The 72089-nt window shown below is 43.7% G+C and overlaps 1 protein-coding gene and 1 pseudogene across 1 annotated transcript; both read right to left on the bottom strand.

Moving 5' to 3' along the window:
* Positions 1-23200: 23200 nt before the first annotated feature.
* Positions 23201-50383, bottom strand: IscU (Iron-sulfur cluster assembly enzyme). Its single transcript, XM_080268160.1, has 6 exons — positions 50327-50383; positions 48296-48397; positions 39225-39449; positions 36053-36131; positions 29569-29650; positions 23201-23931 (listed from the first exon to the last, which is right to left on the bottom strand). The coding sequence occupies exons 2-6, from the start codon at positions 48386-48388 to the stop codon at positions 23874-23876; spliced, it is 537 nt and encodes a 178-aa protein (XP_080124286.1). The 5' UTR covers positions 48389-48397; positions 50327-50383; the 3' UTR covers positions 23201-23873.
* Positions 50384-60176: 9793 nt separating this feature from the next.
* Positions 60177-60295, bottom strand: LOC145394244 (5S ribosomal RNA; annotated as a pseudogene).
* Positions 60296-72089: the final 11794 nt, after the last annotated feature.

Here is a 72089-nt window from a genome sequence, read left to right as displayed (position 1 = left end):
ACTTACAGCAGTTGTGGATCTGGAAAATGTGTGTCAAGGTGAGAAAGGAAGGATTGTAGAAGGTCTTAGGTATGCATGGTGTGGACTGAAAACTGTTTAAAATTTTTATGATGGTAATGAACCCTGTATCAAAGTAGATTATGCTGGTATGGTTATATGGAGACAATGCATATAAAAAGGGTTGGGAAAAGGATGATACATGGGAGTGAATTTGAAAGTGGGAGGCATGGTAGGCCAAGACAGTGGGTTGACATGGTATATGAATGTGTCGGAGAGGAAAGATATGGGGGTTGATGAGGCTAGTGAAGTGACAGGGTATACAGCTAGGTGAATAAAAATTTGAGAGGAGATGTATATTATTAGGGCTTGGCACCTCATTTTTTACTTAAATAGTCAGTGGATTGACTTGGTCTGATAGGTACAGTGGGATCTCCCAGTGTGTGAGAATATGGTCAACAAAGTGCGCCACGTGTTGGAAATTTTGCATATTAGAAACCGTTGAATTTATGGAAATAAATGTACAGTATATGGTCGGCACCTCATCCCTACCTTTGTCATTTAATCATTTTAAGAGAGACTTGCTCAAAGAAAGATAATAGAACTGTGAATGTAGTTTGCTAGGTAGCACTCCATATGTGTAATTGCAGGATTAACAACTTACTGCGCCCGTCCACTTGCTCGTCTCCATAGATCTTGACAGTTTGTATAATTTGGTCCTTTCTTCACTGTCGACTCACCCTAGCCAAGTTCATATCCAATGTTCGAGTTCCATTTACCTTGCTTACATAACTGTATAACCTTCATTTTCAATCCAAATTGATCCTCTTATTCTTGGAAAACAGCAGTGGAGCCATGATGTAACAGGTGAGCAAGAGCGGGTCTTGTACAGTGCTTAAAACACCACAGTATGTGAGCGTGGTGCTGGCAGACACAGACTGAAAGTCTTGAGACTTGACTTGAAAGATGCCATGAGGGAGGGAAAGGGCAGGAAACCAATTGGCCATCTGGTGGTGGCTTTGTATACTACCATTTTGAGCAATAACACTGTTTTTCCCTTGCTTTCAGATGACTGATTCACATCATAGAATCACATATTACATGTTAAAGAAAATGTACTTTTTTAACAAGTCGACTTCGCATCTTAGGTGTTTCACATATTTTGATCCCGGATATTGGGAGACCCTCCTGTAATGTGAAATGCATGTACAGTAAAAGTCCTCCAATCTTACCACTAATATCTGAATATCCCAATACTCCAAATTCTTCAAGACAAAGATTTTTTATTTTTTCTGGGCTTTTTTTCAAAATTTTCTGGGCTTTACCTAAGGATTTATCTGGCTTGGACTTGCTCTTGGACTTGGATGTACCTGCGTGCAACTATTCATCTACAGTTTTATACATATCTGGTGAGTACAGTAAAACAATAACTCATATAATTGTAAATGTTTATATAATGATCATATACATACTTGTAATGTTTTCAGAGGTCCCTCCCAATAATTAAAAAAAAAAAAAAAAATCCGTAAGACCCTCGGTCCCCTGCCATTCAGATTACAGGACTTTAACCGTATAAATTTAAATGCCATATAAACATAAGCAGATGGCCATGCCTGTGAGGTGAAGTCTGTATTCAGGGGACTTGAATAGTGAGTGAATGAGCATGTGTCCCATTTCAAGAGCATCTTGTTAATTACTGTAGTTCTCCTTGTCACATTTCTCTCTGGCCTTATTTGCTCAACCCTATCTCACTCTGTCCATAAGTATATATATACAGTATATATATATAGTATATCTCTATATATCTATCTATCTATATGTGTGTGTGTGTGTCAGATCATATAATTGTGGTATGCAAGATCAAGCAGGGAGGAGTGAGGTGGACCATGAGAGAGAGGAGCAGTCACGGGGAAAGACTTAAAGTTGAGAGGCTGAGGATCACAGAAAAATGGCAGATGAATACAGGACGAAAGTACAGTAGTTAGATTTAGTGAACTGGAATGAAATGGATCTGGACAACCTGTGGAACGCATATAGGGCTTGCTTAGTTAGAAATGCTAAAGCAGTGTGTGGTGTGGAAAGAGTAACAACAAAGAAGAATGGTACGGCATGGTGGGATGAAGAGGTTAGGAGAGCAGTGGAGGAAAAGAGGAAGAAGTGGCTAGTGTGTTACAGGACAGGGTTTCAATTGAAATAACTGAAAATATTGAGAACACAAAGCACATAAAGAGACTAGTGAAGAGGAAAAAGAAAGAGGTAAATGATCTGGGAAGAAACTTGAATGCAAACTACTCTTAAAAATAGGAAGTTATTCTGGAAAGAGGTGCGGAAATGTAGATGTGATAGCGGAAAGAAACGTGAAGGTTTGAAGGATGTAGGTGGTAGATTATTAACCCATGAAGATGAAGTAAGGACCAGATGGAAAGAATATTTTGAAAGCCTGATGAATAGGAATAGAGAGAGCAGAGCCACTGTAAACATGACTGGTTTTGGAGGTGTGCAGAGAAGGAATGCAGTGCCAGGAAACGTGACACTCGCACAGATGAAGAGCGCTGTAAAGCGGCTGAAAAATGGGAAAACAGCTGGGGTTCATGAGGTGTATGCAAAGATGATTAAATGTAGTAGAGAGAGCGGAATGAAGTGCTTGTTAGAGATATGTAAGCAGACAAGGATGAATGAAACTGTGCCAGCAGAGTGGAAAAAGGCTATGATTGCACCCCTGTACAAAAATAAAGGTGAGCAAAGTGAGTGCAAGGATTATTGTGGCATATGTTTATTGAGTATGGTAGGGAAGGTATATGGAAGAATTATTATAGAGAACGTAAGACAGATATCAGAAGTCGGTAGTGAGTGATGAACAGGGTGGCTTTAGGAGTGGCTAAGGATGTGTGGATCAAATATTTGCAGTGAGACAGATAGTGGAGAAGGCGTGTGAGAAGGACTATAAGGTGTTTATGGCATTCATGGATCTGGAAAAAGCATATGACAAAGCAGACAGAGAAGGATTGTGGAAGGTTTTGGGCATGTACGGTGTAGATGGTAAGCTGCTGGGTGCTGTCAAGAGTTTTTATGATGGTAGTGAAGCATGTGTAGGGGTTAATGGGCATCTAAGTGATGGTTCACGATCAGTGTGGGTGTTCGACAAGGTTGTGTGATGTCCCTGTGGTTGTTCAATACACGCATGGATGGGGTGGTGAAAAAATAAAAATACGAGTAATGGAGATGGAGATGGCGTTGGTAATGAATGGTGATGGATGGAATATCTAAAACTTGTTGTATGCTGATAATGCAGTACTACCTGCAAATACCAGACAAGAACTTGGTAGACTAGTGCAGACTTTTGCTGATGTCTGTGAGTATTGTGCCTTGATAGTAAATGTAGAAAAGAGTAAAGTGATGGTTATTGAGAGAGAAGGTGACTCCCAGTGCAATGTTACAGTGAATGGAGAGAGCCTAGAATTGGTGAGAGAGTTCAAATACCTGGGCACAGTGATAGGAACGAGAGGAAAATGTGTAAAAGGAGTGGAAAGTAGAGTAACACACGGAGGGAAAGTAGCTGGTGCAGTGAAGGCCTTGATAAGAAACAGAGGCTTGAGTGTTGCAGCTGCACGAGGCTTACATGAAGGAGTGTTAGTGCCAACTTTAACATATGGATGTGAGACTATGGTTTGGCATGAAAATAAAAGTCAAGAATGAGAGCAGTGGAGACGGGACTGCTGAGGATTTTATGTGGAGTACCTAGAGTGGATAGGATACTAAATAATGTGAATCGTGAAATATGTGGGGTGAGGAAGTCTGTGGACACCAGAATCGAAGAGAGTGTACTGTGATGGTATGGTCATGTGGAGAGATTCGTTTTCGTTTTTGTTCTTAAAGGCTCCAACATGCTTGCATGTGTCGGCCTTGGTCACCTAATGGCGGCTCTCCACGCTGCATGATCCATTGCAGCCTCCCTGTTCAGTCTCTTAACCCTGAGGTCACACTTAATGACCTCGTCCCATGTCTTTCTCGGTCTACCCCTCATAACGCCACCCCCAATATTATCACTTCTCACCTTCCTCACCCAATTATCATCCCCCATCCTCTCCACATGTCCAAACCATCTCAATCTACCACTCCTCATCACAACACCAATACACTTCAGTCCCATCGTACCTCTCAACTCTTCCATCGTAAACCCAACCCCTCCAGGCCTCGGATGCAGGGATGCACTGCACATCCAACAGAGTGTTGACAAAGAAGTATACCTGGGCAAATTTGAAAGAGGGAGGAGGCAAGGTAGGCCAAGGACAAGCTGAATAGATATGGTGGATAAGTGTGTGAGGAAGAGAGGTTTGGAAGTCGGTGCAGCTAGGGGACTGACAAGAGATCGAGCTGGCTGGATGAATATTGTGAGGAGATGCATGTGATCAGAGATTTGGCACTCTTTTTTTAAAGTGACAACGTCCGGATTGACTCTGTTGGATAAGTTTATGTGAAGCTACAGAACATGGTGAATGTTTTTGGCACATCAGGTACAGCCAGGATTCCAGGGACTTGAATGGTGAGCGAATGGAAACGTGGCCCATTGGACTGGGCAAAATTGGGCTGTCTAGACATTGCTACTCCTCACCTTGCCCAAGGGTGGGAAAGGAGGTCCGGATGAGGATGAGGATGATATAAATATATATATACAGGTATATATATATATATATATATATATATATATATATATATATATATACTGTATACATATACAGTACCCTTGCATCCAACACGGTAATGTTGTCATGCATGGGTCCCATGTTGGACAAACAACGGAGCTTATGGGGAAAAATGAATACTGTCAGCAACCCTCGGAAAAGTCACCCTAAATACCTACCATATACCTATACATATATTGGTACTATTGTAATTATAATAAATGATACTGTACTATGAATGATAACTAAGCTTTTAGGATAGTGTTGATGGGCTTGCTGGGAATGGAAGGTGGTATCCGAGGCTGTAGGTAGTCCTACTGGTCCCTGGAGAATGGCTGCTGGCATCACTAGCAGGTAATGGCTGCTGCTTCTCCTCAACCTTCCTCATAAATCCTTCGAAATTCTTCTCCCTTTTCTTCTTCCTCTTGATGATTTCTAGCTTGGTGGCCTGAGGGAGGTGTCGCCACTTCTTGGGGTTCTCAGAAGGCTTCCTAGGCATCGTAAGCAGGGTAAAATGCAGTAACAAGGGCAGAAAATGCAACGAGAAAAAACCACCGTCCAATGCGAATTATGCATGGCACTGTGGTAGGAGGAATTTAAACAAAACATTACGTGAGGGCAGAAGCATTTTTAATTGGGCGACATCATGATCACGTCACGATAGCGAGCGAGGGAGGCTACTTGATCAGAAGTTTTGATTGGCTGTCAGCGTCACTGGAACGTCCAGTATGACCGTGTCGGACCAGGGGTGATCGTGCTAAAGGCAGACTCTGCGGATTTTGCCCACTTCTTGGAGCTCTGTCCATGTTATGTTAACACACCCGTGTTTACAATAATTAAATCATATTAAATTGTACTAATTTTTTGCTCTCCGTGCTGGACACGTATCGTGCTGGACAAACGCGTGTTGGACGCAAGGGTACTGTATATATGTATATACATATAGATATAGATATATATATATATATATATACAGTAATCACTCTAATATCCGGACGCCCAATAACCAAACATCCCCATTACCCGGACATAATCGTCCTGGGATCCAATATTCCCAAAATGGTCTGAATACCCAAAAAAATAAAAAAAAACTATTTTTTCCCGCCCGTAATTTGAACTTACCGCGTGCGGCACGGGAGAGCATTGTTGTGGTGCATCATTCCTCCGACGTCCGATAGAGCGCCACTGCATCCTCCCCACTTTCCGCCTCTCTCTCACCGCGAGTGCACGCTCGTCGTAATGGCTGCCCACTTGATCGCTTTTGTGGCGGTGCCTTACCTGCTGCAGGGCCTCCTGCTGCTCTCGGGCCTCTTCTTAGTGTGTGTGATGATGGCCCCGCCACCTGAGAAAAGGAAGAGAGTGGTGTTGACTCTGGAGAAGAACGGGAGATATTGGAGAAAGTAGATGTGGGGTGGTTTTCTTCCCGCATTCTCTGCAAGTTTAACCTGGCCCGGTCTACTTTGTTTGATATCAAGAGATCCCGAGACAAACTCATGCAGTACACGGCTGACTTCTTGTCAAGAAGCAAACGCAACATGGAAAGGAAGGTTATGTTTACCCCCAAGTTTGCAGAAATCGACCAATCCACGTTGATTTGGTATCGACAACAACGTGCTGCTGGTGTGATGGTACGTGGAACGGAGCTGAAGGCTGCTGCTGAGAAGTTCGCCAGGCTTCACGACGCCCTAGACTTCAAGGCATCCGAGGGTTGGTTTTTCGCGTTCAAGTTGCGGCATGGCCTTACCAACCATAAAGCATATGGTGAAGCATTGGACACTAACGAGGATGGAGTTGACGAGTTTCGGCACAAGGTGAAGGGCTTGATCGACAGGGAGGGCCTAACTCTCGGTCAAGTCTACAACGCTGACGAAACTGGCCTATTCTGTCGCTCGCTGCCAACGAACACTCTAGCCAAGGAGACGGAGAAGCGTGTACCTGGCCGCAAGCTTTCCAAGGAACGGATATCTGCTTTGTGTTGTGCCAGTGCTAACAGCATGCACCGGCTTAAGCCCGTTGTTGTTGGCCGCGCAAAGTAGCCTCGGTGCCTTCGTGGGATGATGGATGTCCTTCCTGTCGTCTGGTATGGTACCATTCCTTGAAGGCATGGTTCACAGCTGTGATCTTCAAAGACTGGTTTCACTGTCACTTCGTCAAGGAGGTCATCCATTACCAGACAAAGACACTGGGAATCCCGCGTGACCAGGTAAAGGCCCTCCTTCTCCTCGACAATGCACCTGCCCACCCGTGCGACAAGGACTTGGTTGCTGAAAATGGCCGTATTAGGTGCATGTTTATGCCACCTAATACGACTGCTCTCATCCAGCCAATGGACTAAGGAAAGATCATGGCAACAAAGCGCATATACCGTCGGAAGTTCCTGGACGAGGTGATGGTTGTTCTCGAGGACGAGGACGAGCGCAGGGAGGGACGGGACACACGAGGCAAGCGGACTTTGCAAAACCTTCGCCGCTACAACATCAAGTCTGCGCTGTACAACTGGGCTAGTGCATGGAAGGGAGTCCCTGTGAAGACTCTGGAAAATGGTTGGTCTCGTCTGCTTCTCAGAACGGATGTGGAGTACGATTTTCTAGGATTTGAGGTGGATGACTTCCATGCACGGCTACATATGCACGGCGACGATGTAGATGTGGACGATGTTCGTGAGTGGTTGGATGACAACGAGGGCGATCCTGGGTACCAGACCTTGTCTGATATCGAGATCGCGTCTTTGGTTGCAGGTGTCAGTACCGAACTTGAAGATTCCGACGCTGAAGGCGACGATGATGCGGACTCCTCTCAGCAGGACACTACTCCAGCCATCCCCAAGCTGAGCGCACTCCGGGAACATCTAGAGTTCGTCCTAGACTACCTGGAACACCCGGACTGCGACAGGGAGATGGGGCCCTTGGGACTCGTGAAGGAAGTGCGTGCTTTCAGGCAGCGCATCGTCAATCGTCAGAATCGTCGGTCATTGCGTCAATCAACCATTGACAGTTTTTTCAGGCCCGTGACCCCCGCTGTGCCCAGCCCTGGCTCCACTCCGTTGCCTCCCCAAGACAGGCCATCATGCTCCGAGCCACAGCCCAGCACATCAGCCACGTTGGAGTCACCGGTCGACATGAGTTTGCGGCTGTCTTCAGAGTCGTCTGCAGTGGGTACGCCATCACCATGACCCAGCGATGCACCCCTAGGTTGCCTGCCAGTGATACTCTCGGACTCTGACAGTGAATAAACAGCAAGAACTTCTCCACTAGACCACACGGGAATTTAGAGTGTTGTGCAGTGAAAAAAACAGTGTGTTGTGTTAAGGATTTAAAGTTGTGAGAGAAAAGACTCAATAGAAAAAAAAAATTTAACGTAAATAGACTTGTTTGTTTTGGCTTTGGAAAATTATATGAATGGGAAAACTTAAAGTGCAGCACTTAGTAAGTTACAATGGAGCATTATTTAGAAAAGAGTGCACACTGTGAAGAGAATGGACTTCTGTGTGTGATTGACTAAGTTCAGTGCAAGACTTCAGGAACAGTGTACTGCAAGTGCTTCAGGAAATCCTTCTTACTGTCAGAGTCCGAGAGGAGGCGGTTATTCATCGAGGTGGCCAGGGACTTGCTGTAAGTAGGCAGAATGTTTCATACTGTACTTTTTCCATACTATACTTACCTCATTTCACTCTTTAATGCCCTTTATTGGTGTGAATATGGTGTTAGTAGCTATGCATGTGCAGTAGGAATGTGTTTTTCTGAGTTAGGCTAGGTTAGGGTCCATAAGTACCAGAATGTTTATTAATGTATGAACATACTGTACTTCTAAACCTTCATTTTATGTTTCTTTTGCATTTATTTCAGTCATTTATGTGCCTTATTGGTGTGATTTGGGTCTTAAATAGGTGCTATGCATGTCCAGAGGGAGTTGTATAGGTGTTTCTCTGAGTTAGGGTCCATAAGTACAAGTCCATAAGCTGGGGCCCAATATCCGGACAGAATCAATATCCGGACCTACCTATGGCTCTATTACGTCAGATATTGGAGGGATTACTGTATATATATATATATATATATATATATATATGTGTGTGTGTGTGTGTGTGTGTGTGTGTATATATATATGTATGTATGTGTGTGTGTGATAGGTGGGGGCGCACTCCATCCACTCACTCAATGTAGTGCTGGTCTCGGGTGCCTGCCCTTTCCTCTCGTCCCTCCTTCTTTCCATCCCTCCTCTTCTGTCTCTCTTTCCTTCATTCTTTCCTCTTCCTTCTGTCTAAGGGTGACTGTACACAGAGTGACAAGCCAAATGATTTTCTGTACACCAGGAAACCATTTACTGTGCCAGGTGATAGCCATACAACCAAATTATGGCGCCTGCTGGTTTAGTTGGCAATTTAGGCGCTCCAATCAGATTGAGCCAGTCAGGTGTATATCCAAAGGGTGGTTGGGGTTTATTGTTTACATAATGCTGCTCAGGGATGAGTGAGGCTTGTCACTTGCATCATAAATATCAGGACCAACTTGCCTAGCCCTGGGCTCCTACGCTTCTCACGGGGCAACACTGGATTTGGTGATGAATTAATTTATAATATATATATATATATATATGTATATATATATATATATTGCCAGACGTCTTTATCCTGTAAGGGGTGGCCACAAACATAGCACCTCCATGTCGCCCTGTCCCCTGCCATTTCATTCCCCTGCTCCCAGCTCACACACCCCTCTCTCATATACCTCTGCACTCCATCCCTCCATCTCATCCTTGGCCTCCCCCTCCACCTCACTCACATACACTCTCCTCATCAGTCTCTCACTCTCCACCCTCTCCACATGGCCAAAACACCTCAGTGTGTATCTCCTAACGCTTCCTATCACATCCACATTCACACCACAACGCTCCTTCACTTCTTTATTTGTCAGTCTGTCTCTCCATGTGTCCACATGCTCCTCTCAAATAACTCATTTCCACTGCTCTCACTCTTGACTTCTGTCTCTACAACAAGGTCCAAGCTTCACTTCCATACATTAGAGTTGGTGTCACAATACCGTCATATAGTAGCTTTTTCACTTTCATGCTCACTTCCCCGTTTCTTATCATTGCTTTCAAGGAACCAGCAACCTTTCGTCCTTTCTTTACCCTTTCAAGCATTTCACCCTCTAAACTTCCATCCTTACTTATCATACTACCCAAGTACTTAAACACACTTGCATTTTCCATTTCATCCTCATCCTACCTCACTGTACATTTACTGACTTCATTTCTCTCGAAGACCATAACTTTACTCTTCCCTACATTCACCTTTAGATTCCGTTTCGTACACACTCTCCCAAACTCATTCACCAAGCCTTGCAGCTTCCCTTCATCTTCACTTAACAACACAGTATCATCTGCAAACAATAATACAGGAAGTTTCCAAACACTGCCTTCTTTCACTAGGGCTGCTCCAACATCCACTACCTTGCCTCGTATCTCTTTTATAATCCCATCCTTATGCAGATTAACAACCATGGAGACATGACACATCCTTGTTTCAATCCAACCTTCAAATAGAAAAATTCACTCACTTCACTATCCACACACATTGCAGCCTTAGCACCCTCAGTACATAGTCTTCATGGCCTTCAACAACTTCCCATCTACTCCATAGATTCTTAATGCTTTCCACAATCCTTGTCTGTCCATCCTGTCAAATGCTTTCTCCAAATCCATGAAGGCCGCATACAACTTCTTTCTCTTCTCTAGTAACGTTTCCACTAAAGACCTAAGAATGAATATCTGATCTACATAACCTCTTCCCTTCCTAGAACCTCCCTGTTCTACTCCAACCAATACATCTATTTTATCCCTGACTCTGTCAATAAGTATCCTACCATATAATTTTTTACACCAAGAAGACAAATGCCCCTATGATTACCACACACTTCTTTTTCCCCTTTTCCTTGGTACAGGGGAATAATTATACCTGACATCCATTCCTCTAGGACTCTATCTTCCTCCCAGGCCAATCTGCACATCCTGCACATCCATTCTACTACTATCTCTCCTCCATGCTTCAGCATTTTGCCACACACTCCATCAATTCCAGGGGCTTTCCCCATTTTAACTTTCTTCATTGCTTCCACAACTTCCATCTTACTGATTTCTTCCTCTCTTCTCACATCCCTCCTTCTCCCAGCCACTTATACTTGCATCACTTTCATTCTCTATGTTCTACTATTCCATAAAGTGTTCTCTCCACCTGGTCACATTTTCTCCCTTCCCCACTGGTAATCTACCATTTTTATCTTTCACTCCCAAACTAACTTCTCTGGCACCCTGTCTGACTCTCTTTACCTCTTTTCAGAACATTTTCTTACATTCTCTGGATGTTACACTCAAGTTCCTTCCAAATTCCACATCCACTCTCTTCTTACTCTCTTACTAGTCTATTCACCTCTTTCTTCCTCTCAACATATAACTCTCTCTTCCATCTCTCAACTTCTTCCATGCCCGTTTCTCATCCACTCACCATATGCTTTCTCCTTTTGTGCCACAGCCTCTCTCACCTCTTCATTCCACCATTCTGTTCCCTGCACCCCCTTTTGTCTTCTCTTCACCCCACACACCACCTCACATACTACGCAGATTTCTTCTGTGGATATCTTGCACACACCCTCCACGTCCTCCATCTGCTCGAATCCATATTTACCCAGTGGGTCCTTCACTTCCCTCTTATATTTTGCCTTTTTTCCATCCCCTTGTAACTTTTCCACCTTCCTTGTATGAACTACTTTCTCCTGTCCATCCCTTCTTCTATTTCTCCATTTCATTTGGACTCTAATTCTGACCACCACTTTTTTTTTTTTTTTTTTTTTTAATGTGTCCAACTCTGGGCATAGGCTTCACAGCCTGCTTTCAAGGCCCAGTAGTCTTCCTACATACTGCACAGCTCTACATGTCACCACTTCAGCGCTAACACTCACCGTCCATATTGAATACATGCTAGGGCTGTCTCATACAGGACTGGTGTATTGGTATTAGCAGGGGTATTTTTACGACATGTCGGCGGGCCTTCTGGTACATCAGTAAAGTCTGATTTTATGAGACTCAAATCCTTAAACTGTTCCCTGCCCCAGCAGGATTTGAACCCGGGTCCATCAGGACTGCTGGCCAACTCTCTACCGATTGAGCCACCTCTTCCCCCACAGCCACCGCCTCTCGCATCCATTACACACCTTCTCACCCTTTCATCCATACGCACATAATCAGTCATTTCCTTCTGTTCATTCAGTTCACCACCCACCCTTCTCATCACTCACCACAAATACCTATGGATCATTTTGTGCCTGAAGAGGGTATTAGCTGTCAATAACCCCCTCCCAGCACAAATGTTCACTAAAACACTGCCATTCTCATCCATCTCTGCAGGCACACCCCACTCACCAACTACTCCATCCACCTTCATACTCCCTACTTTTCCGTTCTTATCTCCAGTCAAAAACACTCTCACTCCTTTCAAACTTTTCCCTGCATGCTTCCACGTTTGTCCAGAACTCTTCTTTCACTCTGCTTGCACGATCTTGCATTGTCGCATACACGCACACAATTGCCCACGTTTGTAGTACAACTTTCAATCCTACCCACACAATCCTTGAGCCAACTGATCCATACTCTCATATATTTTCCTTCCATCTGTTACTCACAACAATACACACCCCTTCTTTTGCCCTCTCATTCTCACCTACACCCGCGCATATACCCCATCCATACTCCCGTTCCCTCACACTCTTACCTCACCACTTAGTTCCAGTAATCCACATACATCCACTTTTGCACCATCAAGCACCTGGACAATCTCTTTCTTTCACCTCATCATTTGCACCCCTTACATTCCTTGTAGCTATCCATCAATCAGTCAGTCAATCATTTCCTGTGGCACCCCATGGGATGCATAGGTCCTCGATGAACTCTCTCCACCAATATTTGTCTCTTGCCATCTCCTTCAGGTCCCAAACACTCCTCTCCTGCTTCTCTTTTCATTGTCCTCAGCCAGGTTTCCTTCGGCCTACCTCTACCTCTTCTTCCTCTAGCAGTCCACTGTGGCACATCCTGTATTAAACTACCTTCTTTTCTGTATATGTGCCCCAGCCATTTCCAGCGAGACAGTCTCACATATTCATCAACTTGTTCCACTCTCGTAATATCCCATACTCTTGCATTTGTAACTCTGTCTTGCCACTTTATCCCAAGAATCCTTCTCAGTATTTTATTCTCAAATCCTAATACTTCCTGATCTGTTGTAATTGTACTGTACCATGACTCATGCCCATAAATTAAAATTGGTCTAACCATGGACTTGTAAATTTTCACTTTAGTATGTACTGAAAGCATATTATTATTCCAAACAGATTTCAACATTCCAACAGCTCGCCAAGCCTGTCTATTCCTCTCCTCAATTTCATTGTTTAATGATCCATTAGATGATACAATCGTTCCCAGATATTTAAAGTTTTCTACATTCTTCACCACATTATTCCCAATTACACAATCGATTTTGTCCTCCACGTTCATATTAATAATTTCAGTCTTTCCACATTTTATTACCAATTCCACTTTTTCTCCTTCCTCCACCAGACAATCAAGCACCCTCTATCCATACCATGTCCTTTTTTGGGTCCTTAGTCGTCACCTTTTGGTCAGTCCTGGTCCAAGACTTCTTGTTCGTATTTTTATTTAGTTGTTTTCCGCGGAGGGGCGCTAACCCTCTGCCAACCCATTTGTTGTCACATAGGGAACACATGTTGGTTGGTCATAAGGTTACCACCCAGTGTTGGTAAATGCTTTCCTGGTTTACAGGAAATCATTTGGCTTGCTACTCAGTGTAGAGCTACCCTTAAAAACAGAGTACCACTACATTAAGTGGGTGGATGATGAGCACCCCTACCTACCATATATATATACTGAATATACATACATACATATATATATATATATATATATATATATATATATATATGTACTTATCATCTGTGCGTGACAGAAATAAATGGAGAGAAATTGTGAATGAATAAGTGATGACGCAGCCCTGAGGGGATATTCTCCCGCATTTGGTCTGATCAGCTAGTCAGGTCAGGTGCGGGTAAGGGGATGGGTCTATTATGATGTGGCAGGGGTAAAACAGTTCTGCTGTCGGGCCCTGCTGCGGATGTCACTGATCGCATTGCGCAGTTGACCCTTGTGCGGTGTGGTGCGGTGAGGATCTGTCCGTTCTCCCCTTTGGGGCTAAGATGCGAATGAATGTGTTTGAATGGATGAGTAAATGGAGAGTGAGTCGTCCTGTCTCGGCTACCTCCCTTTCCTTGGGGGAAGCAGCCTAGGTATATAGATAGATAGATAGATCATCATCATCATCATCCGGACCTCTTTTCCCACCCTAGGGCAGGGTGAGGAATAGCAATATATATATATAAGTATATATACTTATATATAAGTACTGTGTGTATATATATATATATATATATATATATATATATATATACACAGTATATACACAGTAAATCCTCGTAGTTTGACGCATTTTATTTCGACGCCTCATTTTTCGCACAAGAAAAAAGTTTCCGAGTTGTTTCACACTTTGCTAGTTTCCCTGCACTTCAACCCAACCAGCCGGCAACCAACACTCAGCAGACGATGCGTACCGATGCTCAGTGTACATACTGTCCATTTTTCTATGTAACAGTTTTCCATGATCTTTATACAGCAGGTCCAATGGGGCAGTAGACACACGTGAGTTTGTTATTGTTTATGATTGTAACATACAATCTTCAGCCGTGTCGTGAAAACAGGTCTCCCTCATTTTACGATTGGTATGCGTTCCTAGAAAGGCAAACGTAAAGTGAAATATTGTAAAGCGAAATTAAGGTTTAATGGGAAAAATAGGGATGCGTTCCTGGACTCGTGTATGAGGAACCGAAGACCCATACAAGTAATCTATTGTGCAATAATAATGATGATGTTTTATGTATTGTAGTGCATCTGAATCACATATGTACAGTAATCCCTCCAATATCCAGATCAATAGAGCCATCGGTAGGTTCGGATATTGGTTTCGTCCGGATATTGGGCCCCAGCCTATGGACTTGTACTTATGGACCCTAACTCAGAGAAACACCTATACAACTCCCTCCGGACATGCATAGCACCTATTTAACACCCAAATCACACCAATAAGGCACATAAATGACTGAAATAAATGCAAAAGAAACATAAAATGTGGGTTTAGAAGTATGTTCATACATTAATAAACATTCTGGTACTTATGGACTCTAACCGAACCTAACCTAACCGAACCTAACCGAACTCTGAAAAACACATTCCTACTGCACATGCATGAGGTAAGTATAGTATGGAAAGAAGTACAGTATGACACTTTCTGGTAAGTATAGTATGGAAAAAAGTACAATATGAAACATTCTGGTAAATATAGTATGGAAAATAGTACAACATGAAACATTCTGGCTACTTACAGCAAGTCCCTGGCCACCTCGATGAATAACCGCCTCCTCTCGGACTCTGACAGTAAGAACGATTTCCTGAAGCACTTGCACTACACTCTTCCTGAAGTCTTGCACTGAACTTAGTCACTAACACACAGAAGTCCGTTCTTTTCACAGTGTTCACTTTAGTCCAAATAATGTTCCATTTTACTTTAAGTGTTGCACATTAACTTTTCCCCAGTTTTTTTAATTTTCCAAAGCCAAAACAAAGAAGGTTAGTTACGTTAAATTTCTTTTCTACTGAGTCTTTTCTCCCAACTTGAAAACCTTAACACAACACACCGTTTTTTTCACTGCACAACACTCAAAATTCCCGTGTGGTCTAGTGGAGAAGTTCTTGCTGTTTATTCACTGTCAGAGCCCAAGAGTACCACTGGCAGGCGTCCAAGGGGTGCATCGGTGGGTCGTGGTGATGGCGTACCGACTACAGAAGACTCTGAAGACAGCCGCAAACTCACGTCGAGCGGTGACTCCACTGTAGCTGATGTGCTGGGCTGTGGCTCGGAGCATGAGGGCCTGTCTTGGGGAGGCAACGGAGTGGAACCAGGGCTTGGCACAGCGGGGGTCACGGGCCTGAAAAAACTGTCAATCGTTGACTGACGCAAGGACCGACGATTCTGGCGATTGATGATGCGCTGCCGGAAAGCACGCACTTCCTCCACGAGTCGCAAGGGCCCCATCTCCCTGTCGCAGTCCGGGTGTTCCAGATAGTCTAGGACGAACTCTAGATGTTCCCGGAGTGCGCTCAGCTTGGGGATGGCTGGAGTAGTGTCCTGCTGAGCGGAGTCTGCATCATCATCGCCTTCGTCATCGGAATCTTCAAGTTCGGGACTGACACCAGCAACCGAAGACGCGATCTCGATATCAGACAACGTCTGATACCCAGGATCGCCCTCGTCGTCGTCCAACCACTCACGAACATCGTCCACATCAACATCGTCGCTGTGCGTAAGTAGCCGTGCATGGAAGTCATCCACCTCAAACCCTAGGAAATCGTACTCCACATCTGTTCCGAGAAGCAGACGAGACCAACCATTTTCAAGAGTTTTCACAGGGACTTCCTTCCATGCACTAGCCCAGTTGTACAGCGCAGACTTGATGTTGTAGCGGCGAAGGTTTTCCAAAGTCCGCTTGCCTCGAGTGTCACGTCCTTCCCTGCGCTCGTCCTCGTCCTCGAGAACAACCATCACCTCGTCCAGGAACTTCCGACGGTACAGGCGCTTTGTTGCCACGATCACTCCTTGGTCCATTGGTTGAATGAGAGCAGTCGTATTAGGTGGCAGAAACATGCACCTAATACGGCCATTTTCAGCAACCAAGTCCTTGTCGCACGGGTGGGCAGGTGCATTGTCGAGGAGAAGGAGGGCCTTTACCTGGTCGCGAGGAATTCCCAGTGTCTTCGTCTGGTAATGTATGACCTCCTTGACGAAGTGATGGTGAAACCAGTCTTTGAAAATCACAGCTGTGAACCATGCTTTCAAAGAATGGTACCATACGACAGGAAGGACATCCATCACCCCATGAAGGCACCGAGGCTGCTTTGCACGGCCAACAATAACGGGCTTAAGCCGGTGCATGCCGTTAGCATTGGCACAACACAAAGCAGATATCCGTTCCTTAGAAAGCTTGCGGCCAGGTACACGCTTCTCCGTCTCATCGGCTAGAGTGTTCGTTGGCACCGAGCGATAGAATAGGCCAGTTTCGTCAGCGTTATAGACTTGACCGAGAGTGAGGCCCTCCCTGTCGATCAAGCCTTTCACCTTGTGCCGAAACTCGTCCACTCCATCCTCGTTAGCGTCCAATGCTTCGCCATGTGCTTTACGGTTAGTAAGGCCATGTCGTAACTTGAACGCGAAAAGCCAACCCTCGGATGCCTTGAAGTCAAGGGCGTCGTGAAGCCTTGCAAACTTCTCAGCAGCAGCCTTCAGCTCCGTTCCACGTACCATCACACCAGCTGCACATTGCTGTCGATACCAAATCAACGTGGAGCGGTCGATCTCTGCATACTTGGGGGTAAACATAACCTTCCTCTCCACATTGCGTTTGCTTCTCGACGAGAAGTCATCCATGTACTGCATGAGCTTGTCTCGGGAACGCTTGATATCGAACAAAGTCGACCGGGCCAGGTTGAACTCGCGGAGAATGCGTGAGGAAGACCAACCTGCATCAACCTTCTCCAATATCTCCCGTTTCTTCTCCAGAGTCAACACCACTCTCTTCCTTTTCTCAGGAGGCGGGGCCATCATCACACACACTAAGAGTAGGGCAGAGAGCAGCAGGAGGCCTTGCAGCAAGTACGGCACCACCACAAAAGCGAGCACGTGGGCAGCCATGGCGAGCAGCGTAGATCCAGTCGCGGTGAGAGACAGGCGGGAAGTGGGGAGGATGCAGCGGCGCTCTATCGGACGTCGGAGGAATGACGAACCAAAACAATGCTCTCACGCGGCGCGCGCGCGGCAAGTTCAAATTACGGACGGCAAAAAATCGATATTTTTTCCAATTTTTTTGGATTTTCGGACCATTTTGGGAATGTTTGATCCCAGGACGATAAGGTCCGGGTAGTGGGGATGTTCGGTTATTGGGCGTCCGGATATTAGAGGGGCTACTGTATGTATTTGCAAACATAATGACATGAAATAGCAAAAACATGTAGGGAAGAGTAAAGTGATGGTCTTTGAGAGGGGTGAAGTTAGTGAATGTACAGCGAGGTTGGATGGTGAGGAATTGGAAAATGTGAGTACGTTTAAGTATTTGGGTAGTGTGATGAGTCAGGATGGAGGTTTGGAGGATGAAGTGCTTGAAAGGGTACAGCAGGGAAGAAAGGTTGCTGGTTCTTTGAAAGCAGTGATAAGAAACAGGGAAGTGAGCATGGAAGTGAAAAAGTTACTACACGACAGTATTGTGATACCAACTCTAACGTACGGAAGCGAAGCTTGGACGTTGTTGGAAGGACACAAGTCAAGAGTGAGAGCAGTGGAAATGAGATATTTAAGAGGAGCCTGTGGAGTCACATGGAGAGACAGGCTGACGAATGAGGATATAAAGGAGCGTTGTGGTGTGGATGTGGATGTGATAGGAAGCGTTATGAGGAACACACTGAGATGGTTTGGCCATGTGGAGAGGATGGAGGGTGAAAGACTGACGAAGAGAGTGTATGTGAGTGAGGTGGAGGGGGGAAGAGGGAGGGGGAGGCCGAGGATGAGATGGAGGGATGGGGTGGAGAGGTATATGAGAGAGTGGGGTGTGAGTTGGGAGCAGGGCAGTGAAATGGCGGGGGACAGAGTGACTTGGAGGCGATTTGTTTGTGGCCACCCCAAACGGGATTGAGGCGTCTGGCAATAGATAGATAGATAGAACATGAAATACAGCTGTACTGTACTGTACTGTTATGTACCCTCCTACTGTACTGTAGCTCTGTCCACCCTTAGGGGGCGGTCCCCCCTGAGGCTGAAGGACGTAATGCCTTAATGTCTCCTCCGAGGCTAGGAGACATCCTGGGCCAAAGCTTCATCATTCGTCAACACAAGAGGTGGAGAGGGAGGAAACAGGGGTGGTGGAGGTTTGGATGGCAGGGGTGGATGACTCAGGAGAATGAGAGGTGGTGGAGGTTTGGGTGGCAGGGGTGGATGACTCAGTGGTAGCAGAGGCAGATGGACTAGCAGTGGGTTTCAAGAAGCTGGAAATTGTTGTTTGCTTTGCCAGCCTCCTCCTGGCCTTGCGGGATTTCCACATGCCCAATCGTAAATGCGAGGGAGCTCAATCATAAAATGAACACTTGGTACTAAAGAAGAAGGATCATAAATGCGAAATATCGTAAAACGATACAGCGTAAAATGAGGGAGACCTGTTCACAGCAGGTCCAGTGGGGCAGTAGACACACTTGAGTTTGTCATTGTTTGTGATCGTAACATATGATCTTCAGCCGTGTCGTGCTACTATTTCTTAACAAAGAATCGTTACATGTTTCTCGTAACACTATTTATTTTTGTTTTGACGGACAAATACCTGAAATGGATGTAAAATAAAGCTTATTGATATTTAAGGAAACAAAGAGTAATAACCGTCCCAAAATAGATGGTAGTCTCATCCCACCAATTTTTTATTCTACTTGACTATATTACAGCCTCTTCCATGTAGCAGTGAGTAAAATAATGTTATAATTTCTCCCTTCCTTTTAGTGACAAGGAGGGCACATAAAATGACAGGGGTTTAGTTGACCTACTTTGATGTTGAAAATTAAATAATCTGGTGAAAAGTGGCAGCTTTTCCTTGGTTAGTGACATCGGGAATTAGCCCATCCACTTTCAGCACACCTTCACTTGCCACTCAAGCCAGTCTTCACTTTATTTCTGGTAAGGAATTTTGGTGTTGCAGCTCTTTATAACAGTTTTAATATCTTCTCAGGCACATGTTTATTGTGTTATGCTGTTTTAGCACTAGCAAACACTCTTCATTTAATTTTGGATAAGGCCTGTTTGGTGTTGTAGTACTTTCTGATAGGGTAGGTATATGTCCTACCGGAACACGCCTCTATTTTTCCCGTTGATTCTTAACTTCACACTTCGACGTTTCACGGTTTACGAGGTTTTGGCGAAACATCCAAGCAGCGAAAAACGAGGATTTACTGTACATATATCAGTCTGATCAGCTGATCAAGTCAGGTGTGGGTAAGGGGATGGGTCCATTATGATGTGGCTGGGGTATACCAGTTCTGCTGTCGGGCCCTGCTGCGGATGTCACTGATTGCACAGCGCAGATGACCCTCGTGCAGTGTGGTGCAGTAAGGATCTGTCCTTTCTCCTTTTGTGGCTAAGATACAAATAAATGTGTGTGTTTGCATGAGTAAATTGGAAGGGTGTCATCCTGTCTCAGCTACCTCCCATTCTTTGGGGGAAGCAGCCTAGGTATATACTGTACTGTAGATATAGATAGATATACTGTATATACAGTATATGCGACCATCTATGGCCAGACATGTTCCTTGGTAAACTGCTACTTGTTTGCGAGCCTTCCACGTGAAATGTGAGGCCGGGAAAATTTTTTGTCTCAAACTGTCCACGCCTGCTCGGATTCATAGACTCCTGTTTCACCAAGCATCCACTGCCTTCCATTGTGCCATCTGCCAGGCATTCCAGTTGGAGGAACTATGTTTCTTCTGTTTCTGAAAAACACCTGTTGCAGCAGTTTGGTCCTGACTGCATAGAATATCAGGCAAACATATCCCACCCTAAGCTCTGGTTCTTCATATCGATAGTGAGTCTGTGGCTGACTCTTCCTTAGTTGCTGGTGTGTTGGGTAATCATTTTGGTCTTATTAGTAGTGAGTCTCATCTCTTACCAGTATTTCATCACCCTAAATCTGATTGTGAATCCATACCAATTTTTTTTTATTTGTTTGCCGAGGGAGTTCTTTCTTAATGTTCCCTTCTCTCTTCATGAATTATCTTCACCTAAATCCTGTAAAAATACAAGTGAAGGACTTGATGGTGTTCATTACACAATATTAAAGCATCTATCCCCATATGCCATGTCCTTGATCTTGGTCTTCTTATGATAAATTTGGACTTTTTTTTTTTTTTTTTTCCTTCTGATTGGTGTACAGTACTGCGTAATGATCATCCTCCCATTTCTTAAGCCTGGTAAACCCGGTCATCATCCTCAAGATTACCATCCCATAGCCCCGACTAGTTGTTTATATAGACTGCTTGAACAGATGGTCAATGCTCAATTCATGTGGCACCTTGAATCCCGTTGTCATCTTTCCCCCTTACAATTTGGGTATCACAAAGCACACAGCACCTTAGATCCTCTCCTTAGACTCGAATATTTTATCTGCTTTGTTTTTTAACTCCACCATTCGGTCACTGCTGTCTTTTTATTTAGAAAAGGCCTACAATACTGCATGGAGGTATCACATTCTTCATTGTCTTTGTTCCCTTGGCCTACATGGTAACATGGCTGTTCTTCAAAAATTTCTCTCCCTCCAAACCTTTCATATCCATCTGAGAGACCACCTTTCCCCAACATGAAGGGGTCCCCAGGGCTGCATCCTTAGTACCACCCTCTTTCTTATAGCTCCTCTATTCCCCTTTGTTTCAGTCTCTCTGTATATCGATGATTTTGCTATTTAAGCTGCAGATTCAGACCTGCCTTGTCTCTAGTCCCTTTTTCAGTCCGCAATTGATGCTGCCTCCACTTGGGCTACTATCTATGGTTTTCGTTTTTCTACCTCTGAGTCCTGTGCAATAACGTATACTCATTGTGAACCATACCACAGCCTTCTCCTTACTTACATAACATCCCAACCACTCCTCTACCACTTTTCTTGGCCTTACATTTGATTCCCGGTTAAATCTGAATGCACGTATTTCTTCCCTCAAGTCTACTGTTTTCTATCACTTTTCTTGGCCTCACATTTGATTCCCAGTCAAATTTGAATGGGCGTATTTCTTCCCTCAAGTCTTCTATTTTCCATCGTCTTCATGCTGATTGTGTCACACTTCTCTATCTTCCACTGTCCTTATTCTTTTCAAGCTCATTTATGGTTCCAAGTCTGTTCTTCTGCCTCTGCTCACACTCATTCTAAGTTAGATTCCATTTGTCATGCTGGTCTTCATTTAGCTATTGGTGCTTTTTGGTCAACTCCAACTAAGTCTTCAAGCTGAATCGGGCATTTCCTCCCTCCCTTATCATTGTTCTGTTCTCACTAGTAGGTCCTGTACATATCTCCTTCAATTTCCTACAAATAAGTTATTCCATCGTCTCAGCCTTCTCCATGCTCTTTTCACTCGGTCTCCCATCTCCTTCCATTACCCTTTCACGCCCCCACCCTTCTTCAGTCTACTGACTTCACCTTTCCTCCTATTCTTTCACTACTTCCAGTTTCCTCTCCATTTTGGCTTCTGCCTTTTGCTGTGATCTGCCTTCTTTTCTCCTTTGTTCTAAGTCTCTTCCCCAAGATACTCTTCATTCCCTTTTTCTCAAATACATGTCCTGCCACTTCTGCAACGCATTTCTTTACTGACAGCTCAAAGTTTTGCCATGGTGCCAAGTTTGCTGTTGTGTTCCCTGACTCCTTCCAAAGTACACTTCCTTCCATTGCAAATATTCTCACTGCGGAACTGTATGCTATTCTTCATGCTCTAAAGTGTCTTCCTAGATTCTCTTCCTCCACCTTTGATATCTTCTCCAATTCTCTCAGCACGCTCGCTTCTTACACACGGCACCTTCTTCCCATCCTCAAATCACCCAAATTCAGGAGCGTTGTTCCACCTTTCTGTTTGGAAAAAGTCAGCTAGCTTCTGCTGGGTTCATGGCCATATTGGGATCACAGGTAATGAACAAGCTGACTCGTTGGCACACTCTGCTACTCTCTCTCTAGGTCCTCACTCTGCCCCATTCTTGCCCTTGTTTCCTTCTTCTAATCCATCTCACCTATGAACACTGGCAGTATTCATGGAACCTGCAGGCTCACAACAAACTTCATTGTTAACCCCTCTGTTCCTTCCTGCTGCACATTAACCCACCCTAATCATCAATGGGAGACAATCATTGCTGGTCTCCACTTGAGTCATACCTACCTCACTCGTGGTCATCTAATGAGCCATGATCCTGTCTGCCTGTCTGTTCACACTGTAACTGCCTCATGACTATCCATCAACTTTTTCTTAATTGCTTGTCTATACTCGGACACCATCTCTCAGTTTTCCCCTTCCTTTCCTCATTGCCTTGGCACCCACAGCTTACTTATTTCCTAGGTGACAACTGCTCTTCACATCAGACATTTAATATAATTACAACCCCCCCCTCCCACTCCCTTCTGCCTTAGTGCCATATAGCCATATTATGGATTGGTGCTAGTTGTTCATTACTTTTTCCTTCTTTTACTGTCAGGTTGATAAAATATATGAAGTTGCAAGAGACTGAATAAAACTATAAAAACTGAATTGCTGCAGGTGTTTTGTAACCTTCTAGTAGGGTACTGACAGGAAGGTTATCTGTAATTCATTTACTCTGTACAAATATTTACAGGAACAATGAAACTGCTAGTGCACAATACACAGTAGCATCATACTCCATGACAGGTGTACTAGTAAATTTCATGCTTGGCCTTATTATAAAATTATAACTGCAATTAGGTAGTCCGCATATCACATAATTATTCTTTTACAATATATTCACAGTTCTCTTAAAATTATACAAAAATAGAAACTACAGTTACTTACAGTACTGAAGTAATGTTAAGGCTTTAAAAAAATGAACAATCACTTCAACATAATACCAAAGTTGTGCTTCTGCTTACTAGCCATGTTTCAAAAATAAGTATTACTGTATTTTGTCCCTTTTTAGTTTCCAGATATATCAAACAGTTACCAGTACTGGTTCCCATACCTATAAAACTTTTCAAATAACCAGCAGGAAAAGGAATACATGTAACCACAAAAGCAATACCCCATTCCAGTATGTCTGGTAATACAGGTGTTATTAGGTATACTGTCACTTCTTTTCTCCAATGTCCAACACCTACTGGTACTCTCAAGGGTACAAGTAAATGAACTCACTGGAGTCACCACTGTTAGAGGAACTGTCTGTTCCATTATTTCATTTTGTTTATAAAGGCTCCAGCATGCAAGCATCCATTGGTCACCTGTTGGCAGCTCACCACACTACTGGATCTCTGGCAGCCTCCCCGTTAGTCCATCTAACTTCCAGTTCTTTACTGCCCTATCAGGGACATAGGTTAAGGTTAGGATACTCAGTCTAGACACTGAATGTGAATGATCAGTTGTTCACCCTAGTCATGTATTTTCTTTAAAACAACACTACTGTACTGTGTTGCAGAACAACTGACTCAAATAAATCATTTTCATTCCTGCATGCACAGAGCCACTCGCCATTTAATTCTTGCCTCCCTTACAACTATTATACAGTTATCTTGACTCTTTGATAGGTAGTGATTTCCTGTAGCCCAATAATAAAACATGCAAGTATGATAATACCAAAGAAAAGGTTAATGAGTTTTAACCCTTTCAGTTTGATATAACCACCAGACAATTTACTTTAGACCAGACCTCTACTAAGCCCCAAATTAAAAACTGTTCACTCTCATCTTAAATGTCAGGACCAATTTGCCTAGCCCCGGGCTCCTACGCTCCTCATGGGGCAACGTAGGATTGGATGATGGATGGATCTAAGTTGATGAGAATCTTCTGGTAGTAGCAGGAGTAAAATACAAAATACATAATTGGAATGAAGGGGTTAAATCCTTGGACAAATAGGGATTTCCCATAGCTTTATAAAATTAATTGGATTTAGTATGAATGGAAAATCTTAATGCTGCAAAACAAGTGAAAGTGTTAAACATAAAGTATTACCTTATACTTTCTTTTACTTCTCTGAGGTATTATTTACATGGCATGAGGTTTTTTTAATTTATTTTGGGGCATAATTAAAAGAAGGGAGGAAGACCAAAGTATAAAACCCCTCCTTTAGTGTCGTAGAAGTGACTTAGTTTCTTAAAAGTATTGTGCAGTGACTTAGTTTCTTAAAAGTATTTGATTGTGCCAATCAAAAGGGGGGTTCTAGTACTTTGCTTCAAATCATTTAGTCGCCTGTAACAAAGATATAATACTGTACATGAATTGTATTCCCCTAACTTTTGAATTGTTATAGATCTGTAGTTATACACTGACACCTTCACACAGTAGCACAGGGATCCACTGCCAAGTTATACACACACTATTCACCTTCTCTGTCCCCCAAGAGAGGGACTGTTGACTGCAGAAGAAGGGCAACTTCAGAATGCAGTCAATTGGGTTCTTGTAGAGAAGAGCTTGGGGCCACAACAAAAACAGTTTTATCTAAGTGGCAGGTAGGTAGTCTCACCATCTGATCACTGTCCACTCTCTCCTCCGCACCTCAATTTAATCTCAGATATCATCTAATGCCTTCAGACTTTTCTGTCAAAAAATACTTTATCCATAGACTTCATCTATGGTGTAGCAGATGTTTAGCATCTACCCAATCATGGATTAGAAGCTCGTATGTTATAGTTTCTATAACTGGATGTTTCTGTTTCAAGTGATTCACTATAACGAGTCAGCCTATATAGCCTTACACAGTACTTTTACATAAACCCTCTCACTCGGTGTAGTGCTGCTTTCAGGTCCCTGCCCTTTTCTCTCTTCCTTCTTTCTTTCCCTCCTCTTCTATCTTTCTTTCCTACTTTCTCTCCTCTTCCTTCTGTCTATGGGTGACTTACCCTGAGTGACAAGCCAAATGGTTTCCTGTACACCAGGAACCCATTTGCTATGGTGGGTGGTAACCATATAACCAAATTATGGCGCCTGGTGGTTTAGTGGGTAATTAAGGTGCTCCAATCGGATTAAGCCTGTGCAGGTTTATATCCAAGGGGTGGATGGGGGTTTATTGCTCATGTAATGCCACTCAAGGATAAGTGAGGCTGGTCACTTTCATCTTAAATGTCTGGACAACTTGCCTAGCCCCAGCCTCCTACACTCCTCATGGAGTAACACAGGATTAGATGATGCATGTCTGTACGAGTATGTATGCACAAGTACCTGCAAGCTCTTATTTTGTCATTATATTAATTCCAGTAATTCCTATGGATATAGCAATATACTATATTAATGCCAGTAACTTCTATGGGTATGGCAGTACACCAGTAGTTCATGATAATGAATCACTCTCAACTCCATAATCCAGCCCTAATGCAGCCATTGTTACAACCTCCATCATTTAGTTTTAATACATAGTTCATGATAATGGATCACTTTCTGTACTCCAGCCCTAATGGCAGCTCCAATCGGATTACAACCTTCATCATTTAAAGACTGCTGCAATCAGCTTTGTCTTTTACCACAATGAAATGTGCTTTACCTTTTTCAAACCCTGTATTTCCAGCTCGTCAACTCTTATTAACTGATTTAGGTGTACAGACAAACGTAAAGGATTTTTATATTTTCTACTGATTTTCACTCATTATTTTACTTTAATAATTTATTGCATCACACTTGCCCAGTATAGTATGTAAGGTCTTCTGAGGTCCCGTCTGAATTTAATTTTTCATCACCATCCCAACTTTAATTCCTATGAGACAGAGTAATGCAGAATTTAAAAAGTGACAGAGTTAAAGCACGTAAGTTTTCCTATTTTGGACTCTATTTGTTTCAGGACACTAATTCCACTTCTTCTGGCACATCTACACTTGCTTGGAATAACTGATCAACAAGCTGAAACAATGCACAAGGTTAGAAAAAGTGCATTAACAGAGTCTGAATCCTGGATGGAACCCTTAGTCTTATTTCCTCTTGTTTATCACATATTCTGGACAAGAGTAACCATGCCAAAAGACATGTGATGAGGCAGGATCCAGAAGCAAAAAGAGAAAGCACAAAAACAGAATTGCTTATGTTTTCTTTTTATCATATGTTCAATTTTGGTGTATAAAACTAAAACTAAAAACACCAAAAGCCCCCCTCCCCCCTTCCTTCTGGGGGCAAGGATGAGGGGGGCAATGTGTGAAAACCTATCCACCAGGCTGCAACAGGTGTTGACAAGTGAAAATTTTAGCAGCAAGTGAGCATGTGAATGGTTGGCTGTTTTCAGTTCCCTATTCATCTATACTGACACTACTGACATGCTCTTACTTTCAATGACAAAGTTACTCTCATTTGACAATCCTAGCCAAAAATGATGTATAACGTGTAAAAAGAGTTATGCATATAAAGGAATAGGAATTACAGTCCATCCTCATCTAACATGGTTTTCTCTAACACGGTACAATTTTCCAGAAGCAATATTGTTTCTAACACAGCCATTGATGAAGCTAACACGGTTTCTTTAACCGGGCGGGTGGTGATGAGGCAAATCTTAGGAGCGCTGTCTTGCCAACGGGCGTCATCTGCCTCCCAGTCAATCATGCTTCAGCTTTCTCGCTTTTGAATTACCCAGCCAATCAGGACACTCCCTGCTCCTGCCTGCCTCCCCACTCTGCCTGCTTCTCTTATCCTCCCATAAAGTAAATAAAATGTGGCTTTTAACTGTAATAATTTTTTGAACCATAATTTTTTGAACCATATTAATACTGTACTTTCTAGGAAGTTAAAACTGAGGGGGTATAAAAAAATTTTTGCACCACAAGGGGGGAAAAAGTGGACTCTGGGCAGAGGTGCAGAAGGAAATAGGGGGTTTCAAGAGTCCCTGTAACACAAAATTAGGGTGCGGAAGCAATTAACTGTGTTAGATGAGGACAGACTGTACCATATATAATTGTGCTATAAACATCAGACCAATGCATCAAAGTGATGATGGTGTCAGTGTTTGTAAATATGGAGGAATATATGATGTATAACATGTGTAAGGAGTTATGCATACAAAGGAATAGGGACTACCATAAATAATTATGCTATAAACATCAGATCAATACATTAAAGTGATGATGGTGCCAGTATTTGTAAATATGGAGGAATATACGATGTATAACGTATGTAAGGAGTTATGCATAAAAAGGAATAGGGATTACCATAAATAATTATGCTATAAACATCAGATCAATGCATCAAAGTGATGATGGTGCCAGTATTTGTAAATATGGAGAAATACTGAATACATCTGACCAACATTTATAACAAGGTACACAAAAGAAATTTTGCTGAAACCTGTAGATTCTAGTGCGTGTAAAAAAACAGAAATATTTTCATGGCTAGATTTAAACAGAAACATTACAGGAATAACACAGGATTAGCCACATTACTTGAAATGAAATACAGTAAAACGATTAACTGAGCAACTGTTTGCAGCAGCCTGAGAATGCACATAAATACAACAACCTTTTTCTAACCTCAAAATTTAAACTGCCAATTTTACATAAGTATGATAATGATTAATCCCTTAATCAGTCAAATCACTGCCATCCATACTGTTCTATACGGTATCCATTAATAACATGTATGTCAATGATGGAAACATCTCAAGAGAAAAATTCTTGATAAATTTCATCAACATACCAAAATGCACTGACTAAGGATACAACAATTTTTAACTCAATTGCATAACACATACATGCACATACTGTATATGTACTGTACATTTCATTCATTTTATATGGAAGATAAAGAGGAAATACTTATGATAACATCAGATTATAAATTAATGTCTGGCTTTGAAGGGTTCAGACTGGTGGAAAAAAAAAAAAAAAAAAAAAAAAAAGTGAATTTCATAGGTAACTGAACTGGGTGACAGTTAACAGAGAACTTTAGGAATACTGGAGTGAACACTTATCCAAAGAAGATTCATAACATCATACTGAGGAGCTGAGAATGTGCCTAAAACCATCATATCACTTGCCTTGAGTGGCTGAGTTGTCCCGAATATTTCTTGGCCTAAACTGTCTGTTATATCCACTGTATTACTTTATAAAAAAAAAGAAGAAGCTAGATTATGGTGCTACAGACTGCAACTGGCCAACTTGCACTGAAATATATAAGGGATGGTTACTCAAATCTATATACCACCCTCCCTACCCTTTAACCCAGTTTGAAAGTCATTTTTATAGCACTGACAACCCAGATGCATGGGTTGGGGAATTCTAAGGCTGAAGTGCATCTCAAGTCCGAAGGAGTCAAAGCTTTTTCTGCCATTGCTGCTAGATATTTAAGACAGTCTCTTCCAACTTAAAATAATATTGACTATGATAGCTAGCCCAACCCAGCCTAGGGCACTCCAAGGCCCCCACAGGAGTAGTAAAGGACTGGTTGTTTTCTTACAATTTTTACTCCTATCACTGTAATGCATACCTCCAACTTTCCAAAATCTAAAGGTGGTACCAAAGATGGAAGATATAGTATCTCTTTCCTCCTACATATTACACCCAATGAGCTAGAAAGATGCTTTGCAATACTGTAGTCATTTCTGTAATGTGGTATGCAAATGATCTAGAAATACATGACAATATATTTCTTAGTAAATGAGCTTTATTATTTTCCGAGAAAATCCCTTAAAATCCTTAGAATTAATAACATCCAACAAATATTTTCATCAATAACCAAGTCACTGAAACTAATACTGAATTCCGAGTAGCAAAATTTCACATAAACATTCTAAACCTATTTTCCATTATTATATACGTGAATATAAATTCTAACAAAGTACGTACCTTAAGAGAGACGCTATGTCAGATAAACAAGACTGCAACAATCTAATAACTACTTTAATTACAGAATAAACACTAATATATACAATACTAATATTGATAAATATATATGAGCTGTCCTGTTTTCCAGACTTTAATCATTACCATCAAGCTCCAAATAATCCTGACACTTGCCAACACCTTCTTACTGCTTCTGCTTCATCTTGTCCTTGGAAGACTGCTTGATGCGGTAGTCACTCAGAGCTGCTTTTATAGCATCTTCAGCAAGCACTGGACAGGAGATATACCAATTCAATGAGAATTGAGATTACAACAAAATCTGACAAAAATCATATGACATGGTACACATTGAAGGATCACAGATGCTACATATATCTGGTGTGGGAGAACAGCATGTGAAAAGACTAGATGAATGTTTATGAGAGTGACAATATCAGTGACTGGATAAAACCAGGGTATTAACAAAATATCTCATGTTTGTTCAGTATATAGTGTGCACCTCAGGACTTCATGTACTAACATCAGGGATTTTGATTATAAAAAGTTCCATATGAACATTGGTCCACTTCTGAAAATTAGGAGGTACAGTTACTGGTAACTTTTTTTTTTTTTTTTTTTTAACCCGCCCCGTCCCGGAGACGTGAATTCACGTCCTCACATGATGTGCACTCATATCCCGGAGACGTAAATTAATGTGGCAACATTGCAAGGTCCCTAATTTGCACAATTTTCAATTTTCGCGAGTGATTTTTGGCACGTATACACAGGACACCTTCCTCTACAAGATACCAGGCAGGGACAATGCCTTACCCAGCATGACCTTTTCTCAGCAATTCACCTCTTATCAGTGACTGGCCAGTAAAGCCATGTCAAGCCACGGTATGAAATTCAGGGCCAGAGTGATTCCCCAATCGATGACAATGTGGTGGACAAGCAGAGGAAGAAACAGTCAGAAATGATGATCAGGTAATGTGGCAAAAAAAGGTCAGGAATGGTGATGAGTAAGTGAGTGAAACAATGCTTATAATGCCTATATTACCATTTGAAAACCAATATGCTCTCGTACTACATATAAATTCGTACCAAATAAATAAATAAATACCGTTTATGAGTGGTGTAGAATAGTTATCCTCCCATAGAACTCGTTTTCTTTGCAGCCAGCCTGATAGAAAACCCTGTAAGGTAAGGAGGTACTCCTACCTGGATCGAGTATTTTAAACCTCAGGCGGGCGATTTCTCTATGAATTTTCGATGTTTCTCACCAAAAGCGGATGTTTGAGCCAAAAAAAAAAAAAAAAAAAAGGTCCGAAAATGTCTGGACTGGGGCGTACCACTGCCCAGAAAACGTCAGGATGAGGCAGGTTAATGCAAGGAAGAAGGAACCAAAGGCCAGAAGCCCATAACATTGTTCCCTCCATGAAAAAACAAGATAACAGAGAGCCAAATTAAAGATCTATTCATTTCAAGATAATGACACTGCATTTGAAAGACTGAAGGTCATAGACAGTAGGAAATACAGACAGATGAAGACAGTTCCTGAGTTGACCTGTTGCATACATGAAGGGCTAGAAGTAATGGTTAACTCTTGCATTAGAGAGCTAGACAGAAGAGGGATGAGAGTTTGTTGCTTGACGGGTGCTATGTGACTGCTGTAGTGGTGGTGGGACACAAATAGACACTTCAGAGAAGCAGTAACCAATGAAGTAGTGTTAGAAAAGAGATACAGATGCAAAAGTGCACCAAAGAGACAAAGAGACAAAGGTTGAGGGAAGCCTGTAAGAAGAGGGGTATTAATGAGACTAAAAACCTTTGACTCCACCTTGTTGAGAAGAGCCGTATGAAGGAAGCCTCCCCACACGAGAGTTGTACTATACACAGGGGTGAATAAAACCTGTATAAAAAGTCAGCAAATGTGCAGGGGTAATGAAGGCACAGAGTCAGCAAAGCACATCTAATCTCTCGGACGCAGATTTTACAAGAGAGGTGATATGATCTTTCCGAGATAAATCCCAGGAAAATGAAACCCAAAGCAGGTTGAAAGATGATGCAGGATTGAGTTGGATATTGTTAAAAATTAAAGGATACTCCTGCGGAAGATTTTGACAGGTTGGAAGACGATGGTTTCTTTCACAGTTCCCCCCTTTCATAAGCAGTAATTGTAGCTCTGCAAAGGCTGAACTGGATCCATGTTCAAACAGCTTTTTTATTCAAAATTAGCCCAAGACTCATCTCCTGAAGTCAGCACATACAAGCCCTGGGACAACTCATATATAATAGGTGGTCCATAATATTACGTTACTCAATTTATGACGCGCTGCAAGGATGGCCCAGTCATCATTACCCATGTGAACCCTGCTCTCTCTCTCGCTCTCTCTCTTTTTAATGTTTTCCATAACCCTTCCCATGTGTTAAAGAGTATTCTTAGTCACATCTATTTATCATATGACTGACAAGTAATGTGGTTGCCATACCTCTGCTGCAACACATGACAGGACATAATTTATGGACCATCTTGTGTGTGTAACCTACATTGTTTTTGTTTTTCAAGACTCCAACATGCTTGCATGCGACGGCCTTGGTCACCTAATGGTGGCTCTCCGTGCTACTCAATCTCTGGCAGCTTCCTTTTTTAATCCCTTAACCCTGAGATCACAATGACCTCAACCCAAGTCTTTTTCGGTCTACCTCTCACTACCCTACTCCCAACATTAACATTTCTCACTTTCTGCACCCAATTATCATCCCCAATCCTCTCTACATGCCCAGACCATCTCAACCTACCTCTCCGCATCACAACACCTATACACTCCAGTCCCATCCTACCCTTCAACTCATCCATCGTAAAACTAGTTCCCCCAGGCCTTGGACTCAAGGACACACTGCACATCCACCTAATCACTGCCATTTCTGTACGTCTGAGCCTGCGAATATCCTCTTCCTTTACTGCCCAGGTCTCACCACCATACGGCATTACACTCCTAACACATGCTGCATACAAAGATCCCTTAGCATAAAGGGAAAGCCCTCTCAGTGTCAGGAGAGGCAACAGCTCCCTGAGCATCTTCCAACCACTCCTCACTCTAGCCACAGAGCTAGCTCCTGCCTCACCTCCAGCACATAACATGTCTCCCAAATAACAAAACTTTTCCACACACTCAAGAGACTCGCCTGAAAGTTCAATCCTTTCACGCTGGGCAATATCCATATGTTCATGCCGAAACACTGCACAAATGAAATCAGCATTATCTCACAGTCTACCTCTAATACCACATCATCTCTTATGTACCCACTTACCACAAACACTGCACAAACTGGAATTACTTCCCACACCTTGCGACAAATCACACATGGCCAATATCCCTCTTCTTTGATAGTACCACCCCCAGCCCTAGATACCATCACTTTTCTTTTAACTCCATTTACTCTTAAGCCCTTGTGCCCCATACTATCCCTCCACTTCGTAAATCTTTCCTCCACCTCCCTTTCATTCTCTGCAACCAACACCAAATCATTAGCATACAACATCTCCCATGAGAGTCCATTTCTGAAGTCATGTGAGAGGGCTTCAAGTACCTTGATAACAACAAGGGGCTCAAGACTGACCCCTGATGCACACCAACGTTCACGGAAAACTCATCACTCAAATCTCCATTCACCCGTACCTGGGTGTCAGAACCCACATACATGGCCATAACGACCCTAACAGCCACTCCTCGATCCCAAGCTTTCTCATTGCCCACTTCATCACCTCTCTAAGGATTCTGTCAAAAGTCTTCTCCAAATCAACAAAAACAAAGTACAGTTCCCTTTTCTTTCCTATATATTTTTCCTGAAGCTGTCGAACAATGAATATGGCATCAGTGGTCACTTTGCCTAGCATAAACTCAGTGCGCATCTCATCAATATTCACTCTTTGTCTAATCATACCTTCTAGAACTCTCTCCATTACCTTCATTATCTGGTCTAAAAGCTTTAGGCTATGCCTCTATACTTTCCTCTTGCCAGGGCATCACCCTTCCCCCTGTACACATTTACAATTACACTCTTCAGCCAATCATCTGGGATAACCCACTCATATATAATCGTATTTACCAGTTCAGTGACTAAGCTCACTCCTGTATCTCCTAAGGTTTTTAACATTTTCAACAGTTAACGCAGACACACTTGCTGCCTTCCCCACCGGCATCCTGCCTATTGCCCCGCTCACAGTAACAGCGTCAATCAAAGGCCAAGGTCCAAACACTGGATCTGCTGGCTCCAAACCTTCCCTGTCCCAGCCAGACTCCTCATTCAACAACCAGCTGTAATGCCTTTAATATCCCCACTGTTCACCACAACCCTTCCTTCATCATTCTTCACACACTGCTCACCTATGATATCCCTATTCTCCCTCTTCATCTGATTTGCCACCTTATAAATCATATTTTTCCCTTCCACATGATTTAAGTTATCAAGTAAAAGTCTTTGTGACTCAGACTTCGCCCTGTATATATACAGGTAAACCCCGATTTACGATACCCCTACATGCGATACCCTGGAATAGTGATGGAAATAGAAATACCACCCTATTCCACCTACTGTAGGCTTACCCATGGTTTTGTGATGTTTTTTATTTTTTTATTTTTTTACCAATTTTGATGATATTTTAGACTTAAATTTTGTGTTTAGGCTGATTTATAAAATGTTTTCAGACTTAGATTAATGTGTTTTAGTCATAGATGAAGCAAACACTGTCATCTGGGGTATGGATTCTCACCCATAAAAAGAGGTACAAAACAGTGTGGACAACTAGGCAGCTCAGCAAAGAGTATTTTGTGTCTGACCATTGAACTGTCATCTAACCTCTCATGGAATTAATAATAATAATTTTAAATAAATATTAATAATTATGAAAACCTTAGAGAGTATATATTTCATGCACTGATGAAAACTGTGACATCGATAAATCATGTGTTTACATTTGGGCTGTTCAAGGAAAAACATTTTAAAAATACAAAGGAATTTCTAAATAAATGATGGAAAATAAGAGAGAAGAAAATAATGGAGCTCAGCAACCAGAACAGTAGCTAAAACGACATAAAAAAGGGGCCATTGAAAGGGGTATCCTGATCACATCATCAACCGATATGTTTACATTCAGGTTGTTCAAGGTAAAACACTTTAAAAATACCTCAATATGGCAGAATGACCAGAAAACAGTGCCAAAATTAGGAGGGGTACTATACATACAGTAGTGTATAGGTCGTGTTTTTTGGTTTTCTTTTTTTCTTTTTCATGGTTTTCTTGGTGTTTAGCATTACTTTGGATACTCCTATGTGTGTTTTGAGGTCTGAATATGGCAGATCGACCTGAAAAGTGCCAAAATTAGGAGGGGCACTGTACATGCAGTTGTGTAAAGGCAAGGTGTTTTTTAATTTATTTATTTATTTATTTTTTTTTTTTTTTGCATAGTTTTCTTGGTGTTGAAAATTATTTTGGATAATCCTTTGTGTGTTTTGATGTCAAAATATGGCAGAATTACCAGAAAACACTGCCAAAATAAGGAGGGGTACTGTATGTACAGTAGTGTTTAGGTAGGGTGCTTTTTGCTTTTCAGTGGTTTTTCTGCAAGTTTTTTTTTGTTTAACATTACTTCTGGATAATCTGTTGTGTGTTTTGATGTCTAAATATGCCTGAATGACCAGAAAACACTGCCAAATTAAGCATAAGCATAGGTACTGTACAAATAGGTTAGGTATAGGTTGGAGGTTGGGTATAGGTAGGGTCTGAGTATGGTAGGGGAATAGTGTTCAATATCTGGATGTCGCCATTACCCGGACATGCCTTTGGCTCTATTATGTCCTGATAAATGAGGGATTACTGTGTGTGTGTGTGTGTGTGTGTGTGTGTGTGTGTGTGTGTGTGTGTGTGTGTGTGTGTGTGTGTGTGTGTGTGTGTGTATATATATATATATATATACAGTATATATCTATATCTATCTATCTATCTATATATATATTGTATATACAGTTCCACTTTTTTCTCACCATCAACTCACTCAATGTAGTGCTGCTTTGAGTGTCTGCCCTTTCCTCTTTTCCTTCCTTCCTGTTCTGTCTTCCTTTCCTCTTCCTTCTGTCTACCAGTGACTTTACTCTCCTTCTTTTGTCTTTTTTGCTTTCACTCTTTCCTCTTCCTTCTGCCTATGGATGACTCTACACTGAGTGACAAGTCATATGGTTTCCCATACACCAGGAAACCATTTACTACAATGGGTGGTAACCATATAACCAAATTATGACACCTGGTGGTTTAGTGGGTAATTAAGGCGCTCCAGTCGGACTGAGCCTATGTAGGTTTATATCCAAGGGATGGTTGGGTTTATTGCTCATGTAATGCCACTCAGGGATGAGTGAGACTGGTCACTCTCATCTTGAATGTCAGGATCAACTTGCCTAGCTCAGGGCTCCTATGCTCCTTATGAGGCAACATAGGACTGGATGATGGATTGATGGATGGACAATCCCTACTACATCCTTTGCACCTCTTTCCAAAATACAGCCATATCACAGCCATTTCCTATATTCAGAGCAGTGTATGATTCCCCCCCCCCCTCAAAAAATGCATATCTTAAAAGCTGATATCATACAAAAAATTTTATTCAAAGAGCACACAGACAACAGAATTACTAACTTGAGCAATGGAGTTTGACAGGTGGCAGCTTCAATTCTTTGGCGATGTCCACATTCTTAATCTTCAGTGCTTCATCCATCTGTGAGAAATAACGCAAACATACATCAATAGGTAACTTAACATATATTACAGACAGAATTATTATCCTGACAGTGAATTCTTTAGAAATGGCACTTATGAATCCACAGATCAACCACTATTATTAATCATGTGAGAATTAATAAGAAATTAAGACAGCTAAGAAACTTCCTAACTACAGCTATTGTTGTAAAATAATCTTCTATTTAATCTTTGCAGTTTGCAGAAAATCAACATTATCCATATAGCTGCTGTGTCATCTATTCTATCTATTTATTGCCAGACACCCTGATCCCATAAGGGGTAGCCACAGACAAACTGCCTTCATGTCGTCCCGTCCAACGCCATTTCACCGCCCTTCCCCCAGCTTACATCCCTCTCTCTCTTATACCTCTCCACTCCATCCCTCCTTATCCTCAGCCTCCCCTTCCCTCTCACCCACACCACCTCACTCACATACATGATCCTCATTATCTCCATCCTGTCCACATGGCCAAATCACCTCAATGTATTTCTCCTCAAATTTTCTATCACATCCACATCCACATCCACATCACAATGCTCCTTCACTTTCTCATTTGTCAGTCTGGCTTTCCATGTAATTCTCCGTGCTCCTCTCAAATGACTCATTTCGCCTGCTCTCACTCTTGACTTTCGTTCTTCCAACAAGGTCCAAGCTTCACTTATGTTAGAGTTGATATCACAATACTATCCTGCAGCGACTTTTTTACGTACATGCTTACTTCCCTATTTCTTATCACTGCATTCAAAGAGCCAACAACCTTGCTTCCCTATTGTACCCTTTCAAGCATTTCATCCTCCAAATTTCCATCCTTACTTATCACATTACCTACGTATTTAAATGCACTTACATTTTCCATTTCCTCATCATCCAACTTCACTGTGCATTCAGTGACTTAATTTCTCTCGAAAACCATAACTTTACTCTTCCATACATTCACCTTTAGATTCCATTTCTTACATACTCTTCCAAACTCATTCACCGAGCCTTGCTGTTCCCCCTCGTCTTCACATAACAATACAGAAAATCTGCAAACAAGAAAACAGGAAGTTTCCAAATGCTGCCCTCACTCATTAGGGCCACTGTAACATCCAGTCCTACCTAGTATCTCTTTTATAGCCCCATCCATACACTGACTGAACAACCATGGAGACATGACACATCCCTGTTTCAATTAAACATTCAGACAGAAAAATTCACTCAGTTCACTATCCACACATAGCACAGCCTTAGCACCTTCATGCATAATCTTCACAGCATTCCACAGCTTCCTATTTACCCCATCTATTTTTAATGCTTTCCACATTCCTTGTCTATCTACTCTGTTATATGCTTTCTCCAAATCCATGAAGGCCACATACAACTTCTTTCCCTTCTCCAGAAACTTTTCCACTAATGTTCAACGAATGACTGTCTGATCTACAGAACCTCTTCCCTTCCTAAAACCTCCCTGTTCTTCTCCAACTCTTTCCTCTGTTATTTCCCTAACTCTGTCATTAAGTATCCTACCATATACTTTTCCTAGTACACCAAGAAGACAAATGCCCCAGTGATTACCACACACTTCTTTTCCCCCTTTTCCTTTTTACAGGGGAATAATTAAACCTGGCTTCCAATCCTCTAGGACTCTACCTTCCTACCAAGCATATCTGCACATCTTCCATATCCATTCTACTACTATCTCTCGCCCATGCTTCAGCAATTCACCACACACTCCATCAATTCCTGAGGCTTTCCCCATTGTGACTTTCTTTGCTGCTTCCAGTATTTCCATCCTACTCATCCCTTCCTCCCTTCTCACCTCCCTCCTTCTCCCAGACATTCCCAAGCCACTTATACTCACATTACTTTCATTCTCTTAACAATTCCTTAAAGTGTGCGCTTCATGTGCTCACTTTTTCTCCCTTCTCCACTACCAATCTACCATTTTTATCTTTCACTTCCCTACTGACTTCTTCTTCACCCTGCCTAACTCTACCCCGTTCCAGAACATTTTCTTACATTCCCTCCATTTTACACTCAAATTCCTTCCAAATTCTTCATCCACTTGCTTCTTTCTCTTGCTAATCTTTTCACCTCTCTCTTCCTCTCTACATATAACTCCCTCTTCAGTCTCTTAATGTCCTCCATGCCTCTGCTTCCTATCCAGTCATTATATGCTTTCTTCTTTTGCGCCACAGCTTGTCTCACCTCTTCATTCTACCATGCCGTTCCTTGCACCCCCTTTTGCCTTCTCTTCATCCCACACACCACCTCACATGCTGCACAGATTTCTTCTGTGAATATCTTGCACACACCTTCCATCTCCTCCATCTGCTCCGTATCATATTTACACAATCGCTCCTCCACTTCCCTTTTATATTCTGCCTTTTTTCCATCCTCTTGCAACTTTTCTTTCCTCCATGTATAAACTACTTCCTCCTGTCCCCCTCTCCTTTTCTTCATCCATCACATTTGTTCCTTGGCTTTCATCACCAGTTACAACCACTCCCCCAACCTATGTATGCTCTTGCAACCATTACATGCTTTCTCATTCTCTCATCCACACACACACATAATCAATCATTGCCTTCCGTTCATTCAGTTCACCACCCACCCTTCTCATCACTCCCCATGTATACCTGTGGATCATTTTGTGCCAAATGAAAGTATTGGCTATCACCAACCCCTTCCCCACATAAATGTCCACTAGAGCACTGTCATTCTCATCCACTTCTGCAGGCACTCCCCACTCACCAACTACTCCATCCACCCTAACATTCCCTAATTTTCTATTCATATATCCAATCAAAAACACTCTCACATTCCTCTCAAACTTTTCCATGCACACTTCCATATTTGCCCCGCACTCTACTTTCATTCTGTTCACACTCTTCCATTGGCACATATACACACACGATTGCCCATGTCTGTATTCCTACTTTCCCTGTGTCATAAAAAGTGCTAAAATGAAGTTATTATAGTTTGTCCACTTTTTTTTTTTTCCCAGCTTAATTATTAATTAGCATACGGCATTGGCAGAACTCTTATCCTTGACTGCTTATCTCTTTCCCAGTGCCTTGAGCTACCCACCGTTTTGCCCTTGACCCATTCAGTAGCAAGAGAGGAGGAAGCAATGGCTGATCCACATCCAAACGTCTTGAATTTTGCATCGATGATCTTGCCATTTTCATCCACTTTGACCTGCAGCTTCATGACGTCACCACATGCTGGGGCACCGACCAGGCCTGTGCCCACAGTTGAATCATTCTTATCCAGTGAGCCAACATTGCGAGGGTTCTCATAATGGTCAATCACCTGAAAAAACATAACTGATATTAGATATCATAATTAGCATTAACTTGACTTTTTTTCCCACCTTAGGGTACAGTTCATTTTACATATTTCCACAACCTAAATACACAGAGACCTCGCTTAACGAACCCATTTATTTCGAACTTTGGTTATAACAGGCCCTGTGATACTACCTGACAACTTTTGTTATACAACGAACCAAGGTCCGGTGTAGAGAGCACATCTGATGATGTGACTTATCAGACAAATTTGTTAAATACAGAACTTATCTCTCTAACTACTGCCAGATGCCTGAATTCCATAAGGGATGGTCACAAACAAAATGCCTCCATATCCCCTTGTCCCCTGCCATTTTGCTGCCCTCCCCTCAACTTACACCCCCCATCTTTCATATACCTCTCTACTCCATCCCTCCACCTCATCCCCAGTCTCCCCCTCCTTGGTACTCCCAAGGGGAATGGGAATGCTAGTGATAGGAAGAGCTGGAGCTCCTGTTTCACTAGCTACCTAACCATTCCCCTTTACTGACCTTTTCAGTGTAACACTAAAGCAGGCCATACACGCACAGGCGAGCCCATTCAGTGGCCTGAAGAGGCCAGCCTGTTCAGGCAAACCTGGGCGTGTGTGGGTAGGGAACAGACGCCTGCGCAGGCGGCCTCAAAGGTCGTCCTGGGATCTCTCGCGGACAGATTTTCGTGGTCAGGCTCTGGTCAGGTTCAGGCAAACTGAGTGTGTGTGGGGTACCGCAGGCCGTCAGGCATCAGTCTTGTGTCAGTCTTGTGGGAGTGAAGACCGCACCACAGTTCTTTCACTAGAGTCAGACGGGACAATTTACTCCTTCTCATCAACCAGCCTTTTGCCCATTTGGTCTGCTTTTCCCTTCTCTTTCTATTATTTGCAATATAGGCAGTGGCAACAACCCCAACAGTATACAGCTCAAGATCATCTATGGGCAGCAGAACGTCCATGGCCACCCCTATGCCACAGCGTTTCGCTTGCAACTGAGCTCTAGACATGAGGCTGACTGAATCGTGTGTGGGCACAGCATTGTTCGTTGAGGCCAGCCTCTTCAGGCCACCGGACGGGCTCACCTGTGCGTGTATGGCCTGCTTAACATGAAGCACAGACCAGCAAACTCTGCCAAACACTTCCTTTAACTATCTCATACACTACACCACATGCACTTTACATATCACACAACATACCCCACTACGTCATGGGTTGACGCCAGCAAGGGCATGCAGACAGAAAATTTTAACCCTGCTACCTAGTGGCGGACCTTTTGAGGGGAGGCGTGACGGGGGCTCCACCAGCAGAGATCATAGGGCCAGGGTGTGATGGGGCTCAAACCTGTGCTAGAGGTACAAGGCGTTGTGGTTCCCAGGCTGCCACTTCCGCTCAACAGAGCTGGGCCTGAACCTGGAAGTAGTGCCCCAGGAGGCTGCCCTATCAATGGGTGTGTAACTGCAGGGCAGCTACAGTGCCAAGGCATGCTTGAAGGGTGTCCCTATAGCTGTCCTGGCAGGGTGCCCTGAGACCACTACCATCGTCACTGGTCAAGGCTGGTGGGCTAGGGGTCACAGATCCATTGCCTGGGCGTGGGACTGTGCAGTGGGTGGGGACTAAGGCATGTCTCTCCCCTTCTATTTTACCAATTATGACCAAGATAAAGAACATAACTCAAAGCAAGCCTGAGGACATTAAATCACCCAAGGGGATCAGAGCGGCTTTGTGGAATGTGGGAAGTTTGAGGGGTAGAATGGGGAAAGTGGTTGAGGTAATGAGTAGAAGGTGGGTGAATGTGGGATGTGTGCAAGAAATCCAGTATAGGGGTGATCAGCCAGAAAGACTGCCTGGAGGGATTGTTGCTATAAGTTTTGGCAGGGTGGGATACATGGCCCTTTATTCGTTTGTTTAGTTAAGTTCTTTTTACGGGGTGGGGCACTAACCCACCACCAATCCTTTTAGTCGCCTCGTACAACAAGCAGGGATACTGGGAGAGTGTTCTTGAAACTCCCTTACCCCCAGGGGTAGTATTGTGATCCCTACCCTGAGGTATGGAAGCGAGAGTTACTGATTCAGTATGTGGATGGGCAAGAGGCCCATCAAGACAGAAAGTAATTTGGTGGTGGGATGAGGGTGTAGGAGCTTCAGTTAATGAGAAACTAAGGATTTTCTGGGAATGGAAGAAAGAGGAATACTTGGCTAGCATTGGGCTAGAAAAGAGGTTTACAGTCAAAGTCTGAGTCACTGAAACTTTCACTTGATAACTTAAATTGTGTGGAAGGGAAGAATATGATATTTAAGGTGGAAAATCAGATGAAGAAGGAACATAAAGATATCACAGGTGAGCAGTGTGTGATGAATGATGAAGGAAGGGTTGTGGTGAACAGTATGGATATTAAAGATGCCTGAAGAAAGCATTACAGCCGGTTCTTCCAATATATTACCGCTATGCCAGGAATCAAACTCGCAACTCTCAGGTGAGAGCCAGGGATAATTAACCCCTAAAAGACGAGTGTCTGCATATGCTGTCCGAGGGTACTAGGGCCAACAATGAGTGTTCACATAAGCTGTCATGCCCCCCCACCCCTCCGAACCCACCCCACCCTCTCTTCCACCACACCCACATACCACCCCCCACCCACCCCTACCCCCAATCCCCACCATCCCCCCACCCCCACCCCCACCCCAAACTCCCACAGCTCCCCAACTCCCCCAACCCCCTACCACTCTTATTCCCCACCCTCCCCACCCCACCCCCATGCACACCACAACCCCCCATGCTCCCCACAACCCCCCATGCCCCCATAACCTCTCCATCCCCCATTACCCCTCACTCCCCCACCACCACCACCCCTTACTCCCCACCCCCTACTCCTACCACTCCAACCTACTACCCCTTACCCTCCCTTATCCCCCATACCCATACCCCTCAAACCCCCCACACCTCCCAAACCACCCCACCAATCCAACCCCCAAACTCCCCACCCTCTCCCCACTCCCACCTATCACCCTCCCAATACCACACTCACCCCCACCTCCCTCAACCACTCAGCCTCCCCTCTGCACCACTCCCTCCCCCAACCCCCCACCCCCTCCCCCAACTCCCCACCATATCACACCTGCCGATTATGTCTGTCCTGAGCGTGTATCAAAACATTCCGATGCCCATCTTTCAGGAGTTAAAAGCATCTACTTGCCAGAGTACCTGGTGGTTGTCTCAGCCTCCTCAGGCCCACAGTAGGGGCATAGGGACATTAGTTACAAGATTGTGACGATCTGAGATAACTTTGACTTGGTCATGGTGTAGTGGATTGCTGCCTGGCTCTCACCTGAGAATCCGGCGTTCGATTCCCGGTAGAGCGGTAATATAACGGATGATTTTTCCTGTGTAAAGTACAGGTTTCTCTCTTCATTACAGCCGGTTGTTGAATGAGGAGTCTGACTGGGACAGGGAAGGTTTGGAGCCAGCAGACTGTGTTTGGCCCATGGCCTATGACTGACACTGCTACTGTGAGTGGGGCAACAGGCAGGATGCAGGTGGGGAAGGCAGCATGTGTGTCTGGGTTGACTGCTGAAATGTTGAAAGTCTCAGGAGATATAGGAGTGAGGTTAGTCACGTACCTGATAAATATGATTATATATGTATTGTCCCAGATGACTGGCTGAAGAGAGTAACTGGAAATGTGTTAAAGGAGAAGGGTGATCCCCTGGAAAGAGGAAATTATAGAGACATAAAGCTTTTACACCAGTTAATGAAGGTAAAGGAGAGAGTTCTAGAAGGCATGATTAGGCAAAGAGTGAATATTGATGAGATGCACTTTAGGTTTATGCCAGGAAAAGGGACCACTGATGCCATATTCACTGTTCAACAGCTTCAGGAAAAATATATAAGATAAAAAGGGGAACTGTATTTTGCTTTTGTTGATTTGGAGAAGGCCTTTTAACAGAGTCCCTAGAGAGGTGGTCAAGTGGGCAATGAGAAAGCTTGGGATTGAGTGGCTGGTTAGGGTTGATATGGCCACATATGTGGGTGCTCACACCCAGGTAATGGTGAATGGAGATTTGAGTGATGAGTTTTCCATGAATGGTATTGTACATCAGGGTTCAGTCTTGAGCCCCTTGTTTATCATGGTACTTGAAGCCCTCTGACATGACTTTAGAAATGGACTCCCATGGGAGATGTTGTATGCTGATGATTTGATGTTGGCTGGAGAGAATGAAAGGGAGGCGGAGGAAAGATTTAGGAAGTGGAGAGATGGTATGGGGCACAAGGGCTTAAGAGTAAATGCAGATAAAACAAAAGTGATGGTGCCTAGGGTTGGGGGTGGTACTGTTGAAGAAGGAGAGTGGCCATGTGCAATCTGTCACAAGGAAGTGGGAAGCAATTCCATCTGGTGCAGTGTTTGTGATAAGTGGATGCATAAGAGATATAGTGGTAGTAGAGGTAGACTGAGAGATAATGCTGATTTCATGTGTGTGGTGTGTCAGGGGGAACATGTGGATATTGCCAGGCGTGAAAGGATTGAACTTGCTGGTGAGTCTCTTGAGTGTGAGGAAGAGTTTTCTTATTTGGGAGAAATGTTATGTGCTGGAGATGGGGCAGGAGCTAGCTCTGTGGCTAGAGTAAGGAGTGGTTGGAAGGAGTTCAGGGAGCTGTTGCCTCTTCTGACACTGACAGGGCTCTCCCTTCGTGCTAAGGGATCTTTGTATGCAGCACGTGTTAGGGGTGTAATGTTGTATGGTAGTGAGACCTGGGCAGTAAAGGAACAGGATATTCGCAGGCTCAAATGTACAGAAACGGCAATGACTAGGTGAATGTGCTGTGCATCCTTGAATGCAAGGCCTGGGGGGGCTAAGTTTGCGATGGAAAAGTTGAGAGGTAGGATGGGACTGGAGAGTACTGGTGTTGTGACGAGAGGTAGATTGAATTGTTTAGGCATGTGGAGAGGATGGGGGATGATAATCGGATGCAGAAAGTGAGAAGCATTAATGTTGGGGGAAGGGTAGTGAGAGGTAGACCAAAAAAGACCTGGGATGAGATCACTGAGTGTGACCTAAGTGTTAAGGGATTAAATAGGGAAGCTGTCAGAGATAAAGCCACATGGAGAGCCGCCATTTGGTGACCAAGGCCGACGCATACAAGCATGTTGAAGCCTCCAACAATGAAAAAGAAAATGATGTCTCCATCCTCTCCACACAGCCAAACCACCTCAATGTATACCTCCTAATGTTTTTTATCATATCCACAGCCATATCACAATACTCCTTCACTTCCTCTATTGTCAGTCTGTCTCTCCAAGTAACTCCAAATGCTCCTCTCAAATATCTCATTTCCACTGCACACTCTTGATTTCTGTCCTCCAACAAAGTACAAGCTTCATTTCCATACATTGGAGTGAGGATCACAATACTGTGCTGTCCTGCAGTGCCTTTTATACTTCCGTGCTCGCTTCTCTATTCCTTATCACTGCTTTCATTGAACCAGTAACCATTCTTCCCTGTTGTACCCTTTCAAGCACTTCATCCTCTAAACTTCTATCGTTACTCATCACACTACCCAAGTACTTAAATGCACTCGCATAGCCATTTCCTCACTACCCAGCCTCATTGTGCATTCAGTTACTTCATTTCTCTCATAGACCACAGCTTTACTCTTCCTTACCTTCAACTTTCGATTCCATTTCTTACGTATTCTCCCAGACTCATTCACCGAGCCTTGGAGTTCCCGTCTTCACTTAACAATACAGTATCATCTGCAAACAACAGAACAGGAAGTTTCCAAACATTGCCCGCCCTCATTAGGGTCACTCCAACACTGTCCTACCCAACATTCACTGTCCTACCTTGTACCTCTTTTACACAAATGACCTATCCTTGTTTCATTCCAACAATTACAAAGAAAAATTCACTCAGTTCACTATCCACATGCACTGCCACCTTAGCACCCTTATACATACTCTTCACGGCATTCAACAGCTTCCCATTCACTCCATATATTTTTAATACTTTCCACACTCTGTCATATGCTTTCTCCAAATCCATGAAGGCCACATACAACTTCTATTCCTTCTCTACAAACTTTTTCACGAAACACCTTCGGATGAATATCTGACCTACACAACCTCTTCCATTCCTGAAACTTCCTTGTTCATCACCAACTAACTCCTCTATTATTTCCCTACCTCTGTCAATAAGTATCCTACCATATACTTTCTTATTACATTAAGAAGACAAATGCCCCTGTGATTACCACACACTTCTTTTTCCCCTTTTCCTTTGTACAGTGGAATAATTATACCTACCTTCCAATCCTCCAGGTCTCTTCCTTCCTCCCAGGCCAATCTACACATCTTCCATACCCATTCAATTACTATCTCTCCCATGTGCTTGAGCATTTCACCACACACTCCATCACTTCCTAGAGTTTTCCCCATTCTGACTTTCTTCAATGCTTCCATTACAGTATATCACAATTAGGTAAATACACACACACACACACACACACACACACACACACACACACACACACACACACACAAGAAGGATGGGAGGGGGGAGAAGAAAGGGCATAGGGGGAGGAAGGGATGACTGGGAGAGTCTCGTTTCAAACCTAGGGAGAGGGGAAGTGTTGGACTGGAGGGATAGGGGGTCAGACTGGAGAGGCGGGACTCAGACTGGAGAGGTGAGAGGTCGGACTAGCAAGGCAATGGACATTCAAACTGTTAGGATTGTGGGAACGTTCCCCCGTTTCTTGCGCTCGGTCTAGCAAAACGCAGGTTACTGATGCACCGAATAACGGGGTATGGGTGTATTCAAGTGACACCAAGAACTTGACAGCAACACAGACCAGCTGATAGCAGAAGGAAACGTCACCCCTTTGAATGCATATACCTTTCTTGGTACTTGAGGAGTTGGCAAAGACTGCACAACCATGCCCTCTGCTATCTCATCTCTGTGTGCGTTGTCAGGGAAACAAAACTGAGTATGACCCACTCTGCTGATGTCCCTCTTTCTAATGTACCCGGTACTGTAATTAACTTTGATCATACCCTCTTCAGGCACTGACTGAATGACTGAAGTTCATACTGTTTAGACAATTTCTTGTTTGTATAATGAACCAGTACAACAATGAACACTAATAAGCAGACAGGGTAGTCTGCTACCAGAAGGCAGGTTTAATTGCACATGTCCAACTCCCCAACACCCCCTCTTTACCCCCATAAAACCACCAATTTTTTAGGCAGATGGATCAGAGATCTGGAGTTTCGCTCTCCCTCACATCTTGCCACATGTAATATTAGTATAACTTATTCTACTATTACATGTATTATTATGAGTATACATCCACCTTCAGCTCAGAGAGAAATAATTATACTGAGGCTTTAGCAGATTTTAATAGAGTGACCCTGCTGCACAGAATTTTATTCCAAACATTTATTCGTCTTCTAAACGATGTACTGTACTAAAATCTAATTAACAGAGACAAGTTATATGACTACTAGCCCTAAAAGTCCCACTCCTGCCTTGTCATGTGGGAAGCCACATATCCATCTATCCACTTGCTCACTCAACCCATCCACCACTCACCTTTCCCAGCCACCTGTGCGACCCACCAAGCACACCGATCTCAGTCATCCACCCTGCCCAACCACAAATGCCACCCAACACATCTACCCACCCTGAATCCACCACCCACCCAAACCACCAACCCAACCATCCATGAAGAGCACCCCGGCCACAGATCTTCTAGCCACCCTGGCGATCTACCATGTCACCACACACCCTGGCAACCCACATATTCCGACGACTCAACTTGCCCACCAGCCACCCCTCCACCCTCCCCACCCATGAATGCCACCCACCCGGCTCACCCAACAATGTCTTCAACCCACCCAGCCCTTCCACCGTATCCACCCATCTCTCCCTGAATTATCAGTGATTTCTTGTTTAAAGCTGCAGGTGAGAAACGTTACTTTTTTTTCTAGTAACATTCCTCACGCTATGCATGTATCGTGTGACACAGCACGTGGCTTACCAGTCTCTTACAAGATATTACAGTGCTACATTAGTAAGGTACTAGAATGCCTATTTATAATATAAAGTTATGTCAGTTTTCTCCAATTTGTAAGCTGTGTATAGGAATTTTATTTTTTTTAAGTCACACACGTTACTCCTGAAGTACTGTGCTTCCACTTCAAAGCTATGCCATAGTCTGACCGCAGAGTATGGTATAGGTAAACGACTGTTGTGACAAATACGACTCAAGTAGATGCTATTTTTATAAAAACCAATGACAGCATTCCAAACAAATACCTACTTGGGTCAATTATAAGAAAATCACCAATTTCAGCATGAATTTCTCTTCAGTGACATAGTACGACATTTTTTAAAGCCTCACTCTCAGTATAATCAATTTAGAAACTTTTTCTATCCAGATTCATAAAATTCAATGTTTAAGCTTTAAAATGATATAATTTCATATTTTCTATCTGTTCTGAGATTGACACTAAAGGTTGACATTTTCATGGAATTACCCTTTTTTTTTTTTACAATGTTGAATTACAACTAAGCACCCTTACCCAATCTACCTTATTCATTCTTATGATGCAACCAACTATAGTACAGAACTGAAAAAAGCTTATGCATTCAATGTTTGAGATGATTTGGTAGGGCTGGGGAAGAGATTGTTTCTCAACAATGAAAGAATCAGACAGACAAACATTTTGCAAACTGTTTTACTCTATAGTATAATACCATATTAAGTATGAGATCAAAAATACTTTTGTCCAAGAAAGTTTTACATTGTAAAATAAAGCAAAATTACTTACAACACATGTACTCACCTTCTCATGGTACTGTGCAGAACAAACTACCCGCTGAGCTCTGGCACACAGCAGTGGCATTGATCGCGACACTGACCTCAGCAAAGCCATCATCACCCTTCCCTGATGTTAAAGGAGCAAAAAAAAAAAAAAAAAAAAAAAAAAATGAGATGAAGGAGAGCAAAAACCATGCAACATGATTCCTAAAAATAAAAATAATATTGTACTGTATACAAAGTGCGCTTGTCAAGGGGATGAAGAGGAATAAACTGAGGTAGTACAGTACACTGATGTGGTCAGAATGCAAACAGAACATCTGAAAATGAGGTAATGGGGACCTTCCACTGCTGATGACAGCTGGCAACTCATACTTGCTTCCTAGATAAAAAAATATCATACTGGATATTATTCCAATGATGATCAACGTACTGTTCTCTGTTGTCAAGTCACTCACAGTCATTATCCAAGTCTCAGATGGCCAAAGAAGATATACATAATGCTGCTTCCCGTGCAGTAAACAAAATACAGAAAAATATTCATATGCATCATACTTCAGTTACCATACTGGTCCCTCATGATAATGTCTGAGATGTTATAAAACTAAACTATAATACAGTAATTGTAAATCTAGCTCTCTCTCCCCAGATGCCTTAATCCCATGATACAGCAAGGGGTGGCCACAAACAAATCGCCTCCATGTCACCCTTTCCCCTGCCATTTTGCTGCCCTCTCCCCAGAACACTCACCCTCTCTCTCATACACCTCTCCATTACATCCCTCCACCTCATCCTCGGCATCTCCCTCCCTCATCTCATTCAAATACACTCTCCTCACTAGTCTCTTGCTCTCCATCTATCTTACCCCTTTTGTAGTATTTTCCTTGTTTATTGATGTATCCTTCTCCTACTCAAAAACACACTTCTGTACACCTTTACAAAGTCAGTAAATCAATATAAAGGTAATGACAGGTATAAAATTTTGGGTTCTATTATCGTTTCAACCCCTAATGAAATTCATTATTTTTCTGTTCTCTACTGGATAGCTAGTCCTTCCAATGACAAGAATTTTGAGTACCAACACCTACCACCGCAACTCAATAACAATGGCAATACTTTTTTTTTTTTTTTTTTCTGAAATTGCAGCACAGCCTTCTACAAGGTTAGGTTAAGTTAGGTTAATGAAAAAAACACGGTTAATCAAATATATCATTCTTTTAAGAACCTATTTTATTAATTTCTGTATGATTTTCATTGCCGATTATATCACAAAATGCCTGTTTCGTGGGAATGGGGGAGGTGGGGCCAAAACTCGACAACAGGTAATTTGCAATAAAATCAAAAACCAAATTCGTACTGAAAATGCTAAAATCAGCAAGTTTCTGCAAAAAAAATAATGGGGGGTTAGGGGCTTAAACAATACTTTTACCAAATTATATGAGGTGGTCCTATGTCTCCTTAAGGATTACCCAGTACCAAAAATCCTGTCAAAATCAAAATGACAAAAAAACATTAAACTTGCAAAGCTTTGGTGCTCAAATTGCACTGTGGCTTCTGTTAAATATTAACCAAAGCCATTACTGCTCTGTGCTTCCTGATACTCAAGAGTAATCACACTGAGGGTTTGATTTGTCTAGTAACCGAGATAACTCAATGGTACTTCATAATCAAGGCTCACCGAATATCAGGCAACCACAACTTACCGGTGGTATTCAGGTTACACGAGTGATGAAATTCTCTCACGAAAACAAACCGACTATAGCCTTTTTTGAAGAGGATGTAAATTTCAAAGGTACGGTACAACACGAGTTAGGTAGCCTGCCCTCATCGATTTTATGTAAGTTTTAGTACTATTTGAGCTACGAAGAAAGAAGAGCAAAAAAAAAAAAAAAAAAGTTTTCACCAGACTGACGCCAATTTCTTTAATATGTCCTTGTCCATCCCTCAACTAAGATATATTTGACAAGTTATTTTTTGGCTATACTTTTACTACTTTTATCCTGTAGAACACTTTTAAGTCCGTATCCTGTTCCTTGTCTATTACAGAAACTCTTACCTGAGCTGCACAAATGACGATGCAAATACTTCAACTCGCTGTCCTATGACACCACGTTAAGTTACGAAAGATCCGAACACTCTGGCTAATCTCACTTTATGACTATCATTTTTATTCTTTGATTAAATACTATTTCACTAATGACGAATGCCACTGTAAATCTATCTTAATTTTTTAAGTTTCATATGACTGAATCTGAAATACGCTCCCAAGAAGATATAAATACATGGGGTAAGTTTGTCCCTCTTCTCACATAACAAAACAAAAACATCGATCTTCTTCTTCTTCTGGATATAAAAACATCGATGATCCTACAGCGCTTTCAGGAGGCGGAAAATATAACCATTTTCTTGTTGATACCTCCAGACAATGTACTGTATTCAGCTTAGAAGTGGCGTCTAGAATAAATTAACTGGTAGACATCTGAAGCAGTAGCTTTCCTGATAGTCTGTAAAATGCAGTACAGTAACGCCGAGGGCAACCCAACACCCCCAGGAGCCCACAGAGGAGCAAATACAGCACGACTGGACTCCGGTCGAAAGGGACATAAGTCCGCCCGGGCCGCGCGCCCCTATGACCCGGAGCTCGGCCGCAGCACTAAAATGCAGTATAGTGCCACGGAGGGCGACCTAACACCCCCAGAGGGAGCCCACCGAGGAGCACCTACAGTGCGCCGGGACTCAGGGCGACAACAACATAAGTCCGCCAGGGCCTCGCACTCCTATGACCCGGAGCTCGCCCGCCGCCACCATAGCAGGGATACAAGACTACCTTCCAGGCGAGCTAACCACAACCAACCATGGGGTGGAGCTATTACTCCAGCTCCAGTCAGCATCCTGAGACGGCTGGTAGCTGCTCAACCCTCCTAGAGGAGACGGCCTGCAACCGCTCCGGAGGCAAACAGTAGACGGCCTGTAGCTGCTCCCGCCTTCGTCAGGAGACGGCCTGTCACCGCTCTAAAGGTGCCCCTCGAGAGAGGGCCTGTAGCCGCTCAACCCTCCTGCAGGAGACGGCCTGTAGCCGCTCCGGAGGGAATCAGGAGACAGCCTGTAGCCGCTCCGGAGGGAATCAGGAGACGGCCTGTAGCCGCTCCGGAGGGAATCAGGAGACGGCCTGTAGCCGCTCCGGAGGGAATCAGGAGACGGCCTGTAGCCGCCCCGGAGGGAATCAGGAGACGGCCTGTAGCCGCTCCGGAGGGAATCAGGAGACGGCCTGTAGCCGCTCCCACCTTCGTCAGGAGACAGCCTACAGCCGCTCTAAAGGTCCCCCTGAGTCGGCCTGTAGCCGCTCCCTCTCCCAGGCCACAGTCAGTAGCCAGGCCATAGCAACAACCTGCAGCCACGTCCCCAGAAGGCTACAGCCAGTAGCCAGGCCCTACGGCAGGAGACGGCCGGTACCCACTCCACTGTCAGGTGCTGACTCCTGTTCACCAACCTACGACCCAGAGGGAGCCCCCAGCCTGGAGGAGTACTGGAGAGGCCCAGTGCCTTCCACTGGGCTCTTCTCCTTGCTGCCAGATCCAGAGAGGACTTGCCTGACGGATCCCGACATAGGCCGATGCCACAGCCCCCTCCTGATGGCGTCTCCAAACACCGGGGAGCGCAGCCCTCGGGACCTCCAGACCGCCCCCAGGACCCCCGGGCGGGACCTCCCTACACCCAGATGCCGGAGATCTTTGTCCTCCATCAGGCGCCTGAGCAAGAACTTCAGGCAGCTATTCAGTCCCAGCCCCAAGGGCCGGACTCCCACCCCAAGCCCCAAACATACAGGACCCTTCGCCACCAGGAGCCCCCAGCGAGAGAGGACGCCCCTACGCATGGTCCCGTGGACCCTGAATACAGAGGCCCCTGGCAGAAGCCAGCCCCATCAGTAGTGAGGCTGAGTCACCTCCGCCGCCCTTGCACCTGATCGCCACGACTCCCAGACCCGAAAAGAGTGACAGTGAAAGCACAGTGTCCGTGACCTAGTGAAGTGAAGGCAGAGCAGTGAATTAAGTTAATTAACAGTATAAAGGAAGTTCGTGAGAAAAGCATTAGTGACAATATAAAAGAGTGGTGGAGTGAGTGAAAGCAACAGTGAAACCGTGAACACGGCAAGGCAGTAAAATACGGGTCTGTTACAGTGAATACGCTACCAACTAATAACGCCGCATCGTACTTAGATCATAGACAGACCCCAATGTTAAAGCAATAATTACCAACACTGAAATAGTCCCACCTACTCCACCAATATATAAAACTTGGACTTCTACAGTAATAGTATATAACCCCTCTGCCCTAAGTGTTATTCACCTTATCCGACCTTGACCTGAGTAGTATCCTGCGCAATACTCATAACCCATATCTAGGCCTAGGAATTATAATTGTCCGGTATTCCAGTAAATCCGTATTCGTGACATCTACCCATTCCACTGTAGAATTTAGTAATACACATGTAAGGTTGTTGCCCTGAGTTTTTGTGTCCTGCCACTCTCTTATTTGTCTAAACTCCGGTCTAGAAAGAGAACCCAGCTACATACTAGGCGTTAGAGGGAGGGGAAGCTGATCCCAAAAACACTTAGCATTACAGCCACCATAGCAGGAAAGCGAGACTACCTTCCGGGCGAGCCGACTACCGACAACCATGGGATGGAGCTATTACTCTAGCTCCGGTCAGCACCTCTGGGATGGCCAGTAGCTGCTCAACCCTCCTACAGGAGATGGCCTGCAGCCACTCTGGAGGTAACAAGGAGACGGCTGGAAGCTGCTCTGAAGGTGCCCTAAACAAGATGGCCGGTAGCCGCTCGATCCTCCTACAGGAGACGGCCTGCAGCCACTCCGCAGGTAACAAGGAAATGACCAGTAGCTGCTCTGAAGGTGTCCCTCAAGAGACGGCCGGTAGCCACTCAATCCTCCTACAGGAGATGGCCTGCAGCTGCTCCGGAGGTAACAAGGAGACGGCCGGTAGACGCTCCCTCCTTCGTCAGGAGATGGCCGGTAGCCACTTTGAAGGTGCCCTTGAGTCGGCCTGTAGCTGCTCCCTCCCCCAGGCTACGGCCAGTAGCCAGGCCTTAACAACGGCCGGTAGCCGTTCCTCTGTCAGGTGTTGATTCCTGCCCACAAACCTACGACCCAGAGGGAGCCCCCAGCCCGGAGGAGTATTGGAGAGGCCCTGTAACTACCACCAGGCTCTTCTCACTGCAGCCTGTTCCTGAGAGAACCTGCCTGACGGACTCCGACGGAGGCCGAAGCCGCAGCCCACTCCTGACGGCATCCCCAACCGCCGGAGCCCGCAGCCCCCGTGGCCTCCAGACCGCCCCCAGGACCCTCGGGAGGGACATCCCTTCACCCCGATGCCGGAGATCTTCGTTCTCCATCAGAAGCGTGAGCAAGAGGTTCAGGCAGCTGTTCGGCCCCAGCCCTGACGGCCAGACTCCCGCCCCAAGCCCTGAAAGTGCGAGACCCTTCGCCACCAGCAGCCCCGGACGAGAGAGAACGCCCCTACACGTGATCCCGTGGCCCCTGAATACGGAGGCCCCTGGCTGAACTCAGCCCCGTCAGTAGTAAAGCTGAGTCATTCCCGCCGCCCTTGTACCTGACCGCCAGTACCCCCAGTCCCGAAAGTGAGTGACAGGGAAAGCACAGTGTCCGTGACATAGTGAAGTACGGGCAGAACAGTGAGTTATCAGAATATGGAAAGTCAGTGAGAAAAGCATCAGTAATAATATGAAAGAGAGGTGAAATAAGTAAGATAACAGTGATACAGTGAACGCTTCAAGGCAGTGGAATAAGGGTCTGTCTCAGGTGAACACGTTACCATATAGTGACTCCGCCTCACATTAAGATCATACGGAGGCCCCAGTGCAAGAGCAATAATTGACCACAAGACAGACAAACCAATTAGCCTGCCAGCAGTGAAAACAGTGCCACAAACTCCAATAGCACACAGAACCTAGACTTTCCCAAATAGCAGTGTTTAGCTTCACTGCCCTAAGTGCTATTCACCTTCCCTGATTTTGTCCTAAGTAGTATCCAGCGCGATACTAACACCCAGTATCTAAGCCTTAGAATTATAATTGTTCAGCATAACTGTATTTGTGACATCTGCCCGTTCCACTGTAGGATTTAGCAATACACATGTAAGGTCGTTGCCTTGAGTTTTTGTGTCCTGTCTCTCTTATTTGTCAAAGCTCCAGTCTAGAAAGAGAACCCAGCTACACACTAGGCGTTAGGGGGACGGGAAGCCGACCCTAAAACACCTAGCATTACAGTTAATATGTGAAAAAAACAAAAAAAAATGTTCCGACGAGCTGGACTTTATTAGATCATATAGCCCTGCTAGGTGACAAGAAGGCGTACCCCTCCCGGCTTTGCAGCTACCGGGCGTGGCTCGAACTCACGACCCAAGTTCGACGCTCTACCACCGAGTTCGACGCTTTACCACTGAACCACCCTTCTCCCTACTATGTGTAATAAAATACACACCGCCGCCGTCGCCGGACCAACCACCCCGCCACCCCCCACCCCACTGCCGACTCCCAGCTCCACCACCACCCCAGGAGGACACCACGGCAGGCCAGGGCAGGGTAAGACTGACCCAGAGCGAGAAGGGAGCCGGGACGCCCCTACCTTGAGTCCCTCTTCCACGGAACTGACCCAACAACAACCATGCAGGAAGAAGAGACGACCCTGCGAGCAGGGCAGCCTTCACCAGGTTCGGGGTGGGACAGTCTGCTCCAGAAACAGTCCCAAACAACACTGCGAATACGGCTATCGTATGTACTGGGGAGGGAGCGGCCATCGTACGGCCCTCAATTGTTTCCCCCTGTAACACTGCCAACACGGCCATCGTACGTGTGGGGGAAGGAGTGGCCATCGTACGCCCTTCAGTTACAGACCCATCTGGAGACGGCCTCGGTGGAGTAGCTACTGAGCGCACACTGACAAGCAAAGGAAGGAGAAGCGGAACCGCGAACAAGGCCATCATACGTGTCGGGGAGGGAGCAGCCATCGTACGCCCCTCATCCACTTTCTCCTCCTTCTATGGGAGTAACACCGCCAACACGGCCATTGTACGTGTGGGGGAAGGAGCGGCCACTGTACGCCCTTCAGTTACTTCCCGTCGGGCAGACAGAGCCGTGATAACAGCCATCGTACGTGCCGGGGAGGGAGTGGCCATCGTACGCCCCTCATTTGCTTCTTACTCACTCCCCCACTGCTCTCCGCCAGGAGTAAGAGGCGACAGACCCGGCTCCTGGAGTTATATGGCCCCAGCCCCGAGGGCCACCTACCAGGTCGAGGCCCCCAGACCGGAGGGCCTCCCTGCACCCCACCGACGAGGACCCTACACGAGGGCCACTTACCAGGTCGAGGCCCCCAGACTGAAGGGCCTCCCTGCACCCCCCTGACGAAGCAAGCCCGGGCGACGACGCCCCTGCGGGTGGTCCACTGCCTCCTGCAGGAGGGTTCCCCTAGAGGGTCCCCTCCCACGCCCGGGCGCCACCTCTGTTAGCCCAGGGACCGGGCTTTAGTGGCGACTTCAACGTATGTCATGTATAAGGGTAAGCCTCAGAGACAGTGACAAAGGTGACAGTGAAACAGTGAGGAAGATATAAAGTAACGCACCATAGCAGTGAACATCAAGGCAGTAAACCAGGGTCAGAGAACATATATAGCAAAGTGACTGAATGTAAAGAGACTCCCTCAGCGGCAAAAGAACAAATGCACTATTACAATAGTGTCGCCGCGGGTAAGTGACAGTTCCTGGTGACGTGCCGCGAGCTATGACAAGTGTATGCAAATATAAGCCAACCAGACCAGTTGTTCCAATCATATATTGTGCATCCTGTCCAGATCACTAAATGACAAATATTCACTGTTTATAATACCGATGCCATGTTCTAATAATTACCAACATATAATATATATATGAATTCTGCCCTTGACATTCTTGTGTGTATTGTTTGTGTTAGTTAACCCTCTCTGTCTTGTTCATACCATATCCAGTGTCTCCCTGTTTTTATATTGTAAGGTGTATTGAATTAATGCAATAGATGTGTTAAGGTGTACTGCCTAGTTTTTATGCCCTGTTCCTCTGTTGGTGCTTTATTTCCGGTCCGGAAAGAGGACCCGGCTCAGTCGCGGGCGTTTTTAGGACGAGAGGTCGGACTAAAAACATCCCGCATAACACGTAAATATATACATGTTTGAACGTAGTGCGAACTGTGGCAATATCGGAACCCAGTCCAGTCCAGTCCATTAAAGTGTTGGGATTGCCTTTACTTCGGCTGGGGAGCGCGATAGCTCAATGGTAGGGTGTCGAGCTCTAGACCGTCGAGAGTTCGCGCCCCGCCTGAGTGGCTACCGTGCTGGAAGGAGTATTCCTAGCAGGGCTGATCTAATGAGGTCTAGTGCTGGGGATTATTCCTTCCTTTGCTTCGGCTCCCTAAACGCATCGTTGTCATTTTCTTAATTGTCTTTGTCTTTGATTATTTTACTTATTTTCTTCCATAATCGTGTGAGGAATCATTTCTTTTCTTCTGTCTTGTATTCTTTTTTTTTTTTTTTCCAGTAAAAAATAGTACTTCAGCTATTTTCTCTTGTTCATGTTGATATGTTTTTTGCATGAAAGTATATTTTCTTCTAATGGTGTCATAAGCGGGGCATTCAAGGATAATGTGTTCTTGTATTTCCTCCGATTCTCCACATGATGGGCATGTTGTGTCCTGGTTCTGGTATCCACTTTGTTTTTCCTTGTTCATCATCATCATCATCCGGACTTCCTTTCCCACCCTAGTGCAAGGTGAGGAGTAGGAAAGTCCAGAGAACCTAACTTTGCTCAGTCCAATGGGCCACGCTTCATTCAACCACCGGAATCCTTGCTCTATCTGATACGCCAAAAACATTCACCACGATCTGTAGCTTCGCGTAAACATCTCCGATAGTCAATCTGGACGCTGTCACGTTAAAAAAGGGTGCCAAATCCCTGATCATGCTCTTCTCCTCACAATATTCATCCAGCCAAATCGATCTCTTGTCAGTTCCCTAAGCCTCACCGACTTCCAAACCTTCCTCACGCACTCATCCACCATATCCCTCCACCATCTCCTTGGCTTACCTTGTCTCCTCCCTCCTTCAAATTCGCTCAGATATACCTTTTTCACCACTCTACTGTTATCCATTCTCTCCACATGACCATACCATTTTAGTACACTGTGGGGAGGGGAGGAAAGATTCTTCTCCAGTATCCCTGCATGAATGAGGCGGCTGAAAAGGCCCATTTCTCTCTAGTTTTTCACTCCATGTCCTCTTCTGTTCACACTTTCTTGTAGATATTTCCATATTTCTTCCGCCCTTTATCAATTTGGACATACAGTTTCATGACATGGATAGTCTAAGGACTTCTCGCACTAATTCAACACCATTACTTCTGTGTTAAACAGCTTCACTATCACTTCATGGAGAATGTGAGTGCATTCAAGTACTTGGGTAGTGTGATGAGTAAGGATGGAACTTTGGGGGATGAAGTAAATGAAAGGGTACAGCAGGGAAGGAACACTGAAAGCAGTGATGAGAAATAGGGAGGTGAGTATGGAAGTTAAGAAGTCACTGCATGATGGTATTGTGATCCCTACCCTGACGTATGGAAGCGAGGCGTGGACCTTGCAAGAAGGGAACAAGTCAAGAGTGAGAGCAGTGGAAATGAGTTACTTGAGAGGAGCATGTGGAGTGACTTGGAGGGACAGGTTGACGAATGAAGAAGTGAAGGAACGTTGTGGGGTAGATGTGGATGTGGTTGAAAAGACTAGGAGAAATACACTGAGGTGGTTTGGACATGTGGAGAGGATAGAGAATGAAAGACTGACTAAGAGGGTGTATGTAGGTGAGGTGGAGGGAGGGAGAGGGAGGGGTAGACCGAGGATGAGGTGGAGGGATGGAGTTGAGAGGTATATGGGGGAGGGGGGGGTGAGTTGGGGGGAAGGGAGTCAAATGGTGGGTGACAGAGTGACCTGGAGGCGTTTTGTCTGCGGCCACCCTTTGCGGGATTAGGGCGTCGGGCTATAGATAGATAGATAGATAGACTATCACTTCAAAGCTAATACCACACTATCTTTTCCGTTTCTGCCATTACCTGTCTCTACCTTTGTGCCACAAAGGTTAGTTCTGCACTGCAGCAACCTATGGCGTTGTTTTATACTCTTGGCTAAATGTCCATCCATCCATTCATCATCCAATCCTGTGTTGCTCCATGAGGACCATAGGAGCACGGCGCTAGGCAAGTTGGTGCTGACATTTAAGATGAGAGTGACCAACCTCACTCATCCCTGAGTGGCATTACGTGAGCAATAAACCCCAACCATCCCTTAGATATAAATCTGCACCGGCTCAATCTGATTGGAGCACCTTAATTACCCACTAAACCGGGCGCCATAATTTGCTTACATGGTTACCACTCAGCGAAGTAAATGGTTTCCTCAGTGTAGAGCCACCTGTAGACAGAAGGAAGAGGAAAGAATGAAGGAAAGACAGAAGAGGGAGTGTAAAGTCACCCATAGGCAGAAGGAAGAAGAGCGAAGGAAAGAAAGACAGAAGAGGAAGGAAGGAAGAGAGGAAAGAGCAGACACTCAAAGCAGCACTACATCGAGTGAGTGGATGGTGAGCGCCCCCACCTACCCCATATAATTTGTTGAACCTGGCAGAAAACAAATCATACTCCCTCTATGTTTTTGTAGCTTAAGCGACTAGTGCGGGTGTTTCAATATGGCGGCCAAAGTCATTCGCTCTCGGCGGATACACTTATCTGCAATCCAGTAAAAAAAAAAAAAAAAAAGAAAAAAAAAAGTTCTTTAATTAAAAAAAAAGAACAGGATTCAGAGCGAAAACGTGTAAAAGGTAGCGAGTATTTCCAATTAAGGTTACCAGCATGGGTTGACTTCTGTTTTGCATAAATATTGATTTACAGCGCAAATAAGTACATTTGCATGTTAAGTATTTACACAAACTCAAGTCTGTCAAAGAGAGTTGTCTAAGGCAAAACACTTCTGCTACAAGTTTTTTCTCTAAATTCTGATTTTTTAATTAAACAAAATTTTGACCGAACTTCAGATAGCTAGGAGCGTATGGACCTATATGGTGATAAGAATGATAATTTTTCCAGTAATGAGTGCCGATTCGGTAAATGACCGTCGATTCGGTCAAGATCTAAAGAAGTCTTTCGATTGTTTGGACTCGAAATTTCGATTTTCGTCGAATCGTCGCACCCTCGGCCCTCGGATCTGAGCGAGGGCAGCACCAGAGGGCCAGCCTTGGGCTAGGGCACTAGGCGGCTATCGAGGAGCACGAACTGAAGTATTTATAAACAAAAGGGCCCACAAATGTAAACATTAGAAGGTTCGTGGATTAATTTCTTCTTATATTCTGTGGTGTTATCTTGACAAATTAGCAGTGACTTTCAAGAGACATGCATGATTAATGAACACTTTGTCAAGCTTTTCATTTTATGACCACAAAAAATTTCCATGTCCAGGAATTCTAAATGATATTGGCTATACTAGTGTGAGAGCAATAAGAACTGTGTGGGGAGATTCAGAACAGAGCATGTTAGGCTATTGGTTTTAGATGTGAAACCTGGTTAAAGGTACGCTTTACCTGAAGCAGTAGAAGGACCTTACAAATTTATATTCATCCAGTTAATTTTCTGTATCTTTCTGACAATTTTCCGGGTGGTAAATTGCCTTTTAATTTTTTCATTCATTGCCAGACGCCATGTATCTCAAACGGGGTGGCCAAGGGCTTAGAGTTACCGGTAATTGTTTTACAGGGAGGGGCACTAATCCTCCACCAACCCCACTTGACACGTAGGGAGAACGTTATGCCAACAGCATCTGGTGTTCCCAGGCGGTCACCCATCCAAGTACTAACCAGACCCAATGTTGCTTAACTTCGCTGATCGGACGGGAAGCGATATACTCAACGTGGTATGGCCAAAAATTTCCCACTTTTTACCAGCACATTCCTTAACCCATACCTACGATTTTCTGTCTTACTTGGCTTACTCAAAGGTGGTTTTCATTTCCCAGTTTCCCAACTGGATGCAAGGTTAGGTTAGGTTGGATAAGGTTAGGTTAGGCTAGGTTAGGTTAAGTTAGATTAAATTATTAGGTCAGTCAAGCAAGATTAGGTTAGGTTTAGGTAAACACTCAGGACAGTACCACCATTACCCTGACATTACCACCATTACCCTGACGAGTCAAAGGAGTTGACATATATAACACAGACTGTCAGGAAGAACTGATTTGGTAATATGCTTCTGCTGTTTCAAATACAGCGTACCTTTACCAAAATCAGTATTTTCCTGGTCGTTTTTGATAGTGTAATGAAATATTAAATATGCTTTTTTTTTTTTTTCCCCCCTTCTTGCATCCATATGTTTTACTTCTTCATTGTTTTGAATTGATGATTTAAACATCTTGTGCCTCTTCAGGCACAAGATGATCCACAGGTATACATGGCGAGTGATGAGAAGGGTGGGTGGTGAACTGAATGAAAGGAAGGCAATGATTGATTATGTGGGTGTGGATGAAAGGATGCAAAAATGTTTAATGGATGCAAGAGCTTATAGAGGTTGAGGGAGTGGACTTTCTGACCACTACTTGGTGGTGGCCAGAATCAAGGTCCAATTAGGATGGAGAAGTAGAAGAAGGGAGGGACGGGAAGAAGGAGTATTTGTAAGGAGAGTGGAAAGGTTACAAGAGGATGAGAAAAAGGCAGAGTATAAGAGAGAAGTGGAGGAACGATTGTGCAAATATGAATTGGAGAAGATGGGGGACATGGAAGGTGTGTGCAGGATATTTACAGAAGAAATATGTCCAGCATGTGATGTGGTGTGTGGGATGAAGAGAATACGGAGGGGTGTGCAAGGAACAGCGTGGTGGAATGAAGAGGTGAAACAGGCTGTGGCACAAAAGAAGAAAGCATACAATGAATGGATGAGAAATAGGGGCGTGGAAGAAGTTGAGAGGCGGAAGAGAGAGTTACATGCAGAAAGAAAGAGAGAGGTGAAAAGATTAGTAAGAGAGAGTAAGAAGAGAGCGGATGAGGAATTTGGAAGGAACTTAAATGTAAAGTGGAGGGACTGTAAGAAAATGTTCTGGAAAGAGGTGAAAAGAGTAAGACAGGGTGGAAATGAAGTTAGCAGGGGAGTGAAAGATAAAAATGGTAGATTACTAGTGGAGAAGGGAGAAAAAGTGAGCAGATGGAGAGAACACTTTAAGGAATTGTTGAACAAAGAGGGTGGAAGTAATGCGAGTATAAGTGGCTGGGGAATGGCTGGGAGAAGGAGGGAGGTGAGAAGACATGAAGAAATCAGTACCAGTAGGATAGAAGTTGTGGAAGCAATGAAGAAAGTTAAATTGAGGAAAGCCCCAGGAATTGATGGAGTGTATGGTAAAATGCTGAAGTATGGGGGTGAGAGAGTAGTAGAATGGATGTGGAAAATGTGCAGATTGGCCTGGGAGGAAGGTAGAGTCCCGGAGGATTGGAAGTCAGGTATAATTATTCCCTTGTACAAAGGAAAAGGGGAAAAAGAAGTGTGTGGTAGTCATAGGGGCATCTGTCTTCTTAATACAATAGGAAAAGTGTATGGTAGGGTACTTATTGACAGAGTTAGAGAAAGAACAGAGGAATTAGTTGGAGAAGAACAGGGAGGCTTTAGGAAGGGAAGAGGTTGTGTAGATCAGATATTCATTCTTAGATCTTTAGTGGAAAAGTTTCTAGAGAAGGGAAAGAAGTTGTATGCAGCTTTAATGGATTTGGAGAAAGCATATGACAGGGTGGATAGATAAGGATTGTGGAAAGTATTAAGAATATATGGAGTAGATGGGAAGTTGTTGAATGCTGTGATGAGTATGTATGATGGTGCTAAGGCTGCAGTGCGTGTGGATGGTGAACTGAGTGAATTTTTCTCTTTGAAGGTTGGGTTGAAACAGGGATGTGTCATGTCTCCATGGTTGTTCAATCTGTACATGGATGGGGTAATAAAAGAGGTACAAGGTAGGGTAGTGGATATTGGAGTGGCCCTGGTGAGAGAGGGTAGTGTTTGGAAACTCCCTGTACTGTTGTTTGCAGATGATACTGTGTTGTTGAGTGAAGATGAAGGAGAGCCGCAAGGGATAGTAGATGAGTTTGGGAGAGTGTGTAAGAAACGGAATCTAAAGGTGAATGTAGGGAAGAGTAAAGTGATGGTCTTTGAGAGGTGAAGTCAGTGAATGTGCAGCGAGGTTGGATAGTGAGGAATTGGAAAATGTGACTACGTTTAAGTACTTGGGTAGTGTGATGAGTAAGGATGGAGTTTTGGAGGGTGAAGTGCTTGAAAGGGTACAGCAGGGAAGAAAGGTTGCTGGTTCCTTGAAAGCAGTGATAAGAAGCAGGGAAGTGAGCATGAAAGTGAAAAAGTTACTACATGACAGTATTGTGATACCAACTCTAACGTATGGAAGTGAAGCTTGGACACTGCTGGAAGGACACAAGTCAAGACTGAGAGCAGTGGAAATGAGTTATTTAAGAGGAGCCTGTAGAGTCACAAGGAGAGACAGGCTGACAAATGAAAATATAAAGGAGCATTGTGGTGTGGATGTGGATGTGATAGGAAGCGTTAGGAGGAATACACTGAGGTGGTTTGGCCATGTGGAGAGGATGGAGGGTGAAAGACTGATGAAGAGAGTGTATGTGAGTGAGGTGGAGGGGGGAAGAGGGAGAGGGAGGCCGAGGATGAGGTGGAGGGATGGGGTGGAGAGGTATATGAGAGAGGGGGGTGTGAGTTGGGAGTGGGGCAGTGAAATGGCGGGGGATAGGGCGACGTGGAGGCGATTTGTTTGTGGCCACCCCGAACGGGATTGAGGCGTCTGGCAATAGATATATAGATAGATTTTTTTTTCATGGCTTGCTTTTGAGAATTTTGTTGCATATGATTCCTACTCCTACAAGGGTGTTGAGTCAGATACGAAACAAAATAAATGGAATTGATCAAAATATGTCACCTGAAATCAGATAGAATAAAATCCAAATTGATTGAAATACATTAAATGCCTACCTGAACTGAACCTAACCTGCTGTAACTAGCCATCATACGGTAACCAAATTAAATGTAACCTTGTCGTAACTGGCTGGTGTCATTAATCAGCCCAAACTTAACATAACTTTGAGAGCTGCTCAGACCTTGGAAAGCAGCTTACCTTAGGGAGAAGGAATAGTATAGACCTCTTCAGTCACATCAACACCACTGGGGTAGGAGGTATTGTAGGGTGAAGATCCTGCATTGTGATTGGAGAAATTACTTATGGGACGTCGTTGAAACCTCCATAGGTGCATTTGTGACAGAAATGCCATGGAGAAAATCTCCAGATTTGAGGGTATAATGTCATTGGACACACTGAAATACGGTAACTAATGGACGTGGGTGCAAGGAAGGAAAGTTAAATCCTTTTTTCTTTATTTTTGTAGATTTGACAAAAACATGGATTGGGTATATGCACAGGAGTGGGTGAGAATGAGAGGGCAAACGAAGGAGTGTGTGTTGTTGTGTGCAAGAGATGGAAGGAGAATATAAGAGAGTCTGGGTCAGTTGGCTCAAGGATTGGGGTGAGATTGAAAATTGAACTACAAATGTGGGCGATTATGTGTGTGTGTGCGCCAGTGCAAGATCGTGCAAGCAGAGTGAAAGAAGATTTCTGGACAAATGTGGAAGCGTGCATGGAAAAGTTTGAAAGGTCTGAGAGAGTGTTTTTGAGTGGAGATTTGAATGGAAAAATAGGGAATGTGAAGGTGGATGGAGTAGTTGGTGAGTGGGGTGTGCCTGCATAAGTGAATGAGAATGGCAGTGCTCTAGTGGACATTTGTGCCGGGAGGGGGTTGGTGATCGCCAATACCCTTTTCAGACACACAGTGATCCACAGGTACGGTATACATGGCAAGTGATGAGAAAGGTGGGTGGTGAACTGAATGAACAGAAGGCAGTGATTGATTACCTTTCAGACTCCTGATCATCCTCCTTTTGGGACTTTGGCAAAATCTTTGCCATTGCATTGACATCTCTAAGGCTTTTGATTGAGTCTGGCATAAATCTTTAATTTCCAAACTACCCTCTTACGGTTTCTGCCCTTCTATCTGTGCCTTCATCTCTAGCTTCCTTTCTGGTCATTCTATAGCTGCTGTTGTAGATGGCCATTGTTCTTCTCCTCGATCTATCAACAGTGGTGTTCCTCAGGGCTCTGTCCTGTTACCAACTCTCTTCCATTTATTCATCAGTGACCTTCTAAGCTGTACACCTAACCCTATCTACTCATATGCTGATGACTACACCCTTCACATTTCCATTCGGTTCCCGCAACGTCCATCTCAGCATTTACTTCAACAAACAAGGTATGAGGCTATGGCAAACTTAATGTCTAACTTGGCTCGTATCTCTGACTGGGGTAAAAACAATCTGGTGGTTTTAATGCATCAAAGACTCAGCTTTTACACCTATCAACCCGACATAATCTTCCACAGGTATACCCATTAACTTTTAATAATATTCAACTTAATCCTGCATCATCCTTGAACATGCATGGGGTTTCATTTACTCGGGACTTATCTTGGGGGGGAGGCAGTGGCTGAATTGGTAGAGAGGCAGCCTGCAGTCCTGATGGACCCAGGTTCGGATCCCGGCTGGGGCAGGGAATAGTTTAAGGATTTGAATTTCATAACAAGCAGACTTTCCTGATCTACCAGATGACCCGCCGACATGTTGTAAAAATACCCCTGCTAATACCAATACACTAGTCCTGTATGAGACAGCCCTAGCATGTATTCAATATGGACAGTGGGTGTTAGTTCTGAAGTGGTGGCATGTGGAGGTGTAGGAGGACTACGGTGCCTTGAGATAGGCTACTGCCCCGGAGATATAGGCCCTGAAGCCTTTACACAGAGTCAGACACATAAAAATATATACTGTATATATATACAGTATATATATATTACATCTCTTGTAAAATCTGCTTCCAAGTGATTAGGTGTGCTAAGCCGACTCCGTTCCTTCTTTCCCCCTGCACAATTGTTGACATTATACAGGGGTTTTATCCTCCTGTGTACAGTACTGTACAACTCTCATGTGTGGGGAGGCTCCCGACATACAGCTCTTCTCAATAGGGTGGAGTCAAAGGCTTTTCGTCTCATTAACTCTCCTCTTACTGACTCCCTTCAACCTCTGTCTCTTCGCCACACTGGTGCATCTTTATCTCTTTTCTATCACTATTTCAGTGGTCACTGCTCCTCTGAATTGTCTGCATGCATTCCTTCACCTCTATGATTGGCGTGTAGCACCCGTCTAGCAGCAAACTCTCATCCCTGCTCTGTCCAACTCTCTAATGCAAAAGTTAACCGTTACTCCCAGTCCTTCATTTATGCAACAGGTCAACTCTGGAACTGTCTCCCTCTGTCTGTATTTCCTTCTTCCTATGATCTCCAGTCTTTCAAACGCAGTGTGTCCAGGCATCTCGAAATGATCGGATCTTGAATTTGGCTCTCTCTTGTACAGTATTTTGTTTTTCTCTTGGAAGGAACAGTAATAGCAGGCCCACGGCCTTTGGTTCCTTCTTCCTCTCATTAAAAAAAAAAAAAAATTGTGTGTGTGGAATATAAAATGAGAAAGTGTGATGGATGCAAGAGCATAGAGAGGTTGGGAGAATGGACTTTCTGACCACCACTTTGTTGTGGTGAGAGTCAAGGTTCAAATGAAATGGAGGATTAGAAGAAGGGAAGGACAGGAGGAAGTAGCTCATACAAGCAGGGTGGAAAGGTTACAAGAGGATGGAAAAATGGCTGAATATAAAAGAGAAGTGGAGGAGCGATTGGGTAAATATGATTTTGAGCAGATGGGGGATGTGGAAGTTGTGTGCAAGATATTCACAGAAGAAATCTTTGCAGCATGTGAGGTGATGTGTGGGGTGAAGAGAAAGTGAAAGGGGGTGCAAGGAACAACATGGTGGAATGAAGAGGTGAGACAGGCTATGGCACAAAAGAAGAAAGCATAAAGTGAGTGGATGAGTGTTATGTGGCTGGCAATGAGATATGACACGGCTCACCCGACCATCCACCTGTGCCTGTTCAAAACCCGCATCTCTCACCTGTACTTGCTACCTCAGAATGCATTTGGAACAGTGACTGAATGACTGGACCATATTAACTATGGCACACTGTTGCGATGACATCAGGTGTTGAGGGTCCAGGATGTGGGGGGTTTGGATTCTGAACAACTTTGTAGAGGGAGCTGGTGAGGAGGGAGGGAACAGAACTACCTTGGACTGGGACGAGGGAGGAGGTGACGAGGGCTGGTCGGTGGTCGGCAGAGTTGGGATGTGGTTTTATGCCTATATATTTCTGTATCTGTGCATTATGCTACTATATGATTGCATATAAAGCAGAACTTTGTACCGGGTATATTTATATGCTGTGCTTAAGTTTAGAGTGCACTTTATTTGATGTGTGAGGTGGATCATGCTCTATTGTGGTAAATTGTGTTTAGGTGACTGTTTGTAAATACCTGTATAAGTTTTAGGAAATGTGGAGTTTTTAGACTCTCCACCTTACTCCAGAGTAAATAATTACATTCTAGAAGACTTTCTAACATACATGGTGATACACAAGAATCATGAGTAATGGAAGTATTATGATATATGAAAACCTGAATGAAAGGGAACAAAAGGATTACAAACCATTTATGACACCAAATTCCAAAAATTGTGGGTTCTGTTATGCACCCAGTTAGGGACCAGCTGATGTCACTGCCCAGGACTAAAGCTACGTGACAGTGAGAAATTTGTGTGGAGGAAGTTGAGAGACGGAAGAGAGTGTTATATGTAGAGAGGAAGAGAGAGGTGAAAAAATTAGTAAGGGAGAGTAAGAAGAGAGTGGATGAGGAATTTGGAAGGAATTTGATTGTAAAGTGGAGGGAATGTAAGAAAATGTTCTGGAAAGAGGTATGGTAAAGAAAGTTAGACCGGGTGTCAGAGAAGTTAGTCGGGGAGTGAAAGATAAAAATGGTAGATTACTAGTGGAGAAGGGAGAAGAAGTGAGCAGGTGGAGAGAACACTTTAAGGAATTGTTGAACATAGAGAATGAAAGTAATGCGAGTGTAAGTGGCAGGGGAATGGCTGGGAGATGGAGGGATGTGAGAAGAGAGGAAGAAATCAGTAGGTTGGAAGTTGTGGAGGCAATGAAGAAAGTCAAAATGGGGAAAGCCCCAGGAATTGATGAAGTGTATGGTGAAATGCTGAAGCATGGGGGAGAGAGAGTAGTAGAATGGATGTGGAACTGGAAGATGTGAAGATTGGCCTGGGAGGAAGGTAAAGTCCTGGGGAATTAGAAGCCAGGTGTAATTATTCCCTTGTACAAAGGAAAAGGGGAAAAAGAAGTGTGTGGTAATCATAGGGGCATTTGTCTTCTTAGTGTAATAGGAAAAGTATATGGTAGGATACTTATTGACAGAGTTAGGGAAATAACAGAGGAATTAGTTGGAGAAGAATGGGAGGTTTTAGGAAGGGAAGAGGTTGTGTGGATCAGATATTCATTCTTAGGTCTTTGGTAGAAAAGTTTCTAGAGAAGAGAAAAAAATTGTACGTGGCCTTCATGGATTTGGAGAAAGCATATTTCAGAGTGGACAGACAAAGAACTTGGAAAATATTCAGAATATGTATATAAAGTAAAGCGGAAGTTGTTGAATCCTTTGAAGAGTATGTATGAGGGTGCTAAAGCTGCAGTGGGTGTTGATAGTGAACTGAGTGAATTTTTTTGAGTGTTGGACTGAAGTAGGGATGTGTCATGTCTCCATGGTTGTTCAGTCTGTATGTGAATGAGGTTATAAAAGAGATACAAGGAAGGGCAGTGGACATTGGAGTGGCCCTAATGAGAGAGGGCAGTGTTTGGAAACTCCCTGTACTGTTGTTTACAGATGATTCTGTGTTGTTAAGTGAAGACGAAGGGGAGTTGCAAGGCTTGGTGAATGAGTTTAGGAGTGTGTGTAAGAAACGGAACCTAAAGGTGAATGTAGTGAAGAGTAAAGTTATGGTCTTCGAGAGAAATGAAGTCAGTGAATGTACAGTGAGGTTGGATAATGAGGAAATGGAAAATGTGAATGTGTTTAAGTACTTGGGTAGTGTGATGAGTAAGGATGGATGTCTGGGGGATGAGGTGCTTGATAGGATACAAGAAGGAAGAAAATTTGCTGGTTCTTTGAAAGCAGTGATAAGACATAGGGAAGTGAGCATGGAAGTAAACAAGAGGGGAATTGCTCGTTTCAAACAGTTTGATGTTCATCGGCGCTTGCCCACTTTACTCGGTCCTTAACCTTTGAAGGGCTCACTATATGGAGAACGTTGAAGTTGCTGGGTCCTCTTCTTGCCTGTGCGAGGATTTTTGTGGGTTTCCTCTTCGGCTAACGTCTTTGACACTCTTCTCCAAAGGCCTCCTTTTAACAAATCTGTCAGAAACAGCAAAAGAAGAACGCTGGCCACTCATTGACTCGCTGACTATTGCTGCAGGTAAAAAGCCGTTGCATGAAAATATTGTGATACCAACTTTAACGTATGGAAGTGAAGCTTGGACCTTGTTGGAAGGACACAGGACACAAGTGAGAGCAATGTAAGTGAGGTATTTGAGAGGTGCATATGGAGTTCCCTGGAGAGACTGACTGACAATTGAGGAAGTGAAGGAGCATTGTGGTGTGGATGTGGATATGATAGAAAGAAGTGAAGAAGCATCGTGGTGTGGATGTGAATATGATAGAAAGAAGTGAAGGAGCATAATGGTGTGGATGTGGATATGATAGAAAGCATTAGGAGAAATACATTGAGGTGGTTTGGCCTTGTGGAGAGGATGGAGAGTGAGAGACTAACAAGGAGTATGTATGGGAGTAAGATGGAGGGGGGGAGGGAGGGGGAGTCCAAGGATGAAATGGAGGGATGGAATGGAGAGGTATATGAGAGAGGGGGGTGTGAATGGGGGAGGGCAGTGATGGGGGGGGGGACATGGAGGCAATTGTGGTCACCTCGTACAGGATTAAGGCATTTGGCAATAGATAAATAGACAGATATTTATTTGCACTGTAAATCAATATTAATGCAAAATGTAAGTCTGTCAAAGTGTGTTGGTGATCTAAAGAGGAAATACCTGCCAACTTTTGCATCATTTCGCTCTGAATCTTGATTTTTTTTGTTAATAGTTAAATTTGCCTATATGACGGAGAAAATGATAATATTTTGCTGTTAAAAAATGCCAATTGGGTGCTGATTCGGTACAGTATTTTGTCGCACTGGATTTTTCGTGATATGGTCTAGCTGTTAAGTTCGTTTTGGAAGGTAGTTCCATATACAGTAAGACCTCACTATAACAGACTAATTGGGACCTAAGCCAGTCTGAAAAAAGCGAAATGCTGATAAAAATGATATGTGGACTTCCCCCTGCTAACCCGGACTTTTTCCAATTTATCAGACATTAGTCCGGATGGCACCAACGGTTTTTAAACTGTTTTCACTACCATTGCAGTATTGTACTGTATTATACTTTCACCACAATAATCAAATGGTGTAATATATACTGTATAACAATACGGTACTGTATACTGATAGACATGTCTTTTATTTACTGTATTGTGGTGAACATAGCTGAAGTTGTCAGGTAGTCCAGACTGCATCTGGCTTTATCAGACTTTTTCCAGTATAAAGGAATTTAGTCCAGTAGCTCCTGAATTCCATTCTATTGAATCCGTTATATCAAGGTCTTACTGTATTTAAAATTTATTGTCACTGACAAAATTCTTTATCAAAATTGGCTGAATCATGCTCCTAGATCCTCAGGAAAAGAGAGAAAAAGTTTTTTGTGTCCAAAGCCATGATGAGTACGGTACCTTGTAGGAACAAACCCATAGGTAATCCTTAAGGAGAAATATAGGACCACCTCTTAAAAAGTAACATTTTTTTTTTTTTTACATCTGAACCAGTTCAGTGACACTAAAGGAATACAGAAGTGTGTTTTTTAGTATAAAGGGGATCCATCAGTAAACAAGGAAACTATATAAGGGATAGGTTAGGTTACATCAAGATAAGTTTGCTTAGGTTAGCATGAAATCGGTATGGTAGCGTAATATTAGTTAGGTTAGCATAAAATTGGTTTTGTCAGCATAAATTAGGTTAGGTTAAGATACATAAGGTTGGGTTGGTACAAAAATTTAGGTTTGGATATGTAAGTACTGATAAGGGCAATTTTGTTCAAAAATGGTGTTCTAAGATCATGTCCGACTGTTTTTGCGTGCCACAAGGTGACATCAGTCTGTAAACAAACCACCATTTAAAACACTTTTCATTACTTTTAAAAGAAATGAAAAGCATTGAAACTTGAAAACTAATCAGAAGTTACAGAACGGATCCCACGAAGTGCTAAGGTATGGAAAAAAACAGAAGAAAACTGCAAAATAAGGTGCTCCTATGTCTCCATAAGGATTACCTACCAATGGTTGTACTAAAGTAAAATATTTCCCTCTGGCCCTCCATCAGTAGTGGGGAACCCTGTCTGAAATAAAGTTTTGTGGGTGGAGAAAACAAGGGAAATTTGGTCATTTCTTAATGCTGATGAAAATTAGTGTAGAAATCACATCAGTTCCTTAAAAAACCTGGGGAAAAAAAAAAAAAAAAAAAAAAAAAAATTTAGGGCCTAACACGTTTTTATTGGTGGATATATACGTAATTTTCTTGTTACAGCCCATAGTTGATGTGGTGATGAATTTATATTTCTTCCCATGTGCTTGAAGTGATTTGTTCAGTTTTTATATTCATATGACCAGTTTTTGAGATGTACTGCCCCTTAAAAAAAGGGAGAAAAAAAAAAGGCATTAACCTGCCCTGATACCACTCAACCTAACCTAGCCCCCAAACAGTTCAATTTTAACCAAAACAAATTACTGCTACCGCAAATTGACTTCGGACTTCCCCCCACAAGGTATTAAAAAACAGAAATCATAGTATATCATAATGTTTGTTCATAAAATGCCATTCTTTAATATGAAATCATGTTTCCCTTGTTTTTGAGGACCAGTTGGATGCATTTTGGCATGGAATAACTTAGATCTCAAAAGTAATCTAAGGACATTTCTTTGCACCAAACATTTGTCAGTTCAGTCTCGAGGTTGTCCAGTTTGGGTGTCTTCTCTGCCATGATTTTCTTAATCTTTGCCCAGCAGTTTTCTATCGGATTTAGATCCGGACTGTTGCCAGGCCAGTCGAGGACCTCAGTCCGAATATCCTGAAGCCATTTTTTCACCTTTCTTAACCTGTGACATGGAGCTGAAACGTGCATGAAAAAAGTCGCACCCATGAATAGCAAAAAAGTTTAACAAATGATCTTTCAGAACTTGAATGTACTGGCCACCATTCATCATCACGTTCTTAGGAAGAAAGTAGAGGCCTCCCCTTCCCATTTCACTTGAGAAACACCCCTATACCATTACTGATTGTGGATGCTTAACAGCCGGCACCGTGTAAGCTGGGTCATATCAACTACGGGAGGCAGGGTGACGAACCTTGGCAGAACGCACCTGGAACACTTGAAATGTGCTTTCATCGGAAAACATAACTTCTCTCCACTCATCTGATGTCCAGTGTGCTTACTTCTTGGCAGACTGAATGCACTGCTTCTTCATGCGGTCAGTGAGCAGCAGCTTCTTGGCTGCGGTGTGGCGTAGCAAACCCAGCTCCTTC

This window comes from Coenobita brevimanus, chromosome 26 (assembly GCF_032717465.1).
Source record: "Coenobita brevimanus isolate Jiangsu-jjx chromosome 26, ASM3271746v2, whole genome shotgun sequence".
NCBI classification, from domain to species: domain Eukaryota; kingdom Metazoa; phylum Arthropoda; class Malacostraca; order Decapoda; family Coenobitidae; genus Coenobita; species Coenobita brevimanus.
Note: the sequence above shows the minus strand (reverse complement) of the source record. Positions and strands in the feature narration are given on the sequence as shown.

Excerpts from the sequence above, each read along its gene's own strand:
- IscU (XM_080268160.1), bottom strand. The coding sequence starts at position 48,388 with ATGATGGCTTTGCTGAGGTCAGTGTCGCGATCAATGCCACTGCTGTGT. Across the intron at positions 29,651-36,052 it reads TGTCAAACTCCATTGCTCAA|TGCTTGCTGAAGATGCTATA; the intron begins GTTAGTAATTCT and ends TCTCCTGTCCAG. Across the intron at positions 23,932-29,568 it reads GACAAGATGAAGCAGAAGCA|GGCAGTAAAGAACTGGAAGT; the intron begins GTAAGAAGGTGT and ends TGTCCCTGATAG.